Source organism: Diadema antillarum, unplaced genomic scaffold, assembly GCF_040938485.1.
Source record: "Diadema antillarum isolate AM-2024a unplaced genomic scaffold, OU_Dant_1.0 scf00000028, whole genome shotgun sequence".
Classification (NCBI taxonomy): Eukaryota; Metazoa; Echinodermata; class Echinoidea; order Diadematoida; family Diadematidae; genus Diadema; species Diadema antillarum.
In genome coordinates, this window is record NW_027270917.1 from 2,043,668 (window position 1) to 2,107,500 (window position 63,833).

The 63,833-nt window shown below is 38.8% G+C and overlaps 1 protein-coding gene across 1 annotated transcript; it reads right to left on the reverse strand.

Moving 5' to 3' along the window:
• Nucleotides 1-522: 522 nt before the first annotated feature.
• LOC139735841 (uncharacterized) lies at nucleotides 523-39,972 on the reverse strand. The gene is made up of 5 exons (XM_071646590.1): nucleotides 38,567-39,972; nucleotides 15,699-15,910; nucleotides 4,180-4,278; nucleotides 1,689-1,786; nucleotides 523-846 (listed from the first exon to the last, which is right to left on the reverse strand). Exons 1-5 carry the CDS (start codon nucleotides 39,970-39,972, stop codon nucleotides 523-525), a joined length of 2,139 nt encoding a protein of 712 aa, XP_071502691.1.
• Between the last annotated feature and the right edge of the window lie 23,861 nt (nucleotides 39,973-63,833).

The window sequence follows — 63,833 nt, forward strand, 5'->3', positions numbered from 1 at the left end:
TTGGGAGACAAAGGTCAGATTGTAAGCACGCTGTACATGTACTAGTATTGCGACAAACGCTAGAAACACGCAATCATGACGTATACAGTATCAAGCAGGTTTAAGTCTTATAAGTTTACGCGTAAAACGCTTTCTTTTAGGCACAACGTGTGCGTCAATCAAAAGATTTAATATCATCCAATCACTTCCCGAGCATGTGTACTGAGCATGTGTACTGTAATGGTATATATTACGAAAGTGTAGGATTATACAAATATGACACATTTCCGGCTCTCACGGGAGGTATAGGCCCTACGATGTGCCGATGGCAGTCGATCAAAATGCCTCTGACGGAACCACTTCCAAAGTGATCTTGTTATAAAGGAAGGTTTGAAAAAATTGTCAGAGTATACTTGACCTGCACCAACGCCTGGACAATAAAAGTTATCCTAGCTGTTTTCTTTCACGACCCTACCCTGATTCCCCATCACAAGATTCCACCTGATTCCACGTCACAAGATAATGAGAGTCCTCCGCAAAGACTTAGTCATCGGAGGGGGACTCGGTTTGAATCATTGGCTTATACATGTCGGACGAATTCCGGAAAGCTATGGTGCGCACAGGGGATTTGGGCGTGGTTGGGCGAGGCGACGATATGTGGTAAACTGGATCTCTGGATACTGGGATGGCGCCACGGGGGATGGGCGTGGTTGAGCGGGATATGATGGATCTAGGCGAGGCGGAATGAGGAGATGGGGTACTGGGTTTTCCATTTCCCGTGTCGTTCCCCCAGCCCACGTGGTGCTTCCGAGGGGAAAGGGTGGCGATGCGATCGACGAGCCAAAACGTTTCCATTTCCCCTTTACCCTGAATAGATAAATATGATAATTATAAAAGTAATGATACGCGTTATCACACAATCGATATTCAGTTTTTTTCCAAATTAAAATTCAAAATGATACATATAATCGTATATAGTATGTACGCATTCATTGAGCAGAAATTCGCAAGAAAAAAAATATCATTGAACTTTCACATTTTAGAATGAGACATTACATCACCATGATTACCTGGATGTACCGTTATTGCACTATCAAACAGTGCTCAATATTTACTCTGATGAGATGTAGAAAAATTCAGACGAGAGTAATAGTATAGTTCTTTTTGATATCCAAATAACGGACATTACATGAAGGATAGACAAAGTTACGGAGTTGTAATGTTTCATACGATTCCAGCGTAATAATTCATTGATGTTAAATGAACAAAGAAAATAAAAAAACCCTCATAAACTCGGGTTAAACTATTGTTTAGTTGCAAATGATTGCAATAAGCAGCAGTGAAGACTTTAAGGGGGAGGAAATTTGAAGTTGTCGAATTATTGACCTCCAAAACATGATATTTATGGGAATTCCGTGTGAGCAAACCATTTGGAGAACATTCTTTTGCGGAAAAGGCATCATCAACAGTTACTAATCACTGATCTTGATATTTTGTTTATCATGACTGTACTACTTTTTGCGGCGATATTTGAAGATTAAATCTCTAAACATCTTTTATTCAACATCCGATTTCGATGAAACCACTATATTGTTTTGTTCAAATCCAACTTGAGCACGGATTGGAATTTCGGCTCAATCATGGGGCTACTATGGTTCAATTGACACATGATTATGTATTCCCTCCCCCCCCCCCCTCCTCCTTCTCACCTTTATTGTCACGGTGCCTCTCTTGGTGACTTCAAACATTCCAGGAGAGTGGCTTTCTAGTTCCAACTTCGTAGTCTTGCTAATATGAATCTTCAGCGCTGGAAAAGACGAGGGGAAAATGTGCGCTGGAAAGTGTTAATGAAATAAGTTGAGTGCATGGCAGTAATGTTAAAATCATTTAAAGCCGTAATAGTCCAGCGGCGTGGTCAAATATCTTAGACCTATTAATCGGTCTTGTCTAAAACTACCTAATTTGGCTCACATGAATAAACTGATATATTATAATAAAGATTTGATTTTGAGCCCTTTGGAATTCTGACCAGGAGTGCTATGGTAGCCATTTGCCAATGGCCACTGTTCAGTACAGATAACCTCTGCTCCACATGAAATGTTTTGGTCTACAGGTAGGCCAAATGTGTGTGTAATGTGTGCATACATTGACTCATCGTCACACAAAGGGATAAGCAATATGGTGAAAAGTACATATTTGCAGCAGTTTTTACATATTTATTTAACCAAAAACTACACGCCCAACACCATTAATTAGAGACAGAAAACTTTCATTTTTTTTTTCAGAAAATGAATGTGGCAGCAAACACTACGGGCAGATAACAGGCCCTACTTACTATCCTATATACTTCAGTGTTGAAATCTTGAACTCGATGCGTGATAACATCGGAAAACACGCCATTATAAATCAAATTGATATGATTTACGAATGATGCATGTATAGGCATTATTGTTTAAACAAATTACGTAATGCTGCAATTGTGATGCATTTTCTGATTTACTCACTATCTCTTCGATACAATGTGGCGGTCATGGCTTTCATTGACAAATTTCAAAGGTGTTCAATATCCAGATTTGTTTAGACGGTTTAATTCGAATGGGTACCAAATTTAGTGCTTTTAAACAAAACTTAGTATATTCATGACATGGTAATCATTTCACTTTGCCGTTTGACTAAAATCACGTACATTAGGCCTATATTAAACTGTACATATCTCTTTGTCGTCCTTTGATATTCTGTATGTTGCAGTGCCGATTGGCACCAAAATTCCCATAGCACTGATGTGCATTGTCCAAAGTCCTTCGTTTATTAAGGGTTATAAGGTGTCGTTGAGTACCTAAATTGGGTCACATAAACATAACTTGTAATACCCCTACCAAATGTTATTGCATTTGTCAACAGAAGACACCTTGAAATGAGGAGATGAAAGTGTTATAGTTAGCATTCCCCTCCATTTCGAACAATGCTATTTTGGGAGAGTAATAAAAAACACAGTTAATAGTGTTTTAAGATTGTATTTCTATTCACAGTAGTTTCCTTCATTGCATTGATTTTGTGTAACTATGTGCCTGTAAAATATTGTAATGTAATGTATCTTTTAGAGAAATACAATAAAAATTCACTGAATACTATCAGCTCCATTCGTCCGTTTACTTGTTTGTTTGCTTGTTTGCTTGCTCGCTTGCTCTTTTCTGGAAACAAGCAGGCCTGCTTGTGAGTCTGACCTTTTGTTGTTGTTGTTGCCACCCCAGTAAAAAAAAGGAAAAAAAAAGAGCGACATCTTGTGTATTACGAACAACCTTGAGCACGCAGGACGTAAGGAACAGCGGTCAACGCGCCTTAACCCTATCTATATATATACTATATATATAATGTATAGTACTGTAGCCAATACGTTTGCTCATGCTAATAAATATGCTTTAAAATACATCGCTAGTAAAGTTAATGTCAATACTCCTTCGCATTCTTCTGTTGCTACCATACAATTATATTTTTGCGTGATGTGCACTTTTAGACTGGACAAGAGATTGAAACCAATAGGTTGTAGTCATATCTGCGCAAGCCAATGATACGTCGACTTTTGTTACGTCGCATTGTGGTGATTTGTGAAGGGTTTCCTTTCTCCCACTGTTTAAATATTTCCCAACGCTCTCCGCCAAATATGCCCACTTCCGTGCCATATGTAACATCACGCAAACTTGTTTACACTATACACCGAGTGCCTCCTTGGCGCCACTTAATTCGACGCCACTTAAAGAGAGTTACAAAATAGTATACTAAACATACATTAAATTTGGCATATCGGAATGTCAGCTTAGTTTGAAATTGAATGGCAATTACATAGAATTGTTCATCAAGTTCATTCATCTAATGCCTGTCAGTGTTTTTCATCTCTCCTCAGCCGTAATCCCGTATTACTTTCCCGACATTTCTTCAGAATAATTATCCAGTATACGTTGAAACATGAAAATTAAAGATACGTTATGTTATTCCTACAAGCAATGTTCCTGCCCACTTAGCCACAAATGTCTACGTGATAAAAATATATAGTTAACATGCATGCCAATTTCTCCAAAACAGAAAACGGGATACTTGCTATGCACATTACAATCATCCCCTTAAACACTATATATTTTGATGAAGTTAGTTTTAAATCAAATGAACTTATAGTGAAAACATTAGACGTGGGATTTTTCTAACCTTCTCCACTTGATTCCATGCGTGAAGCAGTGTTGACGGTGTCGCCAAACAAACAATATCGCGGCATTTTCAATCCCACGACGCCTGCCACACAGCTGCCTGAGAACGACAGAAATCAAATACATCGTAATGCAGTATCGAAGATGCTATCGTATTGGAGTTTTTAACTTGAGAGGAAATGACTTTCTATGCACGATATTTCAAAAGTGGTATGCATAGGGAAAAAAAAAGAGAATGTACGTTGTATACATTTTCGCATTCAGTTTCACCCTGACTTTATGAAGTCCTTTTCAAAATACTGTCAATCAAGCTCGTCTTTACTCCTTGACGTGAAGTACATCATTTTGACGAGTCACTATGCAAACAGTGTGAGAAAACAGCATTTTTTTTCTTTTTTTGTGATGGTTTTGGGCTGTGCATTCGTGCACTGATGATAACTATGTATATATGGCCCCGACAAACGACAATTCTGCAATGACGTAACATGTTCAATAAATGATTGCAAAAGATTCTTGCATGCCATATTATAAACTCTCAATAATCGTTGCTTGGCAATGCAAGAGGACACCATAAGCCTTATACATATATTATGTATAATATATGTATATATATATATATATATATATATATATATATATATACATATATATATATATATATATATATATATATATATATATATATATATGACATGTAGGCATGTGGGTGTACGTGTGTGTGTGATAGAAAGGGAAAATTTCTGTACATTAAATTTGGAACACAAGTAATTTTCTACACTTCAACATCAAAGCAGTGGACGAAAGCATCAACTCAAATGATGAACCAGAGGCACTTAATTCATTGTCGAAACATGGACATGGGAAAACGGGTGCACGTCACGAGTTAGCCATCCACGAGTCAAATTCATCCCACGAGTCATATTGCTCGCGTGTAATACGGCCCACTAGTTTTGTGCAGCTCACTAGTCATACAACTCACGATATAGACACTAATTGAACAAGGCCCGTACACGAGCTCGACAACAAGTATAATAGGTTCAAGAGCTAAACGGTCCACGAGCTAAACACTAGGTATATAAGGCCAACGATCTCGTCACTAGGCAAAAGAAAAAGGCCCGCGACGTCGCCATTTCATGAAAGACATAAGTATACATAGGGCCAGTCGTGCTCTTGGGCCTATTTTACTTGGTGTCTAGCTCGTAGGTTATATGAGTTGTGGGTGTGGGTGTATGACTCATGAATCTTTTTTCAATGATTAACTCGTATGACTCGTGGGTGACCAGCTCGTGGGATGTCCCAGGAAAACAAACCCATCATCAGAAATGCATGGAAAGACAGTCATCACGAAAATGATGAACATAATCTGGTGAATTCTTGCCCTTGCTTTTTTGCCCGTCTGTTTCGCTTTCCACATCTTCACAGGTCCTACGCTGATCAAAGCAATTCAAATTTTGTGTGTGTCCTATATCTCTGAAAATAATTTATTAAGATAGCAGAAAGACACGTATCTGTTTTTTGTGAGATAGGGAAGGGACATCTGAGGTCTGAATTAGAGCCTATAGAAGCCGAAGTTTCTTTAAAAGAGGACGTTGAGATGGTACGAAATAATACACGACTTCACGAAATCTAATACTACAACACGAATATCGGGCATGCTGCGGAAAATAGAGTCTACCTTCCGTAGCCTTGTTTGCCCCTTTGAGCGTGTAGCAAACACATGGTAAATATAAAAGTGGATGCAGAAAATCTAGTAAATTTTCTCTTCGATCGTCACATTGCCGTAACTTGTTAAAAAAAAAAGAAATCAAAAAATGAAGAAGAAAAAAATATAAGCTTTCATTTATATCATAGAATTTATATAGGTGCAAATATTTAGTTAATAATTTGCATCAATCTATATCCAGGTTTCCTCTGCAGAAATGAGTACATAGAGTAAGTAATCGAGACGAAATGACAAAATGACGAAAAGTCCATAATTTTTTATCAAATTATATTGATCATTACTTTTTTTTCCAATTATCGGGCAACTTTTTTATGTTTACTTCATTAGATAAGTGTCTGTTGGGTCAAAATGTGTTCAGTAAAGTGTTTCGGTATTGATGGTGTTTTCTACCAATTCCCAAAGCTGGACGCGGGTAGTACCAACAATGTTCTCTAGCTCAAGCTGAGTAGAATCACTGTCGCAACTGATTAACAAATTTAATTGCCCTTCATCGACGTAAATAAACGCCGATTACTCAGTGTTTTGAGTAATAGCCATGATAAAAAAAAGAAATCATGGGCGTACATAGGCCTACATACTTGGGCGGTTCTCTAACCCATGACTCCTAATTGGTATACGATACACTGACTAATTGGTGTTTGGGGATTTTTTTTTTTTAAGGCAATGAAGTTCAATTCGTCAATCTGTTACAATAAAAACAACTCGGCACAAGAATCATTGATTTGAATAAACATGCAGTACCTACTGCCATAAGGCATCACCGTCTACGATGTATTTGGCGGACATCAGGAGGTCTCGGGTTCGAATCCCACCCGAGTAGGCATGCCTAGGATTTTTTTTAATCATGGCTATGATACTCAAGATACTGGATAATCGGTAAGTGACGTCAATGAAGAACAATTCGTCAATTAGTTAGTTGAGGTTAAAAAAAAGAAACTCAACCTATGAATCGTTATATATTGAGAACCGTTGTCATCAAAGAGATGTAGGGAAGGTGGAATTCCAGGCACATTAAAGGATGACGAAGAATACTTTACTGTGAAGTTCTGCCAAGCTGACAATTATTGATGCATTATAAATGCCAGAAATTGTATGAAAAATTGTTTGCACCCTAGACACAGTGACGGTGCTTTGACGTAAGCAATCTATTGACGAGATTTGTGTTGGCTTGTCTTTGAATAAATTCTGTCAAAAATACATTATGAAATCGAACTGAACTGACTTCATGTTGTTTTGTTTTTGTTTTCATTATCGAATTATCATTTGTTTGGTGAAGGTTTTTTCTCCACTATCTCGGGCTACAAGCACCATATACCGACTCAGAGCCCTCTATGGGTATACTATGGAGAGGGGGGGGGGGGGAATAATGTTCCAGACATTATTCAGCAATCGCAGAATGTAAAATACAAATAACAATGATATACTAGTATCTGAATGCGACTCAACTATCAGATGACTATAAAGAGCAGCAGACGATGGTGTTGTACTATCCATCTCTTGTACGTGCCCGATCAAGGGTGACTTTATATACTACAGTCATCATATCATTCTCACGATGATCGGTTGAGAGATCTCGGCTTTTACCATAACATCACGTAATAAAAAACACAAAATTTGATTAATTGATATAATTTCACAGAGTCATGTTCCAAGGATTCTTCATCAAGCTAATAAAAGAAAGAGGTGACGGTTTACACTCCTGTGTACAAAATACTCAGCGCGTGTGTTTGTGCAACTATGGGTATTTGTGCCTCATTAACGTTTTAATTTATGATATGTTCATTATAACTCGGTTGACTGATGGCATCATTACCAAAAACTGTTCGCTAAGTAGGCCTAGATCTATTGATCAAGGAATGCTTGTGTTGTACTGCGTTCTAATACTGGTAAATTTGCGGTTACAGCTCGTTATTCCGAAGGTTCTTTAGTCCGAAGGTGCGTTATTCCGAAGGTTCGTTATTCCCAAGATCCGTTATTCCGAAGGTTCGTTAATCCGAAAATGAAATAAGGTTCGTTATTCCGAAGGTTCGTTAGTCCAAAGATGAAACAAAGCTTGTTATTCCGAAGGTTCGTTACGGACCCTATATCATTTCGGATCAACGAACCTTCGGAATAACGAACCCTATTTCATTTTCGGATTAACGAACCTCCGGAATAACGAACTCTTTTTCATTTTCGGATTGAACCTCTAGGTATAGGGAATTTGTGTGTTTCGGATTAACGAACCTTCGGAATAACGAACCTTCGGAATAACGAATCTTCGGAAAAACGAACCTTCGGAATAACGAACAGCATCCGCGTATATGTTTTAAACACTAACTGACCTCGCTGGACTCCTGAACCCTTTCCGTGCCAATTAGTCAAATGTGCACAAATTTCACACACATATACCTATGGACATTTTTTTTTTTTGTGGCACACAGAAAGTTAATCATGACGTAAAGCTCTTCGTCGTTACATTTTTTTTTCCTGATTATAGCTTGTCCCCGTTATCGGCCGCTTTAGTCATTCTGCCATTGCCAAGTTGAAACTCTCAATTAAATTACCTGATGAATTGTCCGGTGCGAAGACACAAATCCATCAAAAGGATTACCGTTATCGACTTGATGGGTGCTCTTTTTATTACGGGGATGTGACGATTTCACTTTAATGATACTAATAAGGCAAGTCTCCGATGTGTATAAATAGCACATGAATGAAAGAGGTATACGTAGGAACTCAGGGATAAGCTATAGATCATAATGCCGTCCAAATATTTCGTATCTAACCAGTTTAGTGTATGATTATAGTGTTATATTTTCACGGTTGCTCCTTGGATAGCCCTACTGTTGAAGTAGGCGTTTATGAATAACATCAGTGTTTAAAAGGTCATCTCAACACATGCAAGCGATTTCATTATTTTCTTTAAATTCAATTCAATTCAATTGATTTCCATCAACAAGAAGTAATACATAATACATAATACACATTTGTCAATTCATTTTAAAGAAATACAAATCATAGAATATAGTATAAACTATACTAATAATTATAATAACGGCATATATTGACAATCATATAATGGTTTTCAAGGTTGCAGGTAATATTTCGATGAATGACACTGGAAATTACAGGGACCCTGTTTTGTTTCTTTTTTCGTAACTTGTTTCAATAGTGCCAAATTCTTGCTCAATAGACAGTTGCCTTGCTATTCAATGCTGATGTTATCGTTGTTTTCTCTACCCAAATCTACAGTAGGAACTCATTCGCGACTCGCACATTCCTTTTTTTTTTCTTAAATGTCGTTACATGAGTAGCAGTCAAAACAAATCGACAGCAACTGCCAGACTTCGATTGTTCAAGCGAAGGTTAACTCGTCGTCGTTGCCACGGGGAGAGACTCTTTTAAAAATACACGCCGAATTTCGACAAAACAGCTTTGGTTTTTTTCCCCGTGTATCAAACGTTGTTCGTTTCGTTGACATCTTCTGATGGACATGAGGGGAAGTGTATACGTGACACTTAACTTCTCGTTTCTCTTTGAAATTTGACTTCTACCGTAGACGCGAATGATTCATATGAATAGCGAAAGACATTCCTGGATATTTCATATCATCACGATACAGCCGGGAGGTCGTTGATGACACATTAAGGGCCGATGCAATTAGCTCAATCGTCTATACTCTCCTTAAGTGCTCTCAGTGAATGGGCAGAGGCAAAGTTTGAAAGAATGGCTTGCGTTAACAATTCAAGAGTGGTACTGCGTTGCACTTAGTGTGGGAGTACATGACTTTACAATGAAAGTAAACATAAATGTTTAATTCAACCCTTAAATCACGCAGCGACCTGCATTTAGATCGATTTTCAAAATGTACGATTTAGTACTTTTCCTATATGACGTAAAACGTTCAATGCATTCTAAGATTTTGAGGAGTTTTTTAATAAAGGATTTGAGCAGAGGGGACAAACTTGATATTATAATTACAATAACAAAATTGGTTATATAAACATTATATATATGTATATATATATATATATATATATATATATATATATATACATATATATACACTGATATACCTCCATATTATTCATTCCTTTGTAAGTTAAAAAACAACATTAACCATTTTCCTTTCGACTGACAATGAAAATATTTCCAATCTAATGGGTAATTAGAGGATTAAACTTCAACAACAACAACAACAATGAAGCATTCAAGCGAAATAACTTGTTTCATATGCGCGATATGTTTATCGAGCAATAGATGATGTGGCCAATAATGACACAACGAATTTGAAGAAAGCACTAATATTAAATTGCTTCGGTCGCTTTCTAGGGACTCTGATATCCACCACGTGATATGATCATCTAGCAGGGTCTGATAGAAAGTCTGAAGTTTTTCATTTGGTAAGACATGTAGACTACTATGCTCAAAACGAATTCATAAATACACAGTATGATTTTTTGTGGATGATAATGATATTGCGCAATGCATGTTAGGCTGCCGTCATGGCATTATACCCCACACACACGCCGACGAGGGATTCGTGATATCGCTGAATTTGATTTGATTTGTTGGTGATAATTAATACCTCCAGGTAAGGAGAAGCAGAGCGGATATTGTCAAAGTTCAAAATGAATTAATGTCCTTGAGTAGTAGAGCAATACACTGGATTGAAGTGTGCTCTTTGAAATGAGAAAAATGCGGCCAATTATTACGAAAAACATTGACAAGCATGGTAGCCCGACACATCTTCTTGAATTTGCAATACACGCTGCTAACCCAGTTATTTCTTTGGTCTCTTGTTAATGCAAACTCCCTGTCTCTTTGCCTAGAGAAAAACACTGTTTTGTCTTAAAATCCACTCATATTTCGGAAACAAACATCACGGAGAAAATATTGAGTCCACAATGTCTGACTCTGCATGCGAATGACGATGTCTTGCCAACAACTTCAGTTAGCAGATGTTTGTTGACAATCTGCCGTATGCACTAATGTAATACCACGCTCATTTTACATGTTGTGTTGCCGGCTAGCCACGCATTTTTAGGTTTGACTACTAAATCAGTTTATCTTCAGATCTAAATGTGTAAAAAAAAATGAAAATTACTACACAACTTACGACTTGGTTATAAATGTAAATCGGCTGCGTCGATTAGAAAAAAAAATGTCCAAACATTTTGATCAATCAAAAGGGATGCGTCTTTGAAGAGCTTTCAACCAAAAATGCGCTAAATCCATTGATATATAATGGATATGGCGCAAGCTCTTTGAAGCAAGCTCTTCATATGTAAATTATGAGGAAATGTAGTCTAAATTCCAACCGTGACATAAGTAGATGCTATGCAACTATAGACTGCGAGGAAAAAGCAAAACAGAAAATGTTGACGAAATTTGCAAAATCGCGTCTGCTCAAACAGTGCGGATAAGGTGAAGATCACTGAAGAACAGATTTTTTATCATGATCATGCAAGTAAATGAATGAAAAAGTATAGAAATACAAAAACAATACTCGTCCATTTCCAGGTATTCATCTATTTATTTATTTATTTATTTATTTATTTATTTATTTATTTATTTATTTATTTATTTATTTATTTATTTTTATTCGAGCCATGATTTGACCAGTACACCGGCATTGGCATAAAGAAAATACTGGAATAGATTGGCATACAGCATTAAAAAAAAAAAAAAAAAAAAAAAAAAATCACAAAGCGATAGTTTCAGAGTGTGGGTTTACACCAGATGGTTTACTTTAAGACCAGCCGACCTGAAAGCAGATGATTTATCATTATAGACCATTCTGTCCTAAATTTGCCACTTTCGACGATACTTCTATCGGTAAAGTGTTAATATCCGCACTCATGTCTTTTTCCCCTTTGCAGTATTGAAGCGAGTTAAAGAATAAATATCAGCTGCTGTTAAAAATCAATATTTGAAAATTTTGATAAAGATGTGTGCCGAAAAAAGTCAAATTTGCCACAAAATGTAAGTGACTCGTGGCTTATTTCTGAAATTTCTCATCTGCTCATTTCCATCTCTTGTTGGATGTCAGTCATGTGCCAGTTGATGACATGTTATTTCTCGCTTGATAACTGTTTCTGATATCGCTTGCAGAATTCCCTAAATGATACAAATAATTAGATTGAACCGGTTGAGAAGGTATATGAATAACGTAATCTTTTCTGAGTGCGTCTCGTCAATTAGTGATGAATTGAGCGGTTTACCACTCTCTACCGATGAACCGATGCCTGTAACCATGGTTCCGACGAATTGTTAAAAAATGATATTAATGAATACAATAAAAATTAATGAAGTCAAATAAAATCTTAGTTTTTAATACCGAGGGATAATGCCACTCAAAAAGAAGAAAATTGAAATGTTAAAATACCATTTGGCATAGTTATGAGACCTAATATAGTATGGACCTTCAGAATATCAATGCACTCATTGATCAGTTTCTGTTCTTACATTACACAGCGAGCCTGTATTATGGCGGTGGACACCGAAGCCACCTTTCATTTTCATAAATGCACACGGATACGGGATGCAATAAGCAGACAAAAACCAATGAGAACCTAATGGAGGAACAATACAATGAAACTAGATTCATATCGCTGCTTTTACCATGCAGGTGGCAGACATTAATTGTGAACGCTGAATTCAAAAGCTTCGGTTGATATTTCTCGTCGTCTAAGGTAAGTTTTTGGTGTACCAAGAAGAAGAAGAAAAGACATTCTATGCCACTTTTGCATATTGCATAGACAGATATGACGTTGTCATGGCTCAATGCTAAGGATTGTCAAATTCTGTCGACTGAGCGATGTGAGGAAGACTTCATCGCAAGTGTGACAAATTTTCCCACGCTGATGAACCTTTTATTGAATGGTAATATTCTATACAAATAACTGCATAGTAATGTCATGACGGGAAATGTTTAGTTTGGTAAATCCACTCACCCATATCTTCTTTTGAAAGCATTTATAGCAGTTATGCTTCTCTGTATCTTATTTTCCCCATTGCTTCGTATCAGAAACTTTGGCAGGATGTGGGACGATGAAGTTGTGTGGCTCGTCAGCGGGAAATATTGTTAAGTAGTGCCTTTGAATAACATTGAGATTCCTATCTTTTTTTTAATGCTAGGCAATCAATACTAATATGCGTGATGATCTGTTGGGGATTATTTTAAAGATATCTATGAATACAGTCACAGATACATGTATGGATTTTCTGTGTTTTTTTATTACATCCCCTAAATGAAATTTCGGTCTAGAAGTCAATCCTTTTTTTTCTTATAATTCAGATTTGTAAAACGAAAGCAAAGACTTACCTCTTTACAAAAGATATCCTTTGATTATGTAGGTCCCATCGAAAAGAGACAATGACCTTTCTATACATGTGTTATTATTATGTCTACCTTTATATACTGTCAACTCTCTAATGATTTCAGATATAGGTGGACTAACATTCAGTGCCTCAATAATTTTTACGTTTGTCTCTATACCTTTGATTTTCCACATAATCATTGTTACTGAATTTTGATATCTTATGCTAGAAGAATATTGAAAAGATGATAGTGCATTGACTGCTCCTCTAGGTTAGGCTACTTCATATAGTCAAACTATGCTCTGCATTCCTCCATTATATGATTATACACGGGTTTATTCATTTTCAGGGATTTATACGGGGTGTGTTACTTTCCATGCCTAATAACAGTCGGGTGCAAAGCGGAGAAGGTATAAGTTCAAACTTTCAATATTTGAAGGCAAGAGAAGAATAAATGAAGTATATATTCTGGAAGCGATGACTTGCTCAAGTAGGATGACACGCTGAAAAATCTAATCATATCACACTGTAGATATTTGGATATTTTAACTTCCCTATATGAGAAAAACAAAGCATAAGCGGGGCATGCGCTCACAGACATCTATTAATAGGGCGCATGGTAATGAAGCCGATAAACAGCTAATGATTGTCTGCCCTTGTTTAAGTTTCGACTTCACATTACTGGGAACGTTTGTTTGTTTGTTTGTTTGTTTGGTTGGTTGGTTGGTTGGTTGGGGGTTTTTTTTAAGGGGGGGGGGGGTTCACGAGTCATTGGTAATTCCCTTAGACGGAAGAACGTATAAGGACGGAACCGTCGGAAAATATGGTTGTGGATTTTTTTTTCACGAATTTCACCCTCTATTTTTCTTTTCGATTTTTTTAAGAGAAAAAAAAGAGGAAATGTGTATGCGTGTGTGTGTGTGTGTGTGGGGGGGGAGGGGGGGGGTTCTGCGGCCCCTGTGTTATGCTATTTACACTTTCTATGTTTGTGAGCGGGGGGTACGGGGTCTTTCACAAACGCATCCATAGTACTGGTACTTGCAGACCCATTTGTATGGGAAGACCATTAACACGCATCACACACACGTTCGCAAGCGCGCACGCAAACACACACACAATCATGCCCTGACGTCTATGACTGTATACTATAACGGATATAATACTCGAAAAGGTACTATCTCTTTCTTTTCCTATTTGAAAGGATCTACTTTTGATCTCGTCATCGTTGAAAAGATTAAACTTCCATTAGTTGAAGGTGTTCCAACTTTCATGTCCATATACAATTTAAGATATCCGCCCTATTAGTGGTGTTAGAATAAAAGATAAATAATCATGAGCCGACCATGATTCTGGGCCATTGACGGTGATTGAGTCATCCATTAAAGTTGTGACATGGTCACGTGTTCTGACATTGAAAAGTGTCTGATTAAGAATTGAATTCAGAGGATAATGACATCAGTACATTCACCACTTTTGATAAAATCATAATCATGGCTTTGATTATAATGATTATAAGTGTCTTCTTCACTGAGGTTCGATCTGTTTTCATTATTATCATTATCATTGTTATTATCATTATTATTATTATTACAATTATTATTATTATGGGGGGTTATCCTATACACTGTATGGTGTAATCACTCTCCTGGGCCCCGTTTTTATCAAAAGATATAATCTATTATAAGTTTCCTTTCCACACAGGCTGCCATAGACTTATATACCATATGAATCATCTATTATAATCAATTATAACTCTTCATAAAACCTTTTTGTTGTTTGTTTTCCCATCATTATTTTATATCATGGCATAAGAGTAGAACTAGACTTTTAGCGACGAGAAGTGAAACAATCAGAAGAAAGCAATCCATTTGTTCAGTGACATATTTCTTAAGATAGAGTGATCTGCTTTATTATCTTATCAAAAAAGATTTTGCATTACTTGATAAAAGAACGTTCATAATTTTGGATCGAAAATATAGAAAGGCTGTGTCGCATCAATATATCTATATATTCATAATCATTACATACCCTAATGTGATGTTGATTTAATATGCAACCATTTCCATGGCTATCAAATTGATGAGATAACAATTTTTCTTCGATGCACTGATATAATAGATCATATTTCCAGCAAATTAGATTGTATTTCCATCAAATAGAAAGTGATACACAATAGAAACATGTACAATCGCCATTTTATATCTTTTAACAATTCTTAACAATCGTCAATTAATGTCTTTAACAATTTTTACAAATAGGTACATATTTTTACAAATGAGGTACAATTTCTAAAATAGATTATGTAAGAACAATCATTTAAAGAGAAAACAATGCATATTTTTTCATGGCCACCAAAAAAAAAGAAGATATATAATGATGGAAGACAGCGATATACTGAAAAGCGGAACTTTTGCATCCATTAATATAAAAATCTAAAATTTGAAATTTACTTTTTTTGCTTTAAATTCGGCAAAACATGACTCATGGCTTACCCGAGTGAATTCCCACCCTGAGTTTGAGGCGTTCCGTAGTCCTGTGAGGTATCTTGTAGCTGAGAACGAGGCGTATAAGTTCCAGCGCCATGGTACAGACTTCCCACGCGTGTCGGTCGGTGGCTTCGGGCAGGCCCGACACCACCATGTAGGCGTCACCGATCGTCTCTACCTTGTACACGTCGTACTGGTCAATGCAGCCGTCGAACATGCTATGTGCATCAGATTGGAACATGAGAAAGGAGGAAGAGGAAATAAGAGTAATCTGTCTTTTCTACTGTCATAGCATATAGAAGAATATAAAAGAAGGCAATATCTCTTCAGATTCACAGGAAAACGAATCAAAGTTATCTCGAGGAAGAAATATCCTATTCATTCTTATTTGATGGAAAGCTCGAAGCACGCTTTTTTGCATGTTATATAGCTACACACATTACACATAACTGGATAAAGCACATAAATATATTTTTCATTGTTATTGTTTCATTCATTTTCATGTACACGTGTGTGTTATGATTTTTTTTTAATAATATACTTTTCCTACTGTGCCTTGAGCATGTTGAGCACATTAGTCATGTGGAATTGGCGCATTACAAGTACCCTGTATCATTATTACTACTACTACTACTACTACTACTACTACTACTACTATCATTATTATTATCATCATCATCATCACCTGTGTGTTTGTTTTAGTTAAATGAATTGATTGCTTTCATATACGTAATTCGCTTTATCTATACGAATGCATACTGTGTATGTACCATTGCCATTCCTAAGTCTCGACGTCTTGATGGGAAAACAGACAGGTGGATTAAAAAGATTGATTAAATCACTTACGTCTCTTTCCTCGACCTTCGTCGAGAGATACATTTCTTCTTCTGTATTCTATATGTCATGGCCCGAATGGTTATCAATTTGCACAAAATAAAAGATGGAAGAAAGCAACATACAATGGTATAATCGATCGGCTGCAGCATTAGCCTTGTATGTTACGTCTTCCGTTTTTTAAGGGGGTGTTATAATTAGCTCTTCACTCTCGTGACACTTTAATATATTTACATGAATATTTCATCTCACTGACATAGATAGGTACTGCATCACGATAATTAAGATGAGAATTCAGCGGGGTCCCCTCCCCATTTTTATGTTGCACGGATCATAAATGAAGGAAAAGCAATTTAGGCACCCAACGTATGGACGGTGAACTATCTCTTGAGGTCGACTGGTTTCCATTTGATGGATTGGCAATACTACAGAATAGATGAAGTTGATTAGAATGCTCGTGGTAATCACATGTACTTTCAATCAAAATCCTGTCCTAAAATAAAAGATCTTAATGCATTCGATCAACGGAATGTATACGCAATGACAAAAGCTTTCCTGAAGAATTTCGATTTCAAGAACAGGGATGGCATTCATTGTAGATCATACAAGGAAAAGTAGAAATTACGCGGTGCGTAATATGTCCCCGCCGGAAGTAGCATTTTGTAGAAAAATGTACAATATAGGTCAAAAATCAAGGTCAAAGGTCAAAATTCTGTGTAGAAGTTTTGAAGCCCTCACCTAGTGCCATCACATAAAGCAAACAGAATCGAAATCAGGTTAGAAATGGCGAAGGAGTAGCATTTTGTAGCCAATGTACAGTATGGGTAAAAAATCAAGGTCAAAGGTCAAAGAAATCAAAGGTCAAAAATTCTGTGTAGAAGTTTTGAAACCCTCGCCTAGTGCCTTCACATAAAGCAAACGGAATCGAAATCGGGTTAGAAATGGCGAAGGAGTAGCATTTTGTAGCAAAATGTACAATATAGGTCAAAAATCAAGGTCAAAGGTCAAAGAAGTCAAAGGTCAAAATTCTGTGTAGAAGTTTTCAAGCCCTCACCTAGTGCCATCACATAAAGCAAACGGAATCGAAATCGGGTTAAAAATGGCGAAGGAGTAGCATTTTGTAGCAATATGTACAATATAGGTTAAAGGTCAAGGTCAAAGGTCACAACTGAAATTCTGTATAGAAGTTTCAAAGCTCCCATGTAGTGCTATCATATAAAGCAAACAGAATCAAAATTGGCTCATAAATGACAGAGAAGTAGCAAATTGAAGATTTTGATCACACACGGACGGACGGACACACGGACACACGGACACACAAACACAAACACACAAACACACACACGTACGGAGCCCGTTTCATAGTTCCCTGCTCGAACTCGTTCGGCGGGGACAAAAATAGCTAATTGATACGTAGCTGATTATCGAGTAAATATTCCTTACGACATTTTTGCTCTCACGCGACCGAATCGCCAATTTGACGTTGAAACCTTCAGTCAAACATTTTTTAATTTCGTCGAGTCATGTTTCTATAAATTATGGACAATTTCAATGCATGTATTAAGAAATAATATCTTGAATTAGGAACATGACACTTCGTTTCTGAAGTCTCATGAAAAGATTTCTCGTAACTTTTCGTTTATGTAAATATATCACACAACGAATAATGGACTAATGCCCATAAATCACAATTACAGGCTTAAATCACGTACTAGTAAATATATTGTTCAACATGAAGAACATTGTTTTGTAACGACATCACCGCTTTGGTTGTACATGTAGTTTATTGCCGTATAACCTGGCAGTACACATTCAAATTCTCAACACCATTGAACAGGTTTTGGCCATATGAAAGAAAGAAAGAAAACATATATATATATATATATATATATATATATATATATATATGTATATATATGTATATATATATATGTATATATATATATGTATAATCATATATATATATATATACATATAGAGAGAGAGAGAGAAAGAGAAGAGAGAGAGAGAGAGAGAGAGAGAGTAGGCCTTACTTAATTCTGCAACTCGCTTTTCTCTTTATAAACAGTGCCACAAGGCCAATAAAAATGAAATATGCCAAATAAAGCTTCCAAAACAAAATATCAAACTGATTTTGAATGATAGGTGATCAATACTATTTATTGATTAGAAGTACTTTGGATTTTGAGATGTTTTTCTTTTGATTGATTGAGGCCTATTGAAACCTATTCCGCAAAATAAAACACAAACGCATATCACACTGGCGTGTACAATCAGATCCACGCAGCTTTGAAAGCATCTCGCGCTTGCATTAGGATGCCTGTTCATGAAAATACTGCACTGACAATATATGACAATGACAAGATTTGAAAGGATTTTTGCTACATTTGCTGTTAATTTTTCACACCAACCCCTTCGTTCATTCTACAGGGAGCCCCACCCGCCCTCTCTCTTTCTTTCCGCGGGATGTCAAATCCGGTTTCTGATGCAAGCATCATCACAACAGTCACATGTCAACATTTTCATAATCACCTTAGTCACTCTACAGCATTACTATATGATTCATTACGGTATAAAAGCTTTAAGAGATGGTTTCTCCTGAGACTAACCCCTGCTCATATCATCATATCCATCACTTTAATGGAAGAGATTTTAGACATTGATCAACCATTCTTCCTCCGATAGATCTCCCAAGGGCACGGTGTTGACAGAAAACAACTAGGCTTTCATGGTGTTGGTGCTCGGGGTAACCATTGGTAACGCATCATACTTTTATGAATATAAGAGCTTAACCACTCAAAAGGGAAAGGGAAATTGGCGAGAGGCACGACAATACAAAGACTACCAACACTTTCATCGGCTGAGATTGAAAACAAAAGGGAAAGGAAACTGAAGAGAAGTTGGATATATTATAGACACATTTTGTGATAGAGTTTTTTATACCGTCAGTAAGGAAGGACAGTAATCGGTTCGCGACTAAAGAATTTAAAGTAACAGGTGTACACGTGGATTGAGTGAATGCAGCAAGCAGGTTTTTAGAAAGTTAGGACAATCCGTTCAAAAGTCGTGAATTCTTAATGTTTCGGTGCTGCCCATCAATTACAACAGTTCGTGACATCACGGCAGAAAAACGATAAAGAGAACATGGAAAGAATTTACCATATTTTCAGTTTTCCAGCACAATAAAAGAGCGATTGACTTACCGCACTCAGAAAGCAGAGGTTATGTTATCAGCCTTAAGATATTATGCCAGTAACAAGTCGAAGGAATGTGCCTTTTTTATTGAAAGAAAATGAATTTTTGCGAAATTCTTTTTACAATGTATGTTTTCTATATAAAATGTATTTCTCATTCACGAATTCGAGTAGTCTAATCCAGTGATAGTGGAACCAAGGTTTTAAAACTAAATAATTCTAGATCGGGATCTCCAATTTTCTTCCAACTTCACAGATGTTTTCCTTATACGCAACGTTGCCCTATTTGCCCAATGTATACCTGTGAAAATTTGTCCTTTAACATTTTTTGACATTTGAGATGAAAGAATTGAGATAAGGCGAGGAAATTGGCATTCACGTTCGGCGTCAATCTGAAGACACGTTCTTATCAACTATCTTGCATTTCAAGTCATGGCAAATTCCTTTGCTGTTATGGTCAATCGCACATGGTCTCAAATTAAGTAACTGAATGAGTCTTGTGCATGTTGAAATTTCTTTTGATTTGATAAATAAAACATATCATTATGAAAAAAAGTAATTGAATAAATTTTTTCATGAATTTCTCTGACGTTTCGTCAATATTCCCCCCCCCCAAAAAAAAGATTTACACTCTGTTTAAAAAAATGTCAGTAAATATTTTGCATAGTCAATGTGCCAATAAGACTCTCGTTTGTGAGTGTGTGTGTGAGTGTATGTGTGTAAAACGTTCAAATCAATTTGTAATGTCCATTGAGTTTCTTTGCTTCGTTTTGACAACATTTTCTATGCTCAATGACACGCGCCAGTTAGCACAGATATATAATTAAGTGTTTTTCGTTTGTTGTTTTTTGTGGAGGACGGTGATTTTACCACTGAAGAAAACACTTGATTATGTCCCTGATTAAAATTGATTAGTCATGAAAACACATGGAAAGACGGGCCGAGGCTCATACCTTGGAGTATGGGTAACAGCTATTGTTTACAGTCGCATAGAAATGGAATGCCGTGAAACTTGCATGACCCTGTAAGTGCAAAGAGCCACTACTGAAAGGTTTTCGTTTACACGTTTTTTTTACACGTCACTGCGCTGAAGGAGAGGCGCCACGAGATGTTATGTTGGGAGCAGGCTCGACCTCCCCCCCCCCCCCCCCCCGTAGTCTGCTGGAGGACAGCAATTGCAATATCGATGAACAGATCTTTCCAAGGACGACTGAAAAGCTCTTAATGATATGATTAATATCGATATCCACCATGGTGTCAAATATTGCCTTGGCACAGATTGCCTTCTGTGCCAAGGTGAACACGAGGAAAGACAATGTCCCAAAGAGAAAGAGAGGGAGAGAGAGAGAGAGAGATGGAGGGAGAGAGAGATGTAAGCATGTGATGAGCAGTATGGATGTTGATCACGTGAGCAATATTGATATATTACGTCATCGCCCACGGTCCAGATCTTTTCATCCAATTAGAAACGAAGAAGCTCATAAAGAAGGGGAAAACAATAACGAAATTGGAGAACGAAACTTTCACATGATAAACACATTTTTCATTAAGACGAGCCAATGTTTAAATCAGTATAATGGTCAAATTTAATAATCAATCATTCGGGTTTCGAACAGTTATTCAAGCTGCGCGTGTTATGATGTGTCCGATTCCATCAGATTTCTCATTCCAACGGCGTATTCCTTTAACATTTTATAAGTTTATTCATTGACGTATAATAGCATTGGATTCCACGAGTTGAACACGTAAATCATCAGCTCACTACACTGTCAATGACTGTGGGTGATGCTCGTTATTCCAATGGTTCGTGAATCCAAAAAATGAAATAGGGTCCATTATTCCGAAGGTTTGTTAATCCGACATTGAAATAGGGCTATTCCGAAAATAAATAGGGGTTCCTTCATCCAAATATTTTGTGGTGTTTATATTCCGAAGTTTCGCTTTTCCAAAAGTTCTGTTGTCCGAAAATGAAAAGGAGGTGCGTACTCATGAGCCTTCGGAATCATTATTCTCATCCTCAAGTTTTCGATAAGTCAGGTAACTTTTCTGACTTTGATTTATGAAATTTAACTGATTACACCAAGATTGCCAATTGCATCAAGTCGTGTGTTAATAAGTACGTCAGACCGGCGTGAGAGTTTGCTAGGACAACAGGGCGCCAAAAGTTTGAGTTCAAAATAGTTAATGATGGGTGTACGAAAAACTACTGGCTGCGACATCTTGTATGGTGTTTAACACTAACAAAACCAAAAGTACAGTGATTGCTGATACATAATCAATACTACTACTACTAAGGTTTTATTTACCCAGGGTAGCCTCTTCAGTGTTGCCACTGCACTGCCAGAGGGCCCTGCCATTATTATTACCCTAACGTTGCAAGGTATCTATTTTTACACCTGGATCGAGAGGGACGTGGTGGGTAGAAGCATCTTGTCTAGCCCAAAGACGTAAACATTGGGCGGGATTCGAACTCGGGTCCTCCGATCGGGAGTCGGGAGTCTTATCCACTAAGCCACAGCGCCCCCACAGCAATATAAGAATCGTTATTGTCATTGTCTCTATAAAGGTCAATCGAGTTCTATTTCCGTTTACAATGTGCGTCATGGTCGCTGTGCGGCATTCAAATAGACCTTGTTTACAGTGCGAGGCTCGGCCGCGGCTCGGCCGCGGCCGTGCCCAGCCCCGCTTCAGTGTAAACGCGCAAAAGGCCAAATGCGAGGCCAAAATTGGCCTCGCATTTGGCCTCGCTCTGGAGGTGGTCTCCGCCGCGGCCGAGCCGCGGCCGAGCCCGGCCTTTTCTTGGTGTAAACGTAAACTGGGCCAAATGCGCGGCCAATTGCGCGGCCAATTTTAGTCTGGCTTCCAAACCCTCTGCCTGTATCTTAGGCTATTCAGAATATTAACCTCCTCAACGTCGAAAACTAGTGTAGTTTAAGGTGGTTTTGTCCTGCAAAGGATTCTTTTCTTTGGCAAAGGCCTTTGCCCGAACGGCGACTTCGTCGCCACGGAATTCATTTGGCAAAGGGTCTGAAAACCAGACAATACCAAATTGCGTTTGTTTACAAGCAGAGCGCCAATACGACAAAATATTGAAAGGTTTGAATCAAAAGCGCGGCCGAGCCCGGCAGTGTAAACGGATAAAATTGCGGGGGCCTGGCCTCGCAATTGAGGCTGGGCTCGGCCGCGGTTCGGCCGCGGCTCGGCCCAGCCCCGCACTGTAAACGGGGTCATAGTGTACATGACATGGATAACGCGTGTATATCGAGGCAGGGCCCCTCCCCGCAAAAATTATCGTTATTCTCAAGGTCTAAGAGAACCGTTTCCTGACAGGTGATCACAAGCTATAATGATATAGAAAGCTTGATATTTGACGGTCTCAGGGTCAATAACATATTCAGTATAAAATCTAAATTTCTAGAAATGTAATGAATTAATAGTGCAAACAGTGCAACTATCTCCATTTTCAATTTACTTGAACATTTTGTCGAAGAAGTGCGGAAGAAAGTAAATTCTTATCAAAGAACTTTGTCTATTATTCTGTGGGTTAGATGAGAATGTTGAATTTGAATAAAAAGTCAATTTGACGACATGCTCGAACATGCTACGTCCTCTTTCATCTATTGTTAAGTGAAAATGGTTTACTCTTTGGCAACGGCGTAGCCAGGATTTCATATTAGGGGGGGCGGTTAGTGTGCGAGGGAGCGAAGCGACCGAGCCCGAGCGAGCGGAGCGAGCGAGGGGGGGAGGGTGTGGGAGGGGGGTGTCCCCCCTCCCACGGTGAGAACTTTTTGCATTTTGATGTTGTAAATGGTGCAATTTGATGCATGTTTTTGCGCGTTTTATCGACGTGAAACAGTTCCACTTGTTTAAGGTAGCAGTTTATTTTGATGTAGATTATCATTGAACAATTTGCCTATAAAATGGTATAATTTAAATACACTTCTTGTATTAATTCTTTTCACTGAATATCATGAACGCGACTGAACCCGAGCGAGCGGAGCGAGCTAGGGGGAGGGGAGGGTGTGGGAGGGGGGTGTCCCCCCTCCCACGGTAAGAACTTTTTGCATTTTGATGTTGCAAATGGTGCAATTTGATGCATTTTTTGCGCGTTTTATCGACGTGAAAGTCCCACTCGTTTAAGGTAGCAGTTTATTTTGATGTAGATTATCATTGAACAATTTGCCTATAAAATGGTATAATTTAAATAAACTTCTTGTATTAATTCTCTTCACTGAATATCATGAACGCGACTGAACCCGAGCGAGCGGAGCGAGCGAGGGGGAGGGGAGGGTGTGGGAGGGGGGTGTCCCCCCTCCCACGGTAAGAACTTTTTGCATTTTGATGTTGTAAATGGTGCAATTTGATGCATGTTTTTGCACGTTTTATCGACGTGAAAGTCCCACTCGTTTAAGGTAGCAGTTTATTTTGATGTAGATTATTATTGAACAATTTGCCTATAAAATGGTATAATTTAAATAAACTTCTTGTATTAATTCTCCTCACTGAATATCATGAACGCGACTGAACCCGAGTGAGCGGAGCGAGAGAGGGGGGAGGGTGTGGGAGGGGGGTGTCCCCCCTCCCACGGTTAGAACTTTTTGCATTTTGATGTTGCAAATGGTGCAATTTGATGCATGTTTTTGCGCGTTTTATCGACGTGAAACAGTTCCACTTGTTTAAGGTAGCAGTTTATTTTGATGTAGATTATCATTGAACAATTTGCCTATAAAATGGTATAATTTAAATACACTTCTTGTATTAATTCTTTTCACTGAATATCATGAACGCGACTGAACCCGAGCGAGCGGAGCGAGCTAGGGGGAGGGGAGGGTGTGGGAGGGGGGTGTCCCCCCTCCCACGGTAAGAACTTTTTGCATTTTGATGTTGCAAATGGTGCAATTTGATGCATTTTTTGCGCGTTTTATCGACGTGAAAGTCCCACTCGTTTAAGGTAGCAGTTTATTTTGATGTAGATTATAATTGAACAATTTGCCTATAAAATGGTATAATTTAAATAAACTTCTTGTATTAATTCTCTTCACTGAATATCATGAACGCGACTGAACCCGAGCGAGCGGAGCGAGCGAGGGGGGAGGGGAGGGTGTGGGAGGGGGGTGTCCCCCCTCCCACGGTAAGAACTTTTTGCATTTTGATGTTGTAAATGGTGCAATTTGATGCATGTTTTTGCGCGTTTTATCGACGTGAAAGTCCCACTCGTTTAAGGTAGCAGTTTATTTTGATGTAGATTATTATTGAACAATTTGCCTATAAAATGGTATAATTTAAATAAACTTCTTGTATTAATTCTCCTCACTGAATATCATGAACGCGACTGAACCCGAGTGAGCGGAGCGAGAGAGGGGGGAGGGTGTGGGAGGGGGGTGTCCCCCCTCCCACGGTGAGAACTTTTTGCATTTTGATGTTGCAAGTGGTGCAATTTGATGCATGTTTTTGCGTGTTTTAACGAGTTGAAACAGTCCCACTTGTTTAAGGTTGCAGTATATTTTGATGTAGGTTATCATTGAACAATTTGCCTATAATATGGTATGATTTAAATACACTTCAGGGCTTTTTACACTTGTGTTTCTTAACCCCGGACTTTCTCTGACCCAGGACTATCGTTAGTCCCGTACCAATTTTTCAGCTTTTTACACTCGCCAATTAGTCCCGTACTATCTCTTGTCCGGGGCTAAGGAGAAAACTGACCTTTTTACACTCGTATTTCTTAGCCCCGGACTTTCCAAACCACATGAATATTCATAATTACGCTGTGTACTGTACACGTACACGCACGCACCGGCAGCACTTGATTGCCTCGTTTCTGATTGGTCAGTGAGGGTCGGACTTCGTCTCCGTCGCTTAGCCCAGGATTATTTTTTCGTTCTGTTTACACTCACTTGCAATTGCGGTGCTAACCCCTGCTATTTTGCAGGGCCAGATAGTACCGTACTATCGGTGGGGCTAGCCCACTTTGGCAAAAACGAGTGTAAACAGAAAGTGGGCTAAGGATAGTCCCGTACCAACGGTGGGGCTAAGGCCCCCCCCCCCCCCCCCCCTTAGCCCCACCGTTGGTCCGGGGCTAAGCAAAATTTTACAAGTGTAAAAAGCCCTTTCTTGTATTAATTCTTTTCACTGAATATCATGAACGCGACTGAACCCGAGCGAGCGGAGCGAGCGAGGGGGGGGGGGGGGGGGAGGGCGTGGGAGGGGGTGACCCCCCTCCCACGGTGAGAACTTTTTGCATTTTGACGTTGCAAATGGTGCAATTTGATGCATGTTTTTGCGCGTTTTATCGACGTGAAACAGTAACACTTGTTTAAGGTAGCAGTATATTTTGATGTAGGTTATCATTGAACAATTTGCCTATAAAATGGTATGATTTAAATAACCTTCTTGTATTAATTCTTTTCACTGAATATCATGAACGCGACTGAACCCGAGCGAGCGGAGCGAGCGAAGGGGGAGGGGAGGGTGTGGGAGGGGGGTTTCCCCCCTCCCATGGTGAGAACTTTTTGCATTTTGATGTTGCAAATGGTGCAATTTGATGCATGTTTTTGCGCGTTTTATCGACGTGAAACAGTCCCACTTGTTTAAGGTTGCAGTATATTTTAGTGTAGATTATTATTGAACAATTTGCCTATAAAATGGTATCATTTAAATAATCTTCTTGTATTAAACAATTCTTACACTGAATATCATGAACGCTGTCTGTTCAGCAATCAAACAGAAAAAGCACAGGATGTAGATAGGGGCATATCCCCTCCCACACGAAGGTGATTTTGCGTTTTCAGACCTGAAATTCAGCGATCATGTGTAAATTTTTGGTACAATACTTTTTCATCGAAGTGAAATCACGGAATTTAGCTCTTATTCCGAATGTACACCATCTGTATGTATAAAGTCTAGTGAGGTAGAGCTTAGGGGAAGGGGGATTCCCCCTCCCGCTCGCGGAGTTTTTGCGTTTTTAGAATTGAAATAAAGCGATCTGGGTATAGCCACAGTCTTTTTCTATGCATGGCGGAAGGGGGGGGGAGGGGCGGGCGAGCAGGGAGAAGGCGTGGGCGAGTGTTATCTCCACCCTTCTCTTCCGATGGAGCTTTTGCCTTTTTAAGGTTGAAATTGAGATATCTCGTATACGCATATTTGATGGAACCAACATTTGGGAAATCAAAAAAAAAAAACTGATGGGGCGGGGGGACTGAGGGAGGAAAGGGTCGATTAAAAGGGGAAATTCCCCTTATACATGAGGGAACCTTGAGTTTTTCGGAATATAAGTGATAAGTCTTGTGCACTCAGAATTATTCATTTTTTTTTTTTTTTAATCTAAAAAGTGTACTAAGCTAGGGAAAGAGGCACAGAGGGGGCGGGTTTGGGAGGGGGATACCTCCCAAGCACGAGAAATTTTGCATATTTTGAATTGAAATTCAACGATCTGGTGCACACTTTGAGTGAAATATTCAACAAATATCTTATTTGATGAAAGGTTCAAAAGGAGACCCGCTTCATGTGCATGCATACAATATACACGCATTTTTTTTTCCCGCCTCCCAAATCCCCGGTCCAAATCTTAGGGGGGGGCGACCGCCCCCATCGCCCCCCCCCCCCCCTGGCTACGCCAGTGCTCTTTGGTTAAGAAACATGCCTTCTCCGTCGGGAATGGTTCATCTCGTTTTACAGGAAAAACACTCAAAAAATAACAATCTGCACAGCTAATGTAGTCTAATATTATCCCCGATGGGGGATGCGACAAGCATAACGTGTGTTGCGCTTCCAATACGAAGGTCAAGATACAATGTGAGATCAGGTCCTTTGATAACAAAAACTGAACTCAAGGTGGAACATTGCCTCAGACGCTTTTAACACACCAACTTGCTGATCCTTAAACTATTTTTCCCCATCATAAAAGCATTTTGAATAAATTTTGTATTGCATTTTCAATGCCACTCTCCTTCTTCACTAAGCTGAAAAATTTTCTCCGCCATTAGGCGGCGGGGAAAGAGAATTTGAAACAGATGAGCAGCAAGAGATTCTTGATGCATTTTGTCCTTCGCCCAAAGTAGTAAATGGAATGGTTTGGCGGGAAAAAGCTTGAGTTATGGTTTAATTCCCACGCGTTTTCCTTTGTTGCACACCTTTTGATGTATATACGTTATTTGTCTGCTCACATCTGTTTCCAAAGTTGTTGCTTTTTTATCTCCATGTGTGATTTGTTCAAGAAAATTGTAACAATACCACACCGAGTTCCTTCCATCATGCTATCAAAGTATGCTTTTTTCAAACTGTGAGGCTTATTTTTGTTTAAGAGGACTGGGGCGCTGGTGTCCATTAACAATGACCTCTAAATTATATGGACTTTATGACATGTATAATACTAAGAACTATAGTGCTCCTTGTGAACCTTTATCCAGTTTGTGTGCGTAAATCATTGACTGACGGAGGCTGTTTTTGTGTCATCTTATTTCTGTTCTTTTAGAGAGAAGAACAGCTTAACACAAAATCTACTCTCCAAGCACATGCGTATAATTGCCAAACCTTCCGCTGTTTGTTTTTCCTTTCCATTATAATTTGATAACTGGAAGCAATGGAGCGATCGAATAACTACAAACCCTCGAATTTCGGTTGAAATGACAGCGATTTGTGATATAACATTATACAAACTACACCAGGGAATGCCAATAAAGTCCAGTCCCTTAACCCCAATGGCGACGCCATTCGAGGCTCTATAGTTGAGCTTTCACAAACCAATTCCACGAGCACATACACAGTTCATATCTTAATTAGATCAAAATAACCTAACAATGGAAGCGCAATGCGTGCTTCTGCATCTAAAGGCAAATGGCTACACAGTAGTATCTTAAAGTAAAGGTATGGACGTTTACGCTTTAGTGAAGTTTCCTTCAAAATGCTGCACGATGGACACGTATAGGTGACCACGCGCGCGCACACACACACACACACACACACACACTCTATGACAAGAAAACAAACAAAATATGCGAAAAAAAAGGTCCGCGTGGACTTTAGTCATTATTATCGTTAACATTTTGTGACCACTTTTACCACTGTCGCTAATAACGTAATAAGCAAACATTGACTTGATTGGTGGCGCCCCCCCCCCCCTCAAAAAAAAAAATACAAAAAACCAAAAAAAAAAACCAAAAAAAAACCACAACAACAACAAACAAACAAACAAGCAAGACCAAAAACAAAACCAAAACCAAAACAAAACAAAACAAAACACGATAGGTATATTTCTCTTACGTAATCACTTTATACCGTAGGCTACATCTGTTCCAAAATGAAAGACGAAATCGTGCATTCCTGGTTGGCATTCTGAATATAAGCAGGATGTACGCAGTGTGTGAATATCCAAACGGCAGAGAGAGTCGCTGCAATGTTGCGCAATGTGATGTAGAATGTACCTTAAATGCTTCGTTCATATCAAATCTATCATCGATTTTGCAGTGTTGCTTTACATATTAATATACTAGTCTATACTAAAATGCCTTGCATTGCCAACAATAAGACTTGACCTGAGCTATTTCCTAACTTTTCCATGTGTATAAAACACACACACACACACACACACACACACACACACACACACACACTTATTAAGGCATGCTCTAAAGTGCAGATTTTGGACATCCTTCCCCCGCTTGGTCATTTCGACGCCCCCTCGCTGGTCATACCTTCCTCAATCATGAACATGAACCGACACCCTTGGCTGCCAGTGGCGCCCCCCCCCCTTAATTTCCAAAGTGAAAAAAAAAGCTACAAACGGCAGTTTTTGGACTGTAAAATGCCAAAATTTTCAATCTCGCTCGCTCCGCTCGCTCGCATTTAATTGTTATGCAATTCTCCTGATGTTGCTGCCAGTAATTGTCGTTTCACACCGTCATTCCATAATCGATGTAAGGAAAACTTTTAACATGTAACAAACATTGCGCCGACAAGAAAGATAGGATTTTTATTTTTATTTTTTTTTTTTTGGGTACCTGGAACTTATATTTTTCGGGAAGATATTTATTGGGTAAAAATGATAACATATTATGTATTCAAGACACATGAAAAGAGCATGTTTCTTCAGGCGCTGGCTCGCTTTCGCTCGCTCGCACACACAAATAAGTGAACGAAATGATGATTCTGGAATGACTTTTCTAATAGAGGGTGTTGTTATAAGGTATTCGCCATAAATTATCAGCAATGCCAGCAGTTAGAGCGTGCAATAAGAGAATGGAGTTACACGTCCTGGGTTATCAGAAAGATAACTTTCTCTTACATGACAAATATGTCTATTCTAGAGCGCTCGCTACGCTCGCTCGCGCATGTGATCTAATTTCGTACGGAATTCCTGGATCCGCCCCTGACTATACGTACAGTAAAAGGAAGAGTCCTATTCGTGTGCCATGTTGCTCAATGACTGCGCTGCGCAAGCATACACACCTTCAAAATTACTTTTCCACGAGGTGCCCCCCCCCCCCATGTCTTGACCCACGGTACGCCACTGTGTGCAACAATAACTTTTTATTCGCATGTAAGTGCACGTGAGTGATTTAAGTTATTTGGCTTAATGTGAAACCCATTACAACGTAAACTTTTGCACTCCATGGCTATGATAATGATACATGTATTTCTTAATCTAAACAATTAACGTTGCTGTCTTTGTTACCCACGCCGATGAAAATCGGCAGGGGGTTATGTAAAGGGTTCCGTATGTTTGTTTGTTTGTTTGTTTGTTTGTTTGTTTGTTTTTGTTTGTTTGTTTGTTTGTTTGTGTACAAGATAACAAGAGAACGGGTAAACGGATTTGCACGAAATGTTCAGGGAATGTTTGGATAATGACAGGAAAGAATCGATTAGATTTTGGTGATAATCGGTTGACCCTTGCAAATTCTGTGTGACCTTGAAGTTTTGACCCCATGGTATAGTGACCATTCCGAAAATTTCCCGTTTCTCACTTTGCGATTTTCCGCTACCATACGAAGACATAATAGTCCAGTCAAAATAGGGTTTCACCCACCACTAATTGCAACAGTATGAATTCCACTGCAGTGCAACTTGTTATGGGCTCCTAAACACCATACTAAAAGTCCCAAGAAATCCAATGGGGTAAAGTGGCTAAATTTGCATAATATGCAAATTAGCTCCATAATAATAAAAATACAGTGTTTCCATGAAAACTATGCTTCTAGGTTTCAGATTGAAACACCGAAAGTGTTGAAACTTATGTTTTCAATGTCAGTTAGTGCGATGCAAACATGTCTATGTACATATTCTGGGCCTCATTTGCATAATATGCAAATTAGCTCCAATAATGATAAAAATACAGTGTTTCCATGAAAACTATGCTTCTAGGTTTCAGATTGGAACACCCAAAGTGTTGAAACATATGTTTGCAATGTAAGTTAGTGCGATGCAAACATTTCCATGTACATATTCTGGGCCTTATTTGCATAATATGCAAATTAGCTCCAATAATGATTAAAATACAGTGTTTCCATGAAAACTATGCCTCTAGGTTTCAGATTGGAACACCGAAAGTGTTGAAACATATGTTTGCAATGTCACTTAGTGCGATGCAAACAATTCCATGTACATAATCTGGGCCTCATTTGCATAATATGCAAAGGGTACCGAGCCAACGGAATATTCAAATGCACCAAAGTGCCCGATATGAGCATATCAAGAGTGTTCAAATGTGACATTTCAGTTTCTCTTCACCAAAAACAAACTTTTCAGCATTAGAAACCTAGCATGAATAATTTTAAGCGAATAATAGTTTGTTATCAGAAAGATAATGATAGCTTATCCATTAATTACGTAGAATCAATTTAATAATATAAACAACTGTCAACATCTATAACTTGTCCAATTTTGTAATTAATGAACTCTATTTGGAGAGGTGCTTATTCGAATCTGGATGATTCAGCTCTTGCACCCTTGAGGGTTTTGAGATATTGAAGATAGCACAGTCAAAGGAAACTCTGTGGGTAGTGACCAAAGTTACCCCTATCGATCATATCCCCACGGCCATTTGCAAAACATGCATCAACCAACGCGATTTCCGTTGTTCTAAGCGTACAAGATTTTTTTTTTTTTTTTTAAGTCGTTTGGCCGTCTAGCAAAGACTATTTCTATGAAAGTATATCTTTAAAAAGTGGTGCACATGAGTCAAAGCGACTCGGAGGGAGGTACCCGAATTTATCCCTATACCCTCACAGCCCGGTACAAAACACAGTATATACACGTGAATACACCCTCTATAACCCTCTATAACGTCCTTTTCGTTTCATTTCCATTAAATTTCAGTGGAAGTTATAGAAGAATTATTGTTCTACAATATCTATAAGATGAAAAGGTGAAATCCTAAAGGCAATGAAAAACATGCAGTATATACAACAGCGAAAAAAATGTTCCATGGGTACATGCCTCTGAAAAGTTCTTCCGCCTGTCTAGCACATACTCTTTTATTTTCGTAAAATGCAATTCAGGTAATACAGGAGACGTTGCTTTACAATATCTATATTGTCAAAAAGTTGGACATTCAAACGCAAGCCCTTGAGAAGTGCCCAAATCACCCATACCTTGACCTTCGTGGTCCCAAAACAGGTTAACAAAACATGCATTATATGCCGAAGCAAATTCAGTTGTACATGCACGTAGAAAGTCGTTTTGCCGGGTTGTAAATAAAAACACTTTACTTTTCATGATTTTTAAATGGTAGAGACACTGCTTTACAATATTCATATAGTGAAAGGGGTGCACACTCAAAGGCCACCGAGTGGGATGTGTTCAAATCATCCAACCCCCAGGGCAATATAGGAAACATGCACTATCATTTAGCACGAATATGTTCCAATTTTCCAACGGTTGTACAGCAAGTGCCCTATTGTTTTCAAGAAATGCAATATAATTGAAAGAAGAAAAAATTGCTCTACCTTAACTTTATTGTCAAAAGGGTGAACATTTCAAAGCAATCCCTTGGGAAGTGTCCAAAATTACACCTCCTCTCAAGCCCCGTAATTACAACACACGGATACTATGAACGCAAATACTGACGTTCTTTGGTACATGGTTTTAGAAGTAGTTCCGGCAATACAGCTACACACTTTTATATCGATGAATGTCGTGGAAATGATAGAAGAAGCATTGCTTCACAATATCTATTCAGTGAGAGGATGCACATTAAATTCCAATCCTGTGGGATGTGCCCCAAAGTACCCCACCCTCACGGCAATATAGAAAACATTGAATATCATTAACGCGAATATACTATATGTTCCAAACGTACATGTTTCAAACTTCGATCATGCCATGCAGCATGGGCACTTTTGTTTTCAAAAATACATTGTAGTTAATAGAGGAGACATCCCTTAACGATATCCATATTCTCTAAAGGGTGAACATTAAAGGACAATCCCTTGGGAATGGTCCAATATTACACCTACGCTCACGCACCCTTAAGACAAAACACAGATATTAGCAACGCAAACACCGTTGTTCTAGCGTGGATGGTTTTAAAAGTAGTCCCGGCAATACAGCGAATACACTATTTATCAATGAAAAGTTATGGAAATGATAGAAGAGGCTTAACCTTACCAGATCTATACAGTGAAGAGGATGCACATTAAATGGTAACCCTGTGGGATGTGCCAAAAATATTCAACCCTCACGGCAACTTAGAAAACATATAATATCATACAACGCGAATATATATATGTTCCAAACGTACATGTTTTCAAAATTCCATCGTGCTGAATAGCAAAGGCACCTTTGTTTCCAAGAAATGCAACTAATTAATAGAGGAGACATTGCTCTACAATAACTATATTGTCAAAAGGGTGAACATTCAAAAGTAATCCCTTGGGAAGTGTCAAAATTCACATCTACGCTCACGCCCCCTTATTACAAAACACAGATATTAGCAACGCAAATACCGTTGTTCTAGCATGAATGGTTGTAAAAGTAGTTCCGGCAATACATCAAATACAATTTTCATCGATGACAAGTTATGAAAATGATAGAAGAAACTTAACTTTACAAGATCTATACACTTAAGAGGGTGCGCATCAAACGGTAACCCTGTGGGATGTGCCAAAAATACTCCACCCTCACGGCAATAATAGAAAACATATAATATCATATAACGCGAATATATATATGTTCCAAACGTACATGTTTTCGAAATTCCATCGTGCCGTATAGCAAAGGCACTTTTGTTTCCCCAAAAAAATGCAACTAATTAGTAGAGGAAACATTGCTCTAAAATAACTACATTGTCAAAAAGGTGGACATCCAAAGGTAATCCCTGGGGAGGTGTCTGAATTTACACCTACGCTCACGCCCTTTATGACAAGATACGGATATTAGCAACGCAAATGCAGTTGTTCTAGTGTGAATGGTTTTAAATGTAGGTCCAGCAATACAGCAAATACACTCTTATATCAATGAAAAGTCATGAATATGATAGAAGAAGATTTGCTTTACAAGATCTACACAATAAAAAGGGTGCTTATTGAAGGGCGACCCTGTGGCGTGTGCCCCCGAAATGCCCTTTATCCTCTTGGCAATATAGAAAACATATAATATCATATAACGCGAATATATATGTTCCAAAAGTACATACTGTCAAAATTCGATCGTGCCTTACAGCAAGGGTATTTTTTGTTTTCAAGAAATGCAATGTAATCAATACAGGAGACATTGCTTTACAATACTTATATAGTTAAAAGTGATGCACATTTAAAGCGGCCCCTTGGGAGGCGCCCAAAGTTACCCCCTCAACCCCGCGTCCCCATATGCAAAACGTGCATTGTGCCAACGTGAGTACTGTTGTTATGAATGTACTCTTACAGTTACCGCTAATTTGCATTTTATGTAAATTATTTTTGTACGACCAATTCGAAAAGGCATCTATCGTGTTCATTGACCTACAAAATATAAGTTTATACATTTAAATCTTTAAAATTGGATAACGGGAAGCTGAGATCTGTCAATTTCCTCTCATTTCAGGTGCTAATTTGCATATTATGCAAATTTTACTAAATTGCCCCGCTGGATTTTTTGGGACTTTTAGTATGGTGTTCAGGAGGCCTCAACGACTTGCTCTGCAGTAAAATTCCTACTGTTGCAATTAGTGGTGGGTTACCCCCTAAAAATCGCTAGATTGACTGGACTATAAACTCCCCAACGATCCGACTTCGCTGCTCAAATGTTCGTAAGAATTCCGAAATTTACGTTTAGGCCTATTTGAGGGACTATGTCCTTCTAGATTTATGAAAGTTCGTTCTCCGTCATCACAAACTGGCCCGTATTTTGATGATTTTTCAAATTAACATTGATTGTTTTTTTCGTTGGAGGAGCATTTTGCTCGGTCGCAGTCACACTGCACGATATGCGTGCTCAATGTCAATGCGTGTGCAAGGCCGCTGAAAATGCATCGCGCTCTACACTGTTGGTGCAAAATTGCACCGGGGACGTTGCGGCGCTCGTTGGTGGCCGAATACTGGTGCAGTAGACATTTGCATTCAACCCTTGCATTGAATAATTCCCGTAGACACTAATCATAGGGGTAATTGCCTAGGGGGTACGTAAATTTTGTTTTTCTTTTTTGCTTTTGTGGATACCATCAAAGATCGTACACTCATACGACCTTTGATATCATCACACTCTCGGCTTGCTATAATCAAAATATCCCGCAAGAAAACGGCGTATTTCTCGATTTTTAGCGCTTTTTCCGCGACCCGTCGCGTAGACAATACTCTTAAAACTGGACTTAATTCGCGCGCGCTTGGAAAAGTTCCGATTCTGCACTTTTGACGGTGGAATTTGGGATTTTCGATGGATTTTTGGAGGAGACTTAAGGACTTTCCTGTACGTGAATGAGTGTTAATACCGTATGTGTAATTATGTGATTTGCGTGTGATGTGACTGTAGAACCAAAGATCGTACACTTCAGTGTACGATCTTTGGTAGAACTCACTGGCTGGTGATAAAGCACACTGGCAATTACGTGGCCGAATTCTGGTAGATGACCGAATGCACATTATGTTTACCCCGACTTTGTACTTAGGCGTGGGTCTGCCGCCTTTGACGGCCCCTCTCTAGTTCATTATGATTTGTTTGACATTGTGTGTCTAAATCTGCCACCGTATTCTGGAATAACACTTGTCTTTGGAGTACAATCAATTGTATTTCATTTACGCAATCAATGACTACTCTTCGTTTGCTCTAGCCCACACAAGATTAGATCAAACGATGGATGCACGAAATAGCCAAACAGATTTACCTCTAACGTCATATCCTGCTCAGTCACTTTTATTTGTATTGATTTGTTTTGGAGATATGCAGAATAAATCATGATCAACTTCTTCTACAATTCTGATTTTAGTAATGACACACTTTTTCAAAGAGCTAAATAAACAAGAGTCCGAGTTCCTAAGGACATGAAGGAGATGGCTGGCCGTGTGGCTCTTTAAAGGGAAATTCCATCTTGATATAACGTTGCGTTGTATGAACACTGAAACATCGGGGAAGTAGATCAGTGAATATTGGGAAAAAGAAACCAGACACACAAAAAAGTCATGACTTGTTGTAGTTTAGATAGTCAAAAAAAAAAATCGTCAACTCTGTGCGACGTAGGTGTTGAGCAGCTCTCCCTCAAGTTTGTACACGAAATTTTACAAATTTCCATCCTTTTTTTTACTCCCAAGGGAAAAAAAAAAATCTTGATCTATATACTGCGTATATAACAAGAGTATTTCTCTCTTTTTTTGCGCGCGCTCGTCCTCCTCTGCGGATACGTCTCGTCTGTGTCCAAGTATTTGAGAAAAATTAGAATTGATATAATTTTGTGTACGAAACAAATAAAGAGCTGTTCAATGTCAAATCACACAGAATTGCCAATTTGTCTTACTCTCTAAATATTAAAAATGTATAACTTTTATTTTGTGTGTCCAGTTTTTTCCCCAATATTCACTGCGACTTCTTTTTTAATTTTTTCTGTTGTCATACGAAGTAGCAAAAGAAATCCCTTTAAAATATCCTAAATGAGGTAAATATAACGAACACAGTTTTTGATTCCGTTATGGCTGGCTATGAAACGAAGTTTTGATAGAATCATTTCATGTATCCAACCGAGTGGATAGATTTAGAAAACAGTAGTGCTTTTGTTTGTTTGCGTTTGAAGGGCAGGGAATTTACGACAGTCGTCTACACCATCTGCATGAACAGAGTTCCAGTTTTCCTGTCCGACGCCGACTTTAAGATTTTTGATTGGATATCACTAAAGTTGTTGTCTTATGTATCACTATGAATTATTCGCCCTCCTCTGTTTTCCCAATCTCTATTCGTAGTTAATATTTTGCCAAGATCGATCAAGTACTTAGCGATGATTCGATATAGCGATAGGTATGTTCCAAGCTGATAATGAAATAACAGAATACAAAAACAAGCGTGTATTTCCCGATGAATATAAACAACTCAAACAGTCAAAGCTGCATGAAACTTGATGATAATAAGAATAAACATCAAGCGGCCGGAGTCTAAACATGTAAATGTATCAAGTATTAGACAAAAAAAAAGAAAGAAAAAAAAGATGGAAATCTTACAGGAGACTTTCGGCTAATTTTTAGACATTTGCATTTAAAATCTATAAAAGGGTTTTTCCCGGATGCAAAGTTTCAGAACTGAAAGTGATTGGCATAAAGAATAAATGTCTGCCAAATTCATTACATTTCTCAGTGAACAAGAAAGACGTGACAGAGCAGCATTATATAAGAATGCATGATAAGGTGCTCAAAGAAGCAGAACAAAAGAAGAAAGCATGCGTAAATTCTACACTGGTGAAGTTGTTCAGCAAATGGTATTGTCATGGAATTACACCCCAATATAGGAATATGTGAGTGTGATATGTCATCATCCTAGTTCTGTGCATTATGTTGTGGATTTTGCACAGTATTGGTTTCTCTGCTCCAGGATCACCACAAATTCCACAAATCTATACATGGCACTATCGATTTATGTACTATATGATACGATAGTGCCATGTATATACACTTGTGGAATTTAGTTGTAGCATAATTTGCATATTTCTGTGATATCAATGTGACTAACAAAAGACATGGCGAGGGGAACATGCAAGTTATGCTGAGTCGAGTGGAAGGTGCATTCCAATGATTTTTGTTAAACATTTCAGTACTTAAGCAATGATTGACAGATAAGGTCATCTGAGGAATATTGGTTGTGAAGGATTTTTGTGGGCGTTCCCAAGTAATCAGAAGAAAAATAGAAGAAAAAATCATTAAAAATATATGGAATGTTTCCAGATATTCGTTTTACCGCAAAAGTGATGTCGAGGGTATCATAACTCAACACAAATCAACATGCACTTAGATATCAGGGGCCCTTTAAGTAAAATATACACGTCTATAGGCACTATCCTCAATGGACACCTTTACACTTTTAAAGCAGCGTCTCACTTGTTAAAGGGATGTGTAGTATTGTTTGGGACAATGATTTAGCTTTTACTTTTTTCTGCGAGATACTTAAGAAACCACTTTATGAAAATGTTAAAGAGGAAACCATTCTATGAGGAATTCAAATTTTATTATTATTATTGTCATATTATAAATTATCAAAGAGCAACAGCAACGAGGTCTGATTTACTTGGTGGCAGGAAGTAATGTCAATTCACTTTACGTTACTCATTTTCATTTTGTAAGTCTTTTTTGTTTGTTTTGTTTTTTGTTGTTTTTTGGGTATAATACCTGTGTTCCAATCGCAGTTTTTTTTTTTTTCAAATCATATACACATTATTTGCAACTGAACTCAAATGAGTCTTACCTGTACAGGCCGTTCAACATATCCACGATTTGAAGAGGCGAGCTAACAGCGGCCAATGTCGTGAAGCCAACGATATCGCTGAAGTAGATGGTGACGCCCTCGTGTTGCTCGGCTGCCACGGCGAGCCCGAGCTTGAGTTGTTCCGCCACCGTCTTTGGAAGCATCTGGTAGAGTAGTCGATCGGCGCGTTTCTTCTCTTCCGCCAGCTCCTTCGTCTTTTCCGAGAGTTTCTTGGCATGGGAACCAACCAAACTCAGAAGGTTGTTCGTCTGGAAAACGAACCACGTGCCGAGCGAGAAACACGTCAGCACGATGATGGACACGACAACGGCATAGATAATGACGGTGGTGAGGGCGTTTTGCTGCACTTTCTTATTAAGCGTCTGGATCATACTTGACGTGTCCGATAGCACGGACGCCAGCTCTTCGATGAATATCGTGATATTGCCGAACCACATCCGTGCCCTGACGGCAGACCCCTCGGTCCCGTATTTCTGGCAAGCGTCCCCGTTCTCTGCTATCTCATCTCGCATCTCTTGAAGGTAGGCCGGATTTGGAATCACGGTCAACTCATCCAAAAAGTAGGCGTTGCTATACTTGAGGAGAATTTCAGCCTGAGAATTGACAGCCCGGAACCAGGAACTATCCTCCTGTGAAAGTTTGCAGGACGCATAATACGTCGCCCCAAGGGCACGCTCGATGCCATAAAGATCAGAGGCAAAGAGAAGGCTGTCTTTGGCTACGAGTAAAGATATAAGTTTGCCATCTGTTGCTTCTACTGTATACGTGATACCACTCAAGATGAACTCGGTGTTCACGTCAGTATAGAAGGCGATGTTTTCTGATACAGTCAAGGGATCATTCATCGAATCAACTTGGCGACGATGGGCTTGGAGTGCGTTTAAAAATTGTTGCTTTGTCAGAAATAATTCTGAGGTGGTATTCAAACCTTTGAGTGGCCACACGGTTACTTCATGCAGGGCGTGATCAGTGAGATTCCTGGCAGAATTCACCTGTGCGCGCACTGCCGGGTCGCTCCGATTGCTGCTGAGAAAGGTCGACGACCACCCTCTCTCCACCTGCAGCCGCTTCACGGCGTCGCTTGTGAGCTGGATGTCGCCTACCGCCTTGCTGGTCTGCGCTGCCGTCTTCCAAGTGTTGATGTTACTTCCCAGAGTGATCCCAGAGAGAACGACCAGGACCACCAAAGGCACGATCAGGACACTCATAACCTTGATCATCTCCCTGACTTTATTTCGCGACGCCAGGCTCCGTATCACTTGCCTCATCCTACGCCTCTCGCTGTTGATAGACACGGAGGCCTGGGACAGCGTGGCTTCGCTGCCGCTACGATTCTCCTCCCATTTCGGGGATCCGACATCGTGGACCTTGTTGAGTGACGGCATTCTGGCAACTTCAGGAGGCGGCTGTCTGGAAAATTCAAAGACCATAGGTATGAGTGAGAGTATGTTTGGATAATTTTTAGTTTTGTTGTTACTTGTACAGCCTGCCGAAAAATAAGAAGAATGATTGAATGTATTCTTACAGACAAATTTCAGAGAAATTTGATAACAGAATGAGCAATGTATTGTATTGTATATCGATCAATCAAGTGACCACCAACTAAAGATTGCTAAAACCGTTTGTAATAAATACTGGTATAACATGTTCCCTGGGCTATGCCTGGTCCATCGTGACCAGTAGTCAGCTAGCTGGAAATGCACTAGAAATAAGTTATTGGTAGCATGACGACATGAGAGCCACAAACAGAGTTACGTCGAAAATGTCCTCGGGACATTACAGAGTACAGTCTGTCAGATCCTGAAACAGTTGTGGAAAATGCGACAATAGAAACCTCCTAGATATCAAATGTTATATAACCACGAGACGAGATGATTGCCAACGGTCTCATCTCAAGATACGGGAAAATGCCGACGAATAATCTTCGTCAAATCTGGAATTCTCTCTAATTGTACTGCTTCGGGGTAGATTAAATGCTGACCTACGATCATCCAAGACTTAACGAGGCAAAGTCGCTTAGCAAAATGAAGGTGTGCATTATGATAGGAGAGCTTTGACCGTGCTGATGAATTCTGAAGTTGTGACAATGTACAAGCAAGCCATGTGGTTTTCTTTAACGCTTTTGTTACTCACACGTGTAGAGAGGAAATGAGAAGGGGTGGGGTGAGAGAGAGAGAGAGAGGGAGGGAGAGGGGGGAGAGATCATTACATACACGTAGCAACAATAGCACACCAGCTTTTTGACACTTTCACTTCTTACATTATGATTATACTTAGTAGTCAGATGTGATATTACCGATAGTAGTGCATGTAGGGATAACAACTTGGGCGATGTATCACAATAGGCCTGGTCACAAGCATAAGTGGGATTACACTTCAGTATTAGTGAGTGCATGACAAGGTCAAGACCATTATTCATGGATCTTAAGATAATTGATGTAAAGCAACTGCATAATGAACTTGCTCCACTCACTTCCACAATTGTTCCTCAATTTGACGTGGATATAGTACAATGCAATAGAAAGATGAGAATGTTTAATGCATACCAAAGTTTAAGACGACACTGGGGAAAAGAGTGTTTATCTTCATAATTAGGTAAAATTTTTTGAAACGACCTACCAGTAAAGATTTAGGAAAAAAAAGCACCAAGGTCAAGCTTTCGTAAAGCTGTCGTAGAGCTTTTATTAGAAAGTTAAAGTGCTCATAATGAGCTATTGTTAACCTATATTTATCTGATAGAAGGAAATACTTGTTGTTGTGTTTTTTTTGTTTTTTTTTTGGTTAGATGAATGGACATAATAGTTTATGGCGTACATACATTGCAATTATCAGGAGATTCATTACGTAAAATTGTTAATTGAATCATTTTCTAGCACTAGATGATATTTCATTGCTAATTACCTAACAGCATAAACACACAAGTTAAGAAACACACTTTGTAAATGCTTGAATTGCAAGAGGCCAGACTTGACTATATAGCGACATATTTAGAAGTATTCAATTAGAGAATACATCGAAAAAAAAAAAACTTGGACGCAAGCTTTTTTAGGTTTCTATTATCCATATTTTTTCTATGTAACAGAATATTTGTAAATACGTATACGATTGTTATCATAACATGGATAATAAAATCCGTTTATACATTCATTTAGTCATTAATTAATTAATTAATTAATTCATTCATTCATTAATTCATTCATTCATTCATTCATTCATTCATACTGGATGCTATCGAAAATGTATGTGACCGTCCACCACCGCTTTTGATCATCAGTGCTTCCGGCTTGCTATTTCTTGCCAGTGAAGTGCATGACACTAGGAGACGAACAGGGGAAACTGACGCGAAGAACACGATTTACTTATCCTGATCTACTTTTCGCCTCCTCTGTGGGAAAGCTGTTGACTAACAGGTGTGAGGGCCAGTAGAGTACCCTTCTAATGGCACGTGTCTATTCATTTCAAAGCGTGTCATTTCGTCCATGTATATCCCCTTAAGAATGAGATCACTTTCCACTCCCGATTTTTGTTTGTTCGTTTGTTATTATCATTATTTTGATTTTCATTCATTCATAATTTTACTCGCAGCATGTTTTGATACTGTACACATTGCCTTCAGCACAATGAATGATCATGAATTACCGGTAGCACCGTATTTGATAATGCATTGACATGATTTCATACGCATTTCATGTAGAAAAATAGAAGATCAATAGATATATATGTATATTGTTTTGCTATGTTTGAGGGAATGCACCTACAGGGTTGTAACAAGCATTGCATTTTCTAAGCATTCCTGCCCATCTCCAGCATTTACAATGTTTCAGAATGTTTTCGTGTTTTTTCTTTTTATCTTATCAATGATATATCCACAAGTTTCACTTATATTCTTTTAATGTCGATGATATGCACTTATTTCTTATGTATAAACAAAATATTTACATGTTTTGTTGGAGATGAAAAAATAAATGAATGAATGAATAAGCAAGGTTTTAATATCTAAAGGATATTGTGTCTGTGCTAGGTAGAACTGAAGGAGTACAGTAATGAATCGATCCACTTTACTTCATAATGCACGTGAATTTCACCATGGTTGCCACGCATTTAATTACCTCTGCCTGTAAAATCTTTACGCATTTGGAATTGGAAGTCCAGTCTCCTTTTGAGACCGACCGATTCAATATCTGTCATGTTATGGGCCTTGAATTCCCCTTCTCCTTCTGTATGATTACAAATAATAATAATGGAATGATTTGAAAAGAAATGGGGAGATAGGAATATCACAGCATTTAAGATGAAAGGGAGTATTTTCATGGACGTCCGATACACTGACCACACTTTGCATATTGGTTGAAGTTTGATAAACGTTTTGTGCAAGTGCTCTCCATGCATTTCCTGCATGTCACGTATATTGTGGGCATTATATGAAAACACTATTTTCGGTGAATTTACCAACGCGTTCACATTCTTTTTTCAGAGCTTCGAGTCATGGAAATTTTGAAGCCACTGAACCGGTGGGGAGGGGGGTCAACAAAAAAATTCCCTTTATTTATCACTCCGAAGGAGCTTCGTCTCCCTTGTGCGTTCCTTGCACAGTAGGAGTTTTATGCAATTTGGATTATTATAACAGGTTAGCAACTTCAAAGGAGACATCCGGATGATTTTCAAACTTTTATATTTGAACAATTATAAATTAGTTATACCAAGTGGAGAGTTTCAGAATTTATAGTGATTGGGTTGAGAAATAAGAATGTTTTCAAAATTTACAACAAATTGCAATGAACAAGGATGCTGACATGGCAGCCTCACTATAAGAATGCATGAGTTGGGGTTCAAGGAAGCAGAACAAAAGAAGATGACATGCATATTACTACATTCTACACTGGTGAACTTGTTAAGAAAGTGGCATTGTAATGGCTCTGATGTCATCAACACTGTTCAGTGTAATTTGTTTAAGATTTTCAGTTTATTGGTTTCTCTACTCAAGGACCACAATAAATTCCACAAATCTGTACATTGAGCTGTCGATTTATGTACAACATGATGTGAAATTATGAAAATCGCCTGGAATGCCCCTTTAAGGATCTATTTGACTTCTTCTCCTGATGTATCCTACCTTCACTATATCTGTTTTATGGTTTTCTTTTTCTCATGAGGCATGAATATCTCGTTAATTTGATAAAAGTATTAAGTTAAAGAAACAAAAATATTTTATCAATAACTTGACCCGACATCATATCAAGATTTATTCACTGATTTAGCTATCAGTTGCGGTCGATTTTTCATTATTCATGCAATAATTTTCAATGCTTTGTAAAAAGAAAGTGTATTTTGATAAGGATGAGCATATTATACATAAAGTACTAACACACTGAAAAGGAAAAAACACCAAAGATGAGTAGATATATCATACAAGGCATGACTGTTGTATTTTTTTTCATTCTCGACATTTCTTTCTCTTCTTTTTTGTTGCTTGTTTATAAATCAAGGGGTGTCCCTCGCATACAGCTCACTGATATCTTTCACAGCTGATATTGCCTAGTGCCCCCCTTCTCTTTTGAACGTGTTTATTTTATCCGCATGCACAACCCTTGATTTTTGCTCTTTGCTCTCAAACTCTTGCTCTCAAACTCAGTCCTGTCAAGACTTGACGAATTTTCGCTATTAGGATATCTACTGATTAAAGAGCTGTAATTTGAAAATTTTGCATACTATTGTTTCTTATCATTCTTGTCAGTTGCGATAAATTCCTCAATGTATTAACTTTATATATTGGACTACAAAAAACAAAACTGTTTCTACGCGCCTTTCAGTCTTGCGACTGACCTGATATGGCGTAGGTAAATTCAGTCTTTTTAAACAAAGTCATGCCTATGAAATAATATGAATTACAAGTATATATCTATAGACAAGGCTGGTGGAGGTGAGCGTTGTCTCCAAGGAAGCTAAACTTATCCCGAATACTGATAAAACTAGTTACATGTTATTGTGGAACTTGGACCGTTGGATGCAGTTTCTCTCACAAAGTATCTCAAAAGACGTTATATCATTCTTTTCTTTCAGGTTATGTTAATCATTGTAATGTCGTTGGGGTTTTACTTCAAGGAAAAATACAGAGCATATTAAGGAGTTACAAGAGTTTGCTATTACCATTATCAGTGCGTCTAGAACTATATGCTTTTTATTCCTGTCCCAAGTATCCACCATCCATTCAATCTGACTTCAGTTTCGCAATCTTCCATATTTCATCATTGTTCAACCCTTTGGATTTGCTAATGCCTTCAAATTCTATTGCATGTAATAATACTTTAAAACAATTTTAGAGAATTTATAAAAAATTATCAAAGAAAAAGGTGAAGATCTGTAGACTTGAGATTAATAGTCAAAAAGACCTTATTCTACAGACTTAGGCTATCCCGTGTTCTTCGTATTTTCTATAATATTATATTACGTATTGAAACAAGCCTTTGACATGAGTTGGTTCTTTGTAGATTTAATCGTTGTTACATGATTACATTAAAGAGATCACTATCAACAAGCCTCTCACAAAATCATATTATAATTTTGTGATTCTTCCAGTTAAATCTGTGCGTCATCTGCCGTTGTGGTCAATGTTGTTGTTTCAATGCCTCAAGTGGGAATGACTTCAATTCGATTCAATTCAATTTTGGCAGTGACGTCACTCGTAGAAATAACGAGCGGTGAAGTTGACCGCCTCCACCTCACGCCTACTCATCGGTTGATTGCCTCGGCACCTGAGCCCGAGGGTATTCCAGGCCAGATCAGAAATGAAACAAATGAAACGAGTTGATTGCGTGAACTCAGAAATCAAATCGCACGCTGAGATTTCTGATGTGAGAGGGAAGAAGTTTGTAACAAATGTAACAAATGGGCAGAGTAGGCTTCAATAAAAAAGGAAATTCAATGTCCACTCTTCTTTTTTTTTAAGCTTTTCTTTGTCGGGAAAAAACACATTTTTGTATCCTGCAGTGTCTGCGCTATATGCCCGAAAGATGATTTTTGTTTTCAATCGTGAACCTCGGAAAATCTCAATCGGTAGAATGTAAAAAGTGAGAGAAAATGACGCCTGGAGAGAAAAACATGAAGGACAATGGCAATGTTTTAAATCATTAACATCAAAAAGACGGGATTAATTCGTAGGACCTCATCTTTAACGGGTGATATATAGCAGCAACAATATGATTTCTTCACCGTGCACTATGAATTTAAGAACAAAATTTCGCCCTGCAATTAAGTCTTTTCCGCAACACTTTATTCTGATATGATTATTTGGGGACAGAACTTAAGGATAGGAGACTCGCAGATTTCCGCTTTTTTAAGCATTGAACAATCATATAGACTGTATGCTTTTAATTATTTCTTATAAATTTAAAGTCCTATATAAAAGTGTACTTCTCAATAACGTCTGTGTATCTATAGATGTACAATAATACATGTCACAGTGACTATCAGAACCTATTGTACACCTGGGATGGGCTCCAAGGACCGGTACCATTCACCCGAAGATATAAAAGACTACTTTACTAATTATTATCCACCCTTTGTGTGCTAGAATCAAAGTGGTATTTCATTGTTTGTCTTTAAATTTAACTTGTAAATCGCCCATCCCCGTTCTCTCTCTCTCCGGTGACACGGCGGTACACCTACGACAATTCCTCCGGTGTTATTTTGTCCAGTGACGGTATAGTGTTAGCCAGGGTTACAGGTTGGCATAGGGTTTTAGGTTTAGTTGATGTGAGGATTAGGATTAGGGTCAGGGATGTGTCTGTGGGTAAAATCTACGTGTGGCTTTGCGTGTACATATTTCATGGTAGCAATATTGTCGCAGGAGCAAATATTATCATGGAACACTCTCTCTCTTTCTTACGGGGCTGTCAGAGAAACAGAGTCAATATTTTATTAAGATGCATCATGATTACATTCCAGAAGACAAGTGCGATATATACGTTATTTTGCAAAGGTATAGATTAGATGTTAATATATTATTCTAAATTAAGTTATTCTAGTAGGAAGACTCTTTGAACATAATATGTTGTTGTATAGAGGCCTATCGATTTTTTATGGCCAGTTTGACGGCCATTTTGTATATATCTGAAACCCAGAAGGACTTACAGGAGATCAACTAGATTCGGATTCAGCAGCCTTGAAATAGGATAAATGCATCACTTTATTTTTCAAATTATTTGCCATTTATAAGAAAAAAAGGACTTATATCAAAATTCAAAATTTTGGCGGCCATTTTGGATATCTCAAAAACTCTCAGAGATGCAAGAGTTGAATCATCGAGATTTGGGTGAGGTACCCTCGAAAATGAAAGGGCATTGTTTGCTTATTGTCGAACTCATGGGCTGTATGACTCATGGGCTGTATAACTGGTGGGCTGTATGACTCGTGGGCTGTATAACTGGTGGGCTGTATGACTCGTGGGCTGTATAACTGGTGGGCTGTATGACTCATGGGCTGTATGACTCATGGGTGTCAGTGTCGTGACGTGCACCCCTTCAATCTCTGTAAATTTCACCTACAATTTTCATTAAAATTAACAGCACAATGTCAAAAAGAGTTTTCTACCTCTTTCATTGCTACTATAGAATGAAACTACAGATTTTAAGCAACTACAGCAAAAAAAAAAGAAAAGAAAAAGAAAGAGGCGTATCAGAAAGGGCTGGCTTATTATGTATGCGATGACTACAAAGACCATGCATAAAAGCAAATAAGATAAAGGGGCTTTTGAAGGTTTGGGGGACCTGGCAATAGGCTGCTACACCATATACACCCCTCCACCTATTATTTTGTAAGCCGGTCCGTGCCAAGCTTACGGCACCGTTTGAAGCCAGGCTTTATCCTTTCCTTTTACGGAGATGAATTCTCTCCCACCACAATTACACGGATTATACAGAGAATATAATCGATGTCAAAATTAACTTACACACCAAATTTTGTGTTTTCAATACAAATCAGTTAATGGGATGTATGATCTATATTTACGGAAAAGAATAAGATATTTTGTTTTTCAAAAACAGGCATTTCTCTTTTATAAAAACAACTATTGCACAGAGTAGATAGGATTTTTTTTTTGGACGTCGTTTGGAATTTCAAATTATGGGATAATCTATCAGATCTGATATCTCAGTATATATTTGAATGCATTAAAAAGAGATTAGATCAATATTTTGAAAGAAAACATTGTAGATGTATCTCGTAGAATACGATTGCTATTGAACATTATGATATCGATATGATATATTCATTCTGACCTCACTCATATTCATGTCATATGATTTTGTGATTTTGCTCTTTAGGTAACTATTTTTCATTTTCTTTTCCTTTTTTCCCTTCTCTACGCTTTTGTATATTCATTATGATATGTTATGTAAAACTATATCTTTGTATTTTGTTTTACTTTTTATTTGTGTACAAACATCTTTGAGAGAACAGCCATGGCTGAAGCATGTGCCGTGCCGAAATGGAGAAACAGATGAATGATTGTTTGGCTCTTAAATAACCCATGTGCCATACGCAACACATACAATATCACCCTATTGCAGTCAAGACTTATTCTCCTGGAACAGAAGCGTTTCACGGCGTCCTTTTCCCGGTGGTGATCCATGCGTATGATAATCATCAAGCACTGAAAATGCCATACCCTTCATTTCGCAAGGACACACTGTCTTTCATTTGAGTATTTAATTGGTTTTTATTTTCTCTCATAACAGGCAAGTTCTCGACGCCAGGGAGCACGTGGACAAAATCACAGTGCGCCGTTTAGAAGCCTCTGCTGGCATTTCGAAAAGATAATTACGTACATGTTGAAGATGCAGAAACAAGGTCTGACATTAACATAGTATGTTACACATTTGGAATAAGTCAAAGTCAAGTTTAGTGACGCAATATGTAACCTTGTCATAGATTCTGACATTACAAAAAGGTAGCATTATGATCGGGCAAAGTGGAATGCAATTTTTCATTGCGATAAACGCTTCTTAATGTACAGATGTTGTATGCAACCCGACAATCTGAGTCTGAGGTATAAACAGATGTCTAATCAACATCCCCTTTTTAGCCCCTTAGGACGTGATCAATGCTAGATGCAAGTATGGGTGAAGCCAAGAAGTTTCAAGAGATGGAGTCACAATTGTCTTTGTCATTAACTTAACCCATGATTAAAGGGTGTGTACAGTTTTGGTTGAGGTGAGGATTTAGCTTTTAACGCTTTGCGAAATATTCAGAAACCATTCTATGAGATGTCAAAGAGCATGCAATCCTAAGGGGTATCAAAAGTTTATTTGATGAAAATGGGTTTTGAAATGGCTGAGATATCGAAAAACAAGGTGAAACAAAGAGGTCTTAATAAAAGGCGTGGCCTGTCGCCTTTTATTATTATCATTTTTTTGGATATCTCAGCTATTTGGAAACCAAGTTTCATCAAATAAACGTTGAAACTTCCCTAAAATTATATGCTCTTTCATATTTCATAAGAGGTTTCTCGTTATCTCACTTAGGAATGTTCGAAACATGAATCCCCACCTCAACCAGTACTGTACAGTCCCTTTAAAGCCGTCACTCAAAATATTTGAAATACGTGCCAAAGTAAATATGCTTCACAGCTAGGAAGACCAATGGACTCATGTCTCATTGCGTATAATGACCAGCCACTTTCTGAAAAAAAATATGTCTTTGCGATGATAAACACTTTTAGCTGTCCCTACCTTTAAAAGATGAGCGATACATAATGGTAAGGACACGGGGATGCGCAAACAGAAATTGAGCAAAAATTGATGAAATTAAAAAAAAAAATCTACCAGACTGGGCATGTCCGGACTCTGATCTGACAAAGAACTTTACTTGAGTATATATTACAACACATCAGTAACTGTTGTACTTATCGGAATCAAGCGAAAAGTGAAAATCGGCTCTCCAGGAGGGTACAGACTAAAAAAAAAAACACTTTGGCAGCATACAGCTCTGAGTTACGCTTTTGCACATAATATTTCTAGACAGGATTGATCTTTGTTTTCCATATTTTATCATGGGGGAAATATCATTTCATTAAAGGAATAAACAAGCAAAATGTATCCGGTATTATGTCAAAGTTTAAAATGATTCTTGAGGTTGCTCAAGGAGACGTCGCTCGGTTCATCAAAGACACAAATGCATGTAAGAAATTCCTCTATCTATCCATAGAAAAGTGGCAACCGTTTGAATAATCATGCATAGTTGTAACTCCAGCTCTCCAACAGCCCTGGTGAAACCTTGGTAAAACCCTTAATACGGGAACCAGCACAAAAAGCTGCCTGTGTAAACATTACCCAGTAAACTATGAGATTGTGCATCTGTTGGCAGGAAAGCATATACAGCAGATAAAATGCAAGCCATGAGAACTACCTTTGCCATTCATTAATCCACCGGGGCTCTATAGATAGACCACACGGGAATCTACCTTATCGAACCTTTCAGGATTATATCTTATTTCAGTGTCAAAGCTGGGACTCGCTTACACTAGCTAGCCATGCAGTTGTTTCCAACGCTGCTCTTTGCCACAGAAAAAAAAACTATAAGGCTTGATTTAACGTTGTCATGGTAAAGTGATCCATATGTATTGTAACCAAACCTTCATCGACGTTAATGGGTGCGTCTACCAAGCTATTCGCAACGGTCGACTGATCAGGGACCTTGACGAGACGGAGATAGCTTGCTCAACGCCATGAAGATTTGCGGGTTATGACATTTTCGAATATCATCCCGAGTCACTGTCATTGTTCTATGCATGTATCAGCGTGTAAACATACGGCTTTATAGATTCGAGCAGAAGAGAATTTAAGGTATCAAATTAATGAAACTCTTTCATAGAGTTGTTTTCATAGCAACTCATTGGCAAATTGACCTACATCGAGGTAAAGGAGCATCAAAATAGATCGGTGTTTTAGTAATATAGCCATGATGAGATGGCTGGTTCGAACTCAGCCTGAGTATGTATGCCAGTTATTCATTTTATTTTTTTCTACCATGGCTAATAATAAAATACCGATTAATTCGGTGCGTATTTACGTTGATGTAAGGCAATTTTCAGTCAGTTGCAATGGATTTCAGGAATGTCTGTAATGTCAAAGCTGATGAACGTTTTATATTACTGCTCATTTATCAATGACTGTGGTTGCAGTTATACGAACTGACCTGTTTAACGTATGAGTCTGATTTGTGTAGCTTTTCCGCTTTAAGAATATACACGTGTCTTTAAGTAACTGTGTTTACTTCCGCAATAGATGCAGGTTTTAATTGTGTTTCCGTGCGTGTTATCACGGATAATACATATACAAATCATTTTGTGCCATCATGGACAACACGTACACAAATAATACTATGTCATCATGGACAATACGCATACACATTATTGTAACACACAGTGGTAAACACTCGCTCGGCAATTAAAAGGAAACAAAATAATGATACTCACTGAGCCAATTAAAATGGTGCATGTTGCATTAAGGAATACTGGCGCAGAACAACACCCATATTTCTATTAAATGTAATTTGATGTCAATATCAGTCTGTGCAAACACAACATACAACATGCACGTGTATTACAGTATAGTAAACTACATCTTCAGGTTTTTTTTTTTCCTTCCGACGGAAAAAGGAGCATGCTTAATAGCAAAGTTAATGATCATTAATTTCAAACCAGTGCTGTTTGTTGGCAAGTTATAACAGTTCACATTCTAAATTTGGGATGTCTTTGCCAATGTTGAAAGCTGCGGTGCTAAATGATAAAGCACTTGGCTGGGTATATTGACCCCAGGTTAGTACATTGCTGAGAGTGTCTATATACATTGCGATCCTGTACCAAATCGTTACTTGAATGCACAGCCACCATTTGAACTTGGCCTACTACACACGTGGACCATGAACGGAGGTCTTTTTGTGTGTGTGTGTGATCCCGTCATTGCCACGGCCATAATATTATAATGTGTGAATCTTAACGAGCACATTCAGTTTATGTAATCGTGCCTGGTCACTGACAAAAGAACCCTTTCTCTTATCTTTGTCTGATTAAGTTAGTTCGGAGTTAGCTCATTGGCACAATGGAACGAAGGACCATTCTTTTATTCTCTCAGTCGGTTAAGGGCCGGTATATACTTCCCTCGTTTTGAGAGTGACATAATGCAAAAGCTTAACGGAACAATTTAGGGGAGTTATCAGTCCTGTTCAAACAAAGAATGAAGTTTCATGCGTAGACCAGATAACCAGAATGATCCGTCAATCAACACTTTGGAAAGCCTCCATTTCATTATTTCACTTTGAATGTATTAACAATATCGCCAAATACCACTTTTGCTGTCAGGTGGATGGGCCGGAAAGCAGCATTTTTAAGGATTACAAGAATAATCATTGCATCACAGATGCCCATCCCAGTGAACTTAGAAACCAAGACCAGTGACAGGGAGCAGCTAACCTCAAAACAATTACACATAGTTACATCATGATATTTGTTAAGGGATCATTTTCAATAAGCCTACTTTGTGCTTCTCATGATTCCGCCACTGTCATATTTGACACCATGCATTCTTGTTTGTTTGCTTGTTTTTAAAGCAAATTTTGTAAACCTTTTATGAAAGTGGAAACAAATGAAATGAAAATGAAATGAAAACATGCCAAATTTTGTATCACAAAATTGGTAATTACAAAAGTGGACACTGTCCATGTTTACTCTGAAACAATGTGTGGAATGGGGAAAAGGAAACTGCAAATCACAATCAACCTGCAAAAAATAATTAGCTTTCTCTTGTAAAGTACGACCATTTCGTAAATGAAATTGCCAGAGCGATGATTTCCCAATAAACACTACAATGTCAAATGCATTTTTTTTAAAGTTTGTTCGTTCATTCATTTGTATTTAGTAAGTTCGCACAATCCGCGCATACAGTTTTTTAAGATTTTCTCAAAGTGCGCTATTGTTATTATCCAGACTGGCCGTCGGTGGTGATATGAGATCAGAGCTCAAAGGAAGATCGAAGGAAAGCATGTTTAAAATGTTATTGTGGCGCTCTTGGCAGAAACAGGGGCATGAATTCATTAACGAGCAATTAACGCCCATGTGTAGTATCGGTCCATGGGTCGATGAAGAGATGTCAATACAGTATTATATATGTACAATCATTTAAGATGAGAGAGATCGTGTATGAATCTGTACGTACCTTGCATGACGGCAAGAGAATCCGCTTCTGCCGCCAAGTCTAGCCCGCATTCACGGAGACATCGCCACCGAGCTCGACGCACTATTAAACGAGGAAAGCAGTTTTCTGATTTCTTGGTGATTTTCTTTTTCAACTGCAGAACGGCCACACCACCATCATTTCTTTGCAATCCACGCAACGATGCATTTCGAAAACCCCGCACAACTCTAGCGATCAAATCAGCAGAGACTGAGCTATATTTGTTCCCCTTTCTTAAAAACAGACATGATACACCGTAAACCGCTAACCTCAAATGCAATTTGCTGCTTTTATCGTCAGCTATTAGCAAATTAGAAATTGCTGCGCGTTTTCCCCCCGTCAGTCAAAAGGCCTGACAAAAAAAAGGAAACAAAGCGAAGGAATATAAATGACTGAACTGATCACGTGAGATGCATCGACAGAGTAACCCCGAGAATCTTTTGCTCGTCCTTGTAACCCGGAGCGATCTTTACCAGATATGAACGTCGAAAGAGACAATTAGATGCTCTCGTGAAAACTCTCGGGTCTGTTGTGCACAATACACATTGTCATTTGACTATATACGACTCCGTGACCCCATGAGTGTACGCTCCGTGTTGGAAGACAGCTTCCAATTTCCGCGCTGTGATGTTTTCACGCCACTATGAGAGCGGCAAGTAATAATGTATTTATGCCGTCCTAACAAATCACGTTCTTTATCGCACCACACCAGCAAATTTGGTGGAAAGTGGTAGAGACTTCAAGAGCAGAATATGATCAAGGCAACAAAGTTGAGGCGAGACATGGGGGGGGGGGGGGGGAGGGAGCGAGCGAGCGAGCGAGCAAGGGAGAGAGATAGAGAGAAAGGGGGAGCAACGGACAAGGAGAGAAAGAGATAAATGTGGAAATCTGCAAAAGAAATTTATTCCCAAATCCACATCCATGTATAAGCGTCAACGTGTGATCACCAGGCGCTTGACACTTATGTACACTGTACTCTGTTCCATTCTCTTTCAAAGATGGTACGTATACGAGGAGCACTAGTTTATTGTTATTTGTTATCCTGAATTAAGACATACAGGATCTACAGGTTTTCCCGCCCAATATCATCAGATTTGAATTCGATTTAACGATGTGATCATCTAGTTCAAATGAATTATAATATTTACTGAGATCAACATTCAAAAAGATAACTAGTCCATTCAAATTAATTTCATCAGCATGCGATTTCATACATTTCTCAAATAAACGTATAAAAAGGGCGTTTCAAAATAAAAATGCACGTGCAGCGCATTCAAATTCGTATCAGCACCACCGTGAAGAAAGTTCAGCAATTCAAATTCAAGATAAAGCACATGTTTACAACATTATGGGCATTTTTTGGTGACACAACATTTGCTCCTGCAATAGTTGCTGCGATCTTATTTTCTCCGAGGGCTTAGGGTTATGGGTTATAGGGTTGTGATAAGGTTTCAGGTGTAGTTTGATGTGAGGATTAGGATTAGGATTTGGGTTGTGTGTGGGTATAGAATTTATGTTTGGCTTAAATAGCGTGCAGAAACTTCATTGGCGCAAAAAGTTGTACTAGCAAATGTCATGGAGCCCACTTTTTTTTTCAGCTGGTGCTTATGTTCTTTGCAGCTACCCATCTGTTTTAATATGCAAACTAAATGCATCTTGGGATGGAACTTTTGCCTTTTAGTAGCTGATACTAACTCCACTTTCATACGCATTCATGTACATTTTACATGTATACCAACATATACGCGACTTCAGCGGCTGCTAGAGTATACATGAACACCTCGAATACGGACAGATGAAGCATATTTTGACAATGAACAATTCTATATCATCACTGGCTATACTGAGTCAATTGTGGCAACTGATGATAATGGACACGGGGGAGGTATATGAATTTAATCAAGACTGTAAATTTGGATGTAGACATATAAGAAATTTTGAGATATGGTCATTCCCCAAAGTCTGTTTTCTCCTATCTTACTTAAGATACAATTGAGTATCGGCGGTTTGATTGACACCAAGGAGGAGACCGCCCCCGGTAGTGGATACATGTTGCCTCTATGCTTTAAGCAATATGCAATATGTGATACGAGGGGGCGACCGACTTGTGAGTTGACGGGTAATAACGTCCTGGTTTACCTTCCTGCGGTGGGGACTGTTGGGTCTGCTGGTTATACCAGCAGGTGACGAACAAACCAGGCAGCAGCGAGAAATGACATGAGAACAGTGTATCGCATAGCAAAGAAGATAACTCACACAGATTCTTCTGCTTCGAGAGCTGGCCCGATTAAAGCAAAAGATGGAACACTTCTTTCTGAAGGGGAAAAGAAACTCGAAAGATGGGCTGAACATTTCAAAGATATTCTCAATAAACCTGCACCACAATCACCCACTGAGCCAGTTCAACCTAATGAGACCTTACCAATTAACACTGATGACTTCACCCGTGCAGAAATTAGAGAAGCCATCAAGAAGATGAAAACAACAAGGCACCAGGTATGGATGTGATCTCAGCAGAGATGCTAAAGGCTGGTGGAGAGACTGTCGTTGCATGGCTACTCGAAATTTGCAACAGTGCATGGAATGGTGGGAAGGTGCCCCAGGACTGGAAAGATGGGGCTCTTGTCTGCATTCCAAAGAAAGGAAATTTAGCCGATTGTGACAATTGGAGAGGAGTAGCTCTTTTATCCATCCCTGGGAAAGTGTACTGTGAGATGATTCTGAACCGATTGAGAGAGGTGGTTGATGGGAAACTTCGCCAACAACAGGCTGGCTTCAGACCCAAACGCTCCTGTTCAGAGCAGATTTTCACTCTCAGGCGTATCATTGAAAAGAGCTATGAGTATCAAGTCCCATTGGCAGTCAGTTTCATAGACGTTAGTAAGGCTTTTGACAGTATTCATAGACCATCGTTATGGAAGGATCTTCTTGCTTATGGAATTCCAGTAAAAGTTGTTGATGCAATTCAGCAGATCTACCAAGATTCTAGATGCTGTGTTAGAACAGATGACGGGATCAGTGACTGATTTCAAGTCCTCACTGGTGTCAGACAAGGATGTATTCTGTCACCAATCCTGTTTGCAACAGCAATTGACTGGGTGATGAAACAAGCAACAGTAGGGCGGGGGATTACTTGGATGGAGGACCAAGTCCTATCTGATCTTGACTTTGCTGATGATATAGCAGCCATAGCTGACAACCCATCTGACCTTCAACAGCTAGTCAGAAGTATAAGTGATGAAGCAGGGAAACTGGGCCTGGTCATTAGCACCAAAAAGTCAAAAAATATGTTATCAGGCGACCACCAACCTCCACTGGATGTCTTTATTGGCCAAGAAAAGATTGACATTGTGGATGACTTCACATATCTTGGGAGTTCTATAAACAAGGAGGGTGTGATTGCAAAGGAACTTAACTGTCGTATTGGGAAGGCTTCTGCTGCCTTCAAGAAGCTGAACACAATCTGGTCAAGCAAGAAATTTTGTCTGAAAAACAAACTTCGATTCTACAACTCAAATGTCCTATATATCAACACTCCTTTATGGTTGTGAAACTTGGAACTTGAAAACATCTGAAGACTCCAAACTTGATGCATTCGACTCAAAATGCCTCCGAAGAATACTGCACATTAAGTGGAATGACTTCATTACCAACAAGGAAGTCAGAGAGAGAACTAATCAACTTCCAGTATCCTCCATCATTTGTAAAAGGCGGATTAAGTGGCTTGGGCATGCTGCACGACTTCCACCTGATCGTATAGCTAACCAATCCCTCTGGTGGGTTCCTCCAGGCAGAAGGAGAAGAGGCAGATCACGAATGAATTGGCAACAGACTGTCTGCAGAGATGTTAAAGACCTAAAAGAGTGGGAAGATATCAAGGCCCTAGCCGCCGATAGACAAAGCTGGAAGAAGATGACCGCCTCATGCGTCGGACGATGCGGGAGCTACTAAGTCTAAGTAAGTCATTCCCTAAATGTTCCATCCATAGTGTTAGGGGATAAATTGCCAGTGGAGAAAGGTTGACAGGAAAGAAACACAATATTATTATACGCCGAAATTGATACAACGTACAGAATGATAAGGTCTTATGTCAATTATTGAGTGGCAGACCAGCCAGACTACTCAATGACAATGTAAAGATTACCGGCATCGAGGCAACAAAGTACATAAGGACAACATCTCGCCTAGTCATCCTCCACAGAGAATCCTTGTGGATCAAGAAACTGAAAACACTGACTCCAATGACATTAATTTTGACCATTGAGTGTAATTATCGTGATTATGTTTGGTTTTATACAAAGAAAAACTCTCAAGCAGCAGCTAGTTTCGAGGCGGTTTTTACGGGTGCGCATATATCACGAGACCAACACCCACGAGTCATACAGCTCATGAGTTCGACATTAAGCAAACAAGGCCCAAGAGACCGACACATTAAACCCGTGTTGTACCTGTCAAACTCATGGGCTGTTTTAACCTAGTGTCATTCTCATGGGCTTTATTTGCCAAAGTGTCGAACTCGTGGGCTGTAGGACTCTTGGGCTGTCGGACTCGTGTGTGGGTGTCGGTCTTGTGGGATGACCCCGTTTTTACTTGCGATTTTGTAATTTATTGGCGCGTGCACCCTATACGCTTATGATACACACTGTCACCAAGATCTTAAATTATCTCCAAGGTTGAAGGAAGCAGACTACCGACAAGAAAAAGAAGAAGAAGAAGAAGAAGAAAAGAAGAAAAAGAAGAAAGTAATGACGATCCAGCAATATACATTGTAACATTTTGTTGACAGATCATGAGTTTGTAAGTTGTATATAATCCTATCCGCACACTGCTGCGATGCAACACGTTCCATAACCAAACCACCAATGCCCCACAAGGTAATTTCACACAAAGTCAGCATTGCTACCAGTGCACCTGATCCGAAAGCAGACACATTTCACAAGTTGTTTCAGTTGGTTACAGCTCGTTATTCCAAAGGTTCGTTATTCGGAAGGCTCTTCAGTCCGAAGATTCGTTATTCCGAAGGTTCGTTTTTCCGAATTTCATTTTCGGATGAACAAATCTTCGGAATAACGAACCTTCGGAATAACGCCACAAATGTTCGGATTAACGAACCCTTTATCATTTTCGGATTAACGAACCTCTAGGTATAGGGAATTTGTGTGTTTCGGATTAACGAACCTTCGGAATAACGAACCTTCGGAATATCGAATCTTCGGAATAACGAACAGCACCCGTTTCAGTTATTATATTCTATTGTTAATATTCAAATGTATGCTGACCTAGATAGCACTAAATTGGATATATTATTATGATACCGCACATGTATAGATCCTTGCCATCTGATTGGATGAATGCATGTCACACGACATTCAGAAGATAGTGCAATAGATGTCTCTATTGAACAGTATAAGCGAGCCAGCCATGCAGTAAATACTGGGACATACTGAACTTGTGCATCGTAAAGCATTAAGACCTATAGAGCCAGATCTAGATCGAGGTCTAACTGTTCGTCCTCCTCCTAGATAGGTTTAACATTAGATCTATTTGGTCTAGAACAGGCCTATAATTATCGTGTGTTGTATAAAACCAAATATTCAATGTTTTATCATTCGTGCGACGATTTGAACTTTACATTTGGTGCAAGTTTAACCGTTCTAGAGAGATATTCAAATCCGCTTTGCGTCTTTGAATAGAACGGTTAAACTTCCACGCTTATGTAATATTCGGAACCATCGCACTCATAAACACTGAATACTTGCATATATAGAACCCATCGCATATAGACTCACATATTCAGAAATTTATGGCAATGTTGCATGGAAAGAAGGATTAATTGCTTTTCTTGGATTAATTTGCACTTACGTCGACGTAATATTCCACGAGTTTCTTTCCCAAAGGCTATTTGATTGGGTGTTGTTTTTTCCTTTGTTTTAGAGTGTTTTGTTTTGCTTTCGCCTTTCATTGTCATGATTTCGAGGAAAGTTAATCAAAGTCTTATATCGTCCTATCTGATTTGCCGATAGATATCATGGGAAAACATTACGATTTTTTTTTTTTTTGGCTGATCAAGGATAGAAACAAAACGTCTGCTTGTGATTGTCCACTTTCTGACCACTTACTCCCTGAAGTAGTCAGTTGGAATTTTCAATTAGACATAAGAATTGACGCCATATAAGAGAGCGAGTTGAAATAAAAAAAACAACAACTTCACTTGACTTGAGTGAATGCAATTTAAAATCAAATCGGTATTTGCAGCGTTCCATAACCACTGTAGATCATACCTTTATTACACATAACAGCGAGTGTATAGCTTTTTAATAGATTTAAAGAGGCAATCAGTAGAAAATCATGTGTGAGTGTTTCTGTAAGCAAAGCGACTGACGTATAAGGACTTCCTTGAAAATTTTATATATAGGGGAGATGCAGGAGAGTTGAGCCATTGGGAGAGTTTAGCCACACCCTCAAAATTGTATTTAGAGTTCACAGGTACAAGCACTTGTGCCCTCTGTTAGTAGTGCTTAACATTGTCACTTTAGCACAAGCAAGCAAGCAAGTTCACGATTTTTGTCAATTATCTTACATTACTTGCTTTGTAGTTTTAATTCACGTGCCATACATATCAATTAGACACAGGGTGATTTTGTTATTTTACAAAAATATGACATACCTTAACATTTCTTTAGTATGTTTCTAAGATAATGGTTACTTTATAAGATTAAAGTTCCGATAAGTACCTTGTTTTTATTTTGCTTTGTTTTACAAGGGATTATCCTATCCAAGACATAGGAAGGTGACGAGTAAAGGTAAGTTATTGCAAAATATATACCTAAGTAAAACTGCACTGTAATACGAGTGATTCTCATGAGGGTGTTGATAGAGTGCATATAATGAGTGTTTGAACTTTTTACATTTCCAAATGTTCCTATATGTATATATACATATATAGGGCCTACTTGAATGTAAGATAAAAACCAATTTTGTTAGCTAAGCTTTATTTCTGGCTACTTGTAAGCCCATTTTGAATTTCATCTTTATCTGTTTACATCATGGTTCAACTCCCCAACAAGGGGCACATGTCTTCCAAAGCTGGCTCAACTCTTGAAGACATGGCTAAGCCCTCCTCACACGGCGCGAATGTTGACCCACTTGACCCAGTTCCTCTAACTAGCTCCCTATATGGAATGGCGACCATTATCACACACACACACACACACACACACACACACACACACACACGCACACACGCACAGACACATACACATAAGCGCACACACATATTATTCCACGGCGCCAGCCCCATAATTATGACAAGATGTATCCACTGTATTCTGCGAATTCTACAATTTTATATCACATTAACCCCAAAAACAAACTTTTTTTTTTTGCAATCAAGTTTAATAGCTGGACATTAAAAACAAAGAACAAGACGGTTTCACCACTTATCTGAGACTTATTTTAGCCGTTTTGTAAGTTCTGACTGACAGGCTGGAATCCTCATTCTCAGCGGAAATTGAATATAGGGGCCCAAAGCCGTTTTTCGCAGGCAAGTCCAGTTGACAAGATTTAATAACAGTGCAATAAAAGTAAATGATTACCAGGATGCATCCAAGTATTCATATTTCATTTCATTTCATTTATTAGGTATCCACACAAATCAAACAGTGTTGTGTTTACAACATCCATCAATGACAATGTGAAGTAACACATAAATTATAAGTTATATAAGTTTCAGAATAATTCAAATAGCTTTACATAGTGTAAAATCAATTGAACTCGTTCTCAAGGGTATATTTATGACAGATAAATAAAATTGTGTGTGGAGGGAACCTACATAGAAGCAGATGCTTGTAGGAGTTGGTTCCCCCCCCCAAAAAAAAATTCTTTGAAGTTGCCCCATATAACACTATGCTTTGCCCCTCCCCCCCCCCACACACACACAAAATCAAAAAAGAAAATAAAGAATACACAAAAAAGTCATGAAGGCCATTCAACCAGAGATTTTGCCCATTAAAGGGGGGGGGGGGGGAAGCGGTAGGGGAAGCATTGCTCCTTAACCCAACTATACGAGCACTATACCCCTGAGACTCCCTGTCTCCCCTCCTCCAACACACATACACACACACACACACACACACACACACACACACACACACACACACACACACCAAAAACAAAACAAAAGGGAGAACGTTCCGCGGCCCCCGCCGAGGGCGCGTTAAAAAAATGCTGATATTCCTGGCAAATATGATTGAAAAGTGCGACACGCGGATGTTTCAGACGGCACCAGTATTGGATGTGCACTTGAAAGCAAAACCGCGAGCTGACAACGCGGTACTACTGAAGAAACGACGAAGCAGCTTCTTACAAGAAATGAATGACCCACAGAGAGCAGTACTTGTCTCGGGACCGCGGCAAAACTCATGTACACCAGAGACATTAGAGTACGACTGGCTGGAACCAGCGTCGTCCCCTAACCCCTTTCTGTCTTGGTTTAAAGACTCTGTGTGCTAAATCAGGGATATTTATTTACTGACACGCTAGTTACAGGTGTTATGATTAGGATGTTCTTTCTTTGTTCTTTTCTTTCTTTGTGCTCAGTTCCCATGGTGCTGGCAGATTTACTTTGGCCCAATGGAAATCCACTGTCCATAACAGAACAATAGCGTCATAATTGTAAGCAAGGTATGTTGCAAAAGACAGAGTAGGAGAGACAGCTTCACAATTTATCATTTTTAAATACAATTATAAAGAAGCAGAATTAAAGAGACTGAAATGCAACACTTGGCAGCAGCCGGACACAGCGCGACGCTCCCAGAATGCATGTATAGCTTGTTTATAGCAAACAAACGGTAACAGGAAAAGTGCAAAATGCGCACTCGGTGAGCCTGATTTTAATTTATCAGGACGTGTTTGTCTGGACTCTTCCTGCTGTCAAGAGTCGTTGCATGTATGTACAGCAGAGCCCATGCAAATAAAACCACCACCACCCCCCCCCCCCAAAAAAAAAAGAAGAAGAAGAAATCATGCAGACATTGAGAGCCTTGTGCGTTAAAATAATGATAAGGTTTCATTTACCCAGAGTAGCCTCTTCAGTGTTGCCACTGCTCTTCCAGAGGGCCCTGCCATTATTATTACCCGAGCGTTGCCAGGTACTGATTTATACACCTTGGTCAAGAAGGAGATGGTGGGTAAAAACATCTTGTCCGAAGACGTACGCACTGGGTGGGATTCGAACTCTGGTTCTCCGATCGAGAGTCGGGAGTCTTTTATCCACTATTCCACAGCGCACATGTGGGTCAGAATGGCTCCGTATAAATGCGCCAAAATTCACAATCACTGAGTTTACTATTAGGTCAAAATAACATGAGTAGATTATGTTTTGTATGGTAATCAGACCCGTAGAATCCAATTAAGATATTTTCAAACAGCTATGACGTCATCGAAATGCCGATTTTCGATTGGTTGTCAAAATCCAATAAGAAATTACAGTCTCAGGCCAAAAATTAAGCGAACATGAGGGTGGAAAATGGGTTTTAACTCAGAAGGTTTCGCAAGGTTGCAGCCAAATTTGGTATCAAAGTATGGACTATAAGAAAGGCCATCATGATATTTTCAGCGCAGAAATCGACAGCAATGTTGACCACTTTTGTGCATGAAAGAAAAATGCTGTTTTTGCCCCATTATTGTTGTGTTTCATCTGAATTAACTTTCGATAGTAATAAGAATGTGACTGTAAACTCTGTGAATACTTAAAATAACTATATATTTTGAATCAACCACATTTGATTTGAAGTGGATTGAAAAACCCGTTTGGCAAAGAACCCTTAACAAACGCAAGGTTGCATTTTACCAATTGTGTATCCGATAATCACAATTTTGGGTCTTTTTAAAGAAAAATCACCCCTTTAGAATTTATTTCAAGCTGAAATATTGCTCACATGTGTTCTAGAGGTTGTAATCTTTCCTTAGAACATGAAAAAAATGAAACCTGTTTGAATGACCAAATCCCTATTTGGCGCACTTTCACTTACACCTGGCCCACTGTGCAGCGCCCCCCCCCCCTTGACATTCTTTAAAAAAATGTCCTGCAGCATCATTTCAGACACATAATCACAGTACCACCATAACAGGGCTCGACATTTCTGAGGACTTCCGAACTCTTAAAGGAATGATATTGTTATGGTTGAAATGGGGATTCAGATTTTAACTTTTTGCGAGGTAGTTAGAAACCACGAAAGAAATATCAAAGAACATACAATTCAATGTTTATTTGATGAAAATCCGTTTCGAAATGGCCGAGATGTTAAAAAAAAACTGAGTGGGCCTAATAAACATGGATTTCAACTTTTGTTACGAACTCTTTACTTCTGGTGGTGATGGTGGTTCTGTGTGCTTGTGTGTGTGCGCGCGCACGCGCACTCCACACATACAAACATACACACACTCACACACAAACGGACATTCAATTATCATGTGCGCTGGCACACACACACTTCCTCGAAACTTTAACATGAGTTTTACATTGCTTGTTTTCATTGATGTAGCCATGTTAGATACGTGTTGGTATGCCTATGTCAAGAATAATATTACCACTCCAAAATGTGCTTCGAGGGCGGGTGACAATTTGTGCCGTCAGCTCCCTGCACAATTTGTCACCCGTTTAAGGGGGTTACTTTTGTGCAGGGGTGACAATTTATGCCGCAACAGATGACTTTTAGGTAGGGAGAGAGACTGAAATTTGTCAAATTATCATTCGAATATACTTTGTGTGCGTGTGCTTCAGTAAGCCTACGAAGCTAGCGTAAGGGCGAGCAAAGTACAAGGGAATGACATTGTCACTATAGTAATTTGCGCATGTGGTTGCGTCGAAAGCTCTACTATGACAGTGATGCAGACACGTGATTGTCTTGAGGTGATTTTATCCGATATTAACAAAACATCACCCTTTCTTTTTTTGTATGTTTTTATTCTTTACCCAATGACAGTTAACTCTAACCTGAGCGGACTTACACGTTCAG

What these genes read in the sequence shown, in the direction of transcription:
- LOC139735841 (XM_071646590.1), bottom strand. Translation starts at nt 39,972, where the DNA reads ATGCCGTCACTCAACAAGGTCCACGATGTCGGATCCCCGAAATGGGAG. An exon ending in ATGTTGAACGGCCTGTACAG is followed by an intron (nt 15,911 to 38,566) that starts GTAAGACTCATT and finishes TGATGCACATAG; the next exon opens with CATGTTCGACGGCTGCATTG. An exon ending in CATGGAATCAAGTGGAGAAG is followed by an intron (nt 1,787 to 4,179) that starts GTTAGAAAAATC and finishes CGTCTTTTCCAG; the next exon opens with CGCTGAAGATTCATATTAGC.